This window comes from Dipodomys spectabilis, unplaced genomic scaffold (genome assembly GCF_019054845.1).
Source record: "Dipodomys spectabilis isolate Male_0828 unplaced genomic scaffold, ASM1905484v1 ptg000015l, whole genome shotgun sequence".
In the NCBI taxonomy this organism is placed as follows: domain Eukaryota; kingdom Metazoa; phylum Chordata; class Mammalia; order Rodentia; family Heteromyidae; genus Dipodomys; species Dipodomys spectabilis.
This window is the reverse complement of record NW_024870692.1, coordinates 10,788,304-10,860,392: the sequence shown is the minus strand read 5'-3', so window position 1 is coordinate 10,860,392 and position 72,089 is coordinate 10,788,304.

The following is a 72,089-nucleotide window of genomic DNA, read 5'->3' as shown; positions in this document are numbered from 1 at the left end:
ACTGCGGACTGAGGCTTGGGGACGGGAGGCTGGGGGAGTTGAGTGGTTTCTATGGAGATGGGAATTAGGGAGGAAGTGCTTTCCTTTTGAATCTCCATCCTAATAGGGCCAATTGCAACCATTTATCTTTTTCTGAAAGAATAAGGACATCTTTGGGGACAATAGCAAGAACTTGAGCGGAAACAGTTCCCTGTTAAATATCCTAAAATCCCAACCTCCTGCTTTTTTGCAATGTAAATCATAAGTTCTTTGATGGTGGTCTTTGCTGAAGGAGAACGGCTTTGCTTTTTTGCCAGGGAAACATGAGAAAATGATATTAATGTTAGTTATATTTTATAGTATTTATATGTAACTATGATGTTCTTTTTTCCTTTCAAAATTTATTTATTTATTTTTATTGCCTCTAAAGTAGTTGGACAAAGGGGTTTCAATTTGTAATGATACTAGTCAAAATTCATATTTAGCCAAAGATAATACATAATACTTACCCTTATATTGGAGAAAAAAGAGAGATGTAGCCATTATTTCCGTTTTTTCTGACAGCCCATGTTTCTTATAATCTGTGGAAAATGAATGTGTGAATACAAATAATGTTTTTGGAATCCAAATCTGGTTAATGCATTCACATTCATAGTTTTTTTTATTCTTGTTTTTTGCTAATTCATAATTGTAATAAAGTTGAATTAATAGAATTATATAAAACAAAACATAAAAAATAATACAGATTCTACTTTTCCAGAGATAACAATGGTTACCTTTTTAGTTGATTTTTTTCAGATCTTTTCTTAGTCACAGTATATATACAAAGAGATATATGAATGTTTTATTTACTTGTATTTCATGAGAATAAAGTTATATAGTGTTATAAATTCTTTTTTACTATTTTGTTTTATTTTAATTTTATTTAAAAAATTTTATTGTGATGTACAGAGGAGTTAGTTACATAAGTAAGGTAGTGATTACATTTCTTGTCTAACTTATCTTAACAAGACATCACAGATAATTTTTATTGTCTACTTTTTTTTAGGCTACATAATCAATTAGGTGGAGAAGCAGTAATTTGTTTAATTACTTTTTCATTTGAGACATTTTAGTCCTTCCCCTTCCCTTCCCTTCTTCTCTCCTTTTCTCTCCCTTTCCTTCTCCCCTTCCCTGTCTTTCCTCCTTCCTCTTCTTTCTCTCCTCTCCTTGTCAAATAATGCTATTGTAAGGATCTATAATTAGAGTTTGGTAACCAACATGTCTGCTTAGCCCATGTTAAGAGACACCAGTTTTCATAGCAGCAAAACTTGAGAGGAAGCATATTCTCAACATCCCAATGAACACTGAATAGTTTGGGTGAAAAAAAAGAGAAAAATCTTAAATGCATAGTAATGTATAGTCTCAATGTGTACTTTTATTATTATTATTATTGAGTTCTTAAATTCATTTTAACAAATAATGCTAGAACCTTCTAATCCCAATGGTTCTCAGGCTTCTCTGAGTGTAGAATCTTTTGAAGATTCTCAAATCTCTGAGGTTCAGGCCAGTTTTACAAGTAAATCCAAACCTCAAAAAGTGAGTCGTAGGCATGAGTACATTAGGTAAGTCTAGCACACATGGAGTTCTCCAAGAATAGGTAAGTCTAGCACACATGGGAGTTCTCCAAGAGCTGTACTGTCACCTTCTTGAAGTTCATTTATAAAAAATCTCATTTTTCCAAATAATTTCCTAAAGTGATAGAACTTAGCAAAAAAAATGGACAAGATGTATGTGTCCACTGTTCCCATATAGCTGTCACAATGCTCTGCATACTGTGATCTGGGGGACATCTAACCCCTGGGTTAGATGAGTTCAACCCAGGGGTGCTACATCTATGCTGAGTAGCCCACTTTCCATTGAAACCAGACCTTGCTCCAAAGAAAAAAAAAGACAGCAGTGGTATTTTAAGAACTAAAAAGAGGAGTCTTTTCCTCTCGTTTCCTGCATGGGGAACAGGAATTTTTTCTCACTCTTTCCTCATTTCTTTCTACTTGATCCTGTTTTGCCAAAATAAATCTTTTCTTTTTATTTTTTTTCTGTTGGTTATTGGGTTTGAACTCAGGGCCTGGTCATTGTCCCTGAGCTCTTTTGCTCAAGGCTCATAGTCTACCACATTGGACCACAGCTCCACTTCCTAACTAATCTTTGTTTAAAACAAGTAAGAATTAAAATAACTGAGGAGCTCTATCATCTCCTCTCTTGTTTATGTCATTTCTCTACATTTGCCAAGTCTAGATCTTAAATAGAAGCAAGGTAAGGCTAACCCATGGTTTATTTTCTCCTAGACCTTCCTTAGTCATCCATAAACTGAAGACAGTGTGAATCTAAATGGGAAATAAAGACAATCCAGTTCTGTGCAACAAAATTATAGTGTTCCAGTAAGAACAAAATACACATTCATGCATAAGTTGTAAATGCAAAGTGAGTAATCTCAGTGATCCTGCCCATGAGTTAAGTGTTTTACTTTTTTACTTTAAAACAGGCATTGCATAATATAAAGAAAAACATCATATGTAAGTTGGGGAGGTAGGGAGGGAAGGGATGATAGGGGAAAAACAAAGGAGGGGGTAACTGTAAGGTTCGATCCTGGATGGTGAGCAGACTCCATCCTCCTCGCAGCAAAGTCTCCACCCAGTACCTGTGTTACCTAGGCAACTGGCACACCTGGAAGAGGTCACATCTGCATCTGCTGAGGTCACATCAGAATTTGATGTGGCCACACCTTTCTCCGCCCATACCCTAGATAAGGCCTAGCCCAGGCCCAGACGCCCTCTTTTCTAGCTCTTTTCTCTCTCTTTCCCAGCTCTCTCTCTTTCCCAGGCCTTTCCCAGCCACGTGGAGGGCTAGCATGGCCTGGTGCCAGCCAGATCGATGAATAAGCCTACCCCTTACCTGAATACCACGTGTGTGGTGCTGTTCTTATTCAGCTACCTCTTTTTAAAAACCTAACAGTAACAATGCTTGATAGGAAATGTACTCATTGCCCTACTCAAGTAACTGTAACCCCTTTGTCCAGTATCTCTAAAATAAAAAGAAAATATATTAAAAATCATGTATATAATTCAGGGTAACTACATGAGACTTTAATTTTTCTTTACTATCAACATTATTAAGCAACCAATCACAATACCATAACTTGTCAAGAGAGGAAGTTTAGAATTTAGTCTCTTTTTTCCTTGTGTTTCAACAAGTGGCTCTATATTTTGCACCAGCCCCATAAATCATGTAGCCAGCCCTGACAATGTGGTCAAGTTTGAGAATCACTAATCCCTTCCTTGCTTAGTGTGAGTTCTCTCCATTTTCTAGTTGGTCTTCAGTGATATTATGCTTCATTGTACTTTACATACTTTTTTAAACCTTACTTTAAAAGGAATTCTTTTTGTCCTTAAAAGGCAGCTTGAAATGTAGGAACATTTCAATACAGAGGAAAATATAAAGGGATGTATATACAATGGCTTTTCTGATAAAAGACTAAGTGGTAAAATTCAAAGTAACTCAGATTATATATATATATATATATATATATATATGTATATATATATATATATATATATATATATATATATATAGTAAGTTGATTAATTAAATCTTGTGGCACTGAGGACTGCATTTTTTTCTTGCTCTGTCTTCTTTTTTTTTATTGTGAAAATACTGTACAGAGGAATTACAATTACATGGCCAAGATAATGAGTACATTTCTTATCAAGCATTGTAGCCTCCTCCTTTGTTTCCCCTTCCCATCCCTTCCCATCCTCCCCCCTGAGGACTGCCTTTTTAAAGCATCTACTCTACTTATTATCTACTCCCATCCTCGATCCCAGATTATATTTTTAAAAATGATGATACAATATGCTTTACCAGTCTCAATAGATTATAAACTCAACAGAGACATGATTTTATGTCCTTCTCAAGAACTGGTAGAATGCCATTTGTACAGCAGATGCTCCATAAATTTATTATCACAAAGTTGGCAAAGATGTAATATTTTAATAACTAAGGTTACTCTCCTCACATCTATATGCACTGAGGTAAAATTTTAGCCACTGTCTGATGAATAATTCATATTTGAGTTGGTTTTCTCTGTGGGCTCTTAGTTCTCAGTCAGCATCTTGGTCAATTCCATGGCTCACATGGTTGTCTTTCGTGGTTATATATATATATGTATACATATCTTTTTAAGGGAAAATCTTATTGGTAAAAGAAAGTTATGTAGAGATTTATGATGAACCTGAAAATGCTCACAACATAAGCAAAATTGGAAGTCTTCACTTAGTCCTAGGAAGGAAATCCAATAGAGAGAGAGCTCATGGTTGTTCACCACAGTCTGCCATTGACTTTGGAGATGAAAAGAACTGAAAAGCTGGGAAGATCTGACTACTGGTAAATCTGGGCCTGGGCATTGTACCAACAGATTTGCAGACAGTGAATTTGCAAGTATTGGTGGGAAGCATAGAGTCCTATAAAATAAAATGGTAAAACTTATAATAACATTCATGGGATCAATTTTCAAAATTTGGAATAACAGAATTAACTATTTCTTCACTAAAATTTCTCAGATAGCTTAATGTGGATTGTATTTTTTTTCTAACTTCATTAAAGAGGTTTGTTATCAATTGCTAAAGCTCCTTCTAACACTGGGATACTGAGGAACTGTGCAATCAGCCAATAAAATTTGAAGTTTTTGACATTATATAATCAGATCAAGGTGCTGGTCTCATGGAAATTAAAGAGAAGAGGATTATGCTTAGCTTATTCTCCAACTAGTATCACAGACATGGATATTAATTTTTTAAATGAAAAGTAGACTGTTTACTATGCACAAAGGATCATTTGTGCTACCCAAATCTATGTTAATCTCCATTCCAAATCCCTTAGCAACTGTTACTTGGTTAGAAAGGTTCAATTTTCACAGTAAAAAGACAACTTTCTGAATGTATTGCTGCAAAATTTGGCTTTGGAGCATTATCATTAAAATATAAAAGTATGATATAAGTAATGAAATAATGTCTTAACATGGGTTCTATTGTTGTTTATATGCAGAAAAATATTCCTAATTTTGCTTCTCAAATTAGTTGCTTTTACTCACTGTAACAAAAGGAGTAAACAGTGGACATTAAAAATATAACAACACATTATAAACAAAATACTAAAAATAAAGGCTCTATAGTTGTCTTTAAATAGACTTTTATTTATTTTCTCACTCAACAAACTATAAAAGAATGTTTAGTGTGCACTGGTTTCTAGGCACATGCAGAACAATAGACCTCGTACTTGGAAATTCAGACTTACAAGATTGTCAAGTGTAGGAACTACTACCATCATTATAATGGAATTGTGAAGAATTTTGGTCACACATTTAAAAACTTAAGTAGCTACTCAGTAGGCTGAGATCTGACAATCGTTTTAAGCCAGCCCAAGCAGGAAAGTGGGAAAGTTTTGTAAGGTCTTTATCTCCAATTAATCATACACGTGTGCACACAAACACACACACACACACACACACACACACACAGAACTCAAAGTGGAGCTGTGGTTCAAGTGGTAGAGTGACAACCTTGAGCATAAAAGCTAGAGAGAGCTCCTAGGTGCTGAGTACAAGCCCCAGAACTGACACACAAAATAAAACATCAACACACTCAACAAAAATCTCAATACCTTACCCATATATATATATATATATATATATATATATATATATATGTACATATATATACATAGCACATTCGTTATCTCTACCGTAAGTATTTATTTGTCAATTTAAAACAATAAAGTACATATAAACTATATAATGGGTTATTTTGCTTTAATAAAGTCAAGAAAAGATTTTATAGATATAGAGTAATTTTAAAAACTTATATAGAATGAAACATTTCTGGAAAAATATAGCTTGTTGATATTGAATCAAAAGAAATAAACTTACAAATATACTATATCAATAGTTAAATATATAGTAGCACCCAATGGGCATATGTGTATGAGGATCAGATGATCAGTGCATTATGTACACATATGAAAATGTCATAATGAAATATGTTATCTTGCACAACTTACAGATATATAAATATGCTAATAATGAAGGAAAAATTTTTTAAAAACTCTGCTTCTCAAATTAGATGCTTTTAGTTCTTGCATGGTAATAAAAGATAATAAACAAAAGAAGTTAAAAGTATAGCAAAACATCTTATAAGCAGGATATTAAAAATAAAAATGGTAGTTTTTAAAAGTAGACTTTCATTTATTTTCTCATTTAAACTGTAAATGAAGCAAACTAGAACGGAAGCAAATAGCAAATGAGAAAAAGACCCATATACAAGGTCTATCTGGTTCATAGGCACATTTTCCCAAGCACTTACAGAACAGACAATCTGTATTTTGTTGCATGTTTTATATAAATATTTGCAAAATATGTTCATGAGTAATTAGTGAATAAAGAGAAGAAACAGAGAGAAAGGCTTCCTACCTCCTTTGATGAAGCTTATGTAACCTTGATAATAAAGGCCAGTCAAGAAGCACAAGAAAGGGAGATTATGATACAAAATATGTATGAAATAATTGTTCTATTATATATGTATATATATTTGTGTGTATATATAATATCATGGATCATAATTAAGTTGAATTGAGGTCAGAAAATGGAGAACCTTAAAATAAAAACACATCTTGATGTGATTTACTAAATCTATAGTATGACATGAAACACTTGACTATGCCAGTAGATGTAGAAAAATTTTCTTATAAAACTTTATTCTCGGGCTGGGAAGGTGGCTCAGTGGTATAGTGCTTGCCTTGCATGCATGAGGCCCTGGGTTCGATTCCTCAGCACCAAATAAGCAGAAAAAATAAAACTGGAAGTGGTACTGTGGCTCAAGTGGTAGAGTGCTAGCCTTTTTTTTTTTTAAATTTTATTTTATTTTATTTGAGAACATACTGTACAGAGGGGTTACAATTACATAGTCAGGATAATGCATACATTTCTTACCAAGCATTGCAGCCTCCTCCTTTGTTTACCCTTCACCTCCCTTCCCAGCCTCCCCCCTCCCCCCCACCCAATCATACCCCCCCTCCCCCCCCTCCGACATTGTAAAGCTGGTTTTGACATGACATTTTGTACTTCTCATTGTTGCAACAGGTCCACCTGAATCCTTAAACGACTTGTTTGTCCCCATCTCCTCCACATGTTATACTGACATCAAATATAGTGAAAGCAGGGGTTACACTGTGGGGGAGGGACATACAAAGCAACAAAGAAATAATCTTATAAATGCGTTAGAAACACATGCATGAAAGAAACAAAAACATTAAAATACATATTTGAGGGTTCGTTTTCCTAACATCACATTCTCTGACTTTTTCCGCTTGACTCATACCTATACTAGATATTGCAAATAAGGGAAACCATGGGACCTATGTTTCTTTGGGCCTGGCTTACTTCACTTAATACAATTTTTTCCAAGCCTTTCCATTTCCTAACAAATGGGGCAATGTCATTCTTTCTGATGGAGGCATAGAATTCCAGAACATTATAAGGGAATACTTCTCAAAACTTTATGCTAATAAGTTTGAGAACTTGACAGAAATGGACCTCTTCCTAGCAAATATTGACATGTCAAAACTAAACCAAGATGAGTTAAACTATCTTAACAGGCCCATATTAAGCATTGAAATAGAAACAGCAATAAGAGACCTCCCAGCTAAGAAAAGTCCAGGACCAGATGGTTTTACAGCGGAATTTTACAAGGCCTTCAAAGCAGAGCTCACACCAATTCTCCTCCAACTCTTCAATGAAATTGAAAGAGAAAGCTCACTACCGAACACATTCTATGAAGCCATCATAACCCTCATCCCAAAACCAGGCAGGGACTCATCAAAGAAAGAGAACTATAGACCCATTTCTTTGATGAACATTGATGCAAAACTTCTCAACAAAATTTTGGCCAACCGACTTCAACAATTCATCCAAAAAATCATACACCACGATCAAACAGGATTCATTTCAGGGATGCAAAGCTGGTTCAATATACGCAAATCAATTAATATTATTCATCACATCAACAGGAGCAAGAATAAGAACCACATGGTTATCTCAATAGACGCAGAAAAAGCATTCGACAAGATCCAACACCCCTTCATGATGAAGGTTTTGGAAAAATTAGGAATCCATGGAACATTCCTCAATACAATAAAGGCTATATATGACAAACCTACAGCCAGCATTATACTCAATGGTGAAAAACTAAAGCCATTTCCTCTTAACTCAGGAACAAGACAAGGATGCCCACTCTCTCCACTTCTCTTCAATCTAGTATTAGAATGCCTAGCTACAGCAATAAGACAAGATGCAGACATAAAGGGGATCCAAATAGGGAAAGAAGAAATAAAACTCTCCCTCTTTGCAGATGACATGATCTTGTATTTAAAGAATCCCATAGACTCCACTCCCAAATTACTCAAGCTGATTCAAAACTTTGGCAAAGTAGCAGGTTATAAAATTAACCCCCCAAAATCAATGGCTTTTCTGTATGCCAACAATGAGAAAAGTGTGGCTGAAATTAGGAAAGCAACTCCATTTGTAATAGCCCCACAAAAAATAAAATACCTAGGAATTAACTAAAGAAGTGAAGGACCTCTATGATGAAAACTTTAAAATCTTGAAAAAGGAAATCAACACAGAACTTAAAAAATGGCAAAACCTCCCATGCTCCTGGATTGGAAAGATTAACATCGTGAAAATGGCAATACTTCCCAAGGCTATCTACAAATTCAACGCAATACCTATCAAAATTCCACCCTCATTCTTCAAGGAAATAGAAGAGGCAATCCAAAAATTCATATGGAACAATAAAAGACCCCGAATAGCAAAAACGCTCCTGAATGGAAAGAACACTGCTGGAGGAATATCAATACCAAATTTCAAACTCTACTATAAAGCCATAGTAATCAAAACAGCTTGGTATTGGCATAAGAACAGACCTCAGGACCAATGGAATAGAATTGAAAACCCAGAAATGAACCTACAGACCTATAGCCATCTAATCTTCGATAAGAGTGCTAGCCTTGAGCTGAAGAGCTGAGGGACAGTGCCCAGGCCTAGATTTCAGGTCCCACGATGGGACCCCCCAAAGAACAAAAAACTTTATTCTCTTATTACTAAAACATTCAACAAAGTAGAAATACTAGTCAACTTCTTTTGCTTGAGAAGCATTCATAAAAATTCTATAGCAAGGGGCTGGGAAGGTGGCTCAGTGTAGAGCGCTTGCCTTGCATGCATGAGGCCCTGGGTTCGATTTCTCAGCACCACATAAGCAAAAAGAAAAAAGCCAGAAGTGGCGCTGTAGCTTAAGTGGTAGAGTGCTAGCCTTGAGCTGAAGAACTGAGGGCAGTACCCAAGCCCAGAGTTCAGGCCCCACGACCGGACCCAAAAAAAAAAAATTCTATAGCAAATGGCATACTGAACAATATACAGCAGAATTCCCTCTTAAGTAAAGATCAAGAGCTGAAAGTTTACTCATCATTGTGCTGTAGTTATAAACTAGCTATGAGACCAGAAGAAATGTCATAAAGACTGGAAAAAGTAAGCAAAACACTTTTTGTAAGTAATACTTATAAATTTGTGATTAAAACCCAAGAAAATCTAAGAAAAATCTAAAATTTATTAGGACCAATTAAAGACCAATCCATAGATTCTAATAAAATATCAGCATTCAAAAATCTACTGTGTCCACACACCACAGCAATAAATACCCAGACAGAAAATATTTTCAAAGGCTGAATTTTACAACAGCTGTACAAACTCTAATGTGACTAAGAATCAATCTAAGGAAGACATGGAGTAGCTCCAGCTATTGGAAAAAGAAAATTATACTGAAATCACAAAGACATTTATTGTTTAGTTAAGGAGATGTCTGAAGGTAGTTTGCTTTGATAGCTCGACAATGACCTAGACTTTGCACTTTCTCCTTCTGTGATCTGTAAACTCAGAGTCCAGTAATAAGAAGAGCCTATTCTTGGTTCAGTAATCAGCTGTTGATCTTTTTAAAAGACTTGATAATTTTATCTTTAATTTTGTATTTAATAAATGAAACATAAGAGACCATAGAACATGTATGTGAGCAGAGAAGACAGAGGGAACATGCATGTCAATCATTTCTTCCCATCCCAATTGCATGTAGTCTTTGAAGTGTTCCATGTGCACTGGAGTCCAGTGGACCCTGGGATGCAGGGAGTTGTGTGAGTCTCAATGTGAGCACAGGTTGAACATGGTGCACCTCTCCATGTAAGGGATGACAGCTTACAGAGAACACACCTTCCATTGGCACCAGCACTTCAAACACAGAAGGCCATTCCGTAATAAGAAACTCAAACCACAAAGGGACCTTATATCCTTTTCAATTGATGTCAATTCTCCTTATGTGCCATTTTACTTAAAATGAGGACACAGGAATGGGAAAGCCAGAACAAGTTACTGCATCTTTTCTTTTCAGTCCTTCCTTAACTTTCAGTATTGAAGAAACTGTTCATAAAATGTGTGTGAATCAAGGTATGAAAGTTCATGTTATCAGTGTTTCCACTGCTTTGATAAGAACCAAATATGTCTATAGAACATGCACATATGAGCCGTGGAAGGCAACTAGTGCAGTTTTGGTTGAGTTATATGAACCAATTCTTCTATCTTACATTTGAATATTATCATAGGGTAATACAAAGAAAATGATTAAATCTATGGTAATAATTTGAAACTTTAATTTTTCTTTATTGAAAATATTAACCAGTCAATCAAAATATTGCAATATATCAAGAACCAGTCAATGGTAAAAAAAAGTTTTAGGTATTATCACCTTTAATGACACATTTTTTTTTCCCTGCTTTTGAGCAAGGCTTTACATTTTTGTTTAAAAAAATTGAAATGCACAAATCATGTAGTTTGTTTTCTCTGCCTCTTCAGCTCACGGCTTCCTCTCTAGGGCCTCTCCCTCCACCATAATAGTTTTCTCATAATTACAAGATAGTTCTCGAAGTGCCAAGCTAAGGCAGGAAAAAGTGGAAGAATTGGTGATAGCAAGCTTTTCTTCCATAGCCATTGACTTTACTAGGAATTTCAGTCTTTCCAGAAGTGAGACAATTCTAGGCTCCATGGACACTTTTAGCTGCAGTGAAGACTAGAACAGTAAGCATCTGGCGAAGAGGAATAGAACCAACCAACCCAATATCTGGCGAAGAACCTTGTCCAAGTCAGGATTGGCAAACTATATTTATTCTTTTTAATTTCAGTGAAAGAGTAAATAGGTTCAGAGTTTCTGTTATGATTACTTAATTCCACTGCCACATTTTAAAGCAGATACATATATGTGGAAATAAACACTTATTTACCAGTATAACTTGCTTTATAAAACCAGGAAATAGATCAGATATGGCCGATGGGCCTTACTTCGCTAACCCTTGTGTAGTTCAATATTTTACTTTGGATAAAAATGGCAGACCATGAGATAAAAATAGTTAAATAGCCACTACTAAGTGAATGCCTACTACCAATTGTGCATTTATTACCAGAAGATGGGCACATTACCACCTTAAAGAGAACATTTGTATGTTGTGTTCTCAAGGAGGAAAGTGCAGAGTTTGTAGGGATCTGTACAAACTTCTAATACCACAGAAATGAAGACATGATTAAGAGAAAAATGATACAGACGTATCATTTTGAAAATGATGGGATATCTTAATGTGAAGATACAATTTTTCTCTCAAATGTATTTATAAAGTTCATGCAATTTCAATTAAAATTGCTGTTGATTTTGTGTGTGTGTGTGTGTGTGTGTGTGTGTGTGTGTGTGTGTGTGTGTGTGTGTATGCATGTGTGCAGTTTGAGGGGAGGCTTAGAATTCAGGGCTTTTGTGCTCAAGGCTAACATTCTACCAATAGAGCCATACATCTACTTCTGGCTTCTTGGTGGATAGAGATAGGAGTCTCATGGACTTTTCTGCCCAGTCTGGCTTCAAACTGTGATCCTCATATATCCGCCTAAATAGGTAGGATAACAAGCACAAGCCACCAGCATCTGGCCATACTTTTTTTTTTTTTCTAAATGAAGTAGCTTTCTTAGTCCTGTGGAAAAAGAAAAGAACTCAGAAAGTGGCTCACGCTCGTAATCTTAGCTACGCAGGAGGCTGAGATCTCAGGATTGTGGTTTGAAGCCAGCCTGGGCAGGATAGTCAATGAAATTCTTACCTACAATTAAGCACCAAAACAGGCAAAGTGGAGCTGCGGCTCCAGTGGTAGAACACTAGCCTTGAGCAAAAAAGCTTTGGAGGCCTAAGAGCGAAGATTAACATTAAACAAAAGAAAAAAAAGCCCTCAAAATAGCCTAGGCAGTTTTGACAATTTAACATGTATAATGGGAAATACCAAGGAACTTGTCCTACTAAATATTGCTACATGTTATAAAGTTGAACTAATTAATGATGTTGGATCTGTCATAGAAAAATAAACTAACCTAACATAAGGGAGGTTGGGGAACAGATCTGTCCAGATGTGACCAAAGAGACATCTCTGATGGTGAAAAAAATCCATGATTCCCTGTGTAACACTAGGGGGAATGACTTACTTCATTGGGGAAACATATAGATTCCTGCTTTATTATAAACTTTAAAATAAACTTAAAGTGAATTAAAGACATACGTATAAAAAAAGACATTGAATACTTGTGATAGATATTTAAATGAAATAGAAAAGATTGAAAATGGAAGACAAGAAATAATAGCCAAAAAGGACTATTTTGGTGAATCTGTTTTCATTAAAAAACCAAAAAAGCAAAAACACTTTCATAGAATAAAAGACATAAGAATCAAAGTGAAAAGACATTCCAGGGAGTGGTGGACATTAGTAAGGCATATAATAAAAAAGTGGTGAGGTCTGGAATAGATAAAAACAACAGGAGAACAGTGGAAAAGTGATGTGAACCAGAGATCCATAGAAGAACCTAGGGAGACCCGAGGCATATGAAATTGATTCGCAATCTCTCTAGCATTGGGAAATAGTAACGAAACAACAACCAGATATTCTATCACACTCACTAGACAGGCAGTAACTTTGAAAAGTGAAAATGCAAGAGCTGGCAAGCATATGGAATAGTTAAAATTCTCAACCATTGTCGGTAGAATTCATAATAGCAAACAGTTGTAAATGCCTTAGCCAGTAAAAGAATACAGTCAGTCTATCTATCTATCTATCTATCTATCTATCTATCTATCTATCTATCTATCTATCTATCTATCTATCTATCGTCTGTCTGTCTGTCTGTCTGTCATCTATCCTTCTACACCATCTATTTATATCTATGTATATGTCTCTGTGTTTCACTATGTGGGTATGCCTATATTCAATGGCATATATGAAATGGAGTCACAGGTGTCAATTTTTTTTTTTTGGTCATGGGGCTTGAATTCAGGGCCTGGTGCTGTCCCTGAGCTTTTCCGCTCAAGGCTAATGCTCTATCACTTTGAGCCCCAACTCTACTTCCAGTTTGCTAGTGAAAATTGGAGATGAGAATCTCACACTGAGGTCTTCAAATCTCAACTTCCTGAATACCTAGTATTACAGACCTGAGCCACTAGCTCTAGGCCTCAAAAAAAAATTCTTAACAAAGAAAGATAATGTGGTTAAAAATAACTACAAATAGCATGACAGTATTTAAGCCAAATTTTCAACCTTCACAGCAACAGTGTATTTACATGTGCACATCTGTATTGAGCCAAACCATAAAAAGTATACATGGGAACTAGTGCTATATAGTTCAGTGGTTACATCTGGAGGAAGGAGGGTTGGCAGTAGAATTTAGTTGCATTCTGCAATGTTTTCTTCTGAGAACCAAACCAAAGATTTAAAGCAAATGGTGCCAAAATATCAGAGTTTGGTAAAATTGGTTGGTAAGTATACCAGTATTGATCTTTTCCTTGGTGCTTTCTCTTTGAGTATTGGAAAATATTAAACATGGACATTTTACCAGCTCCCTGAAGGAATACTCTGACATACACTTTATAGAACTTATGTCTTGTTATTGCTATTAGTGTATTACGATATACATGATGAATTGCTTTGCAGAATGTTTCCATGTTGAGGCTCCAGCCTGATGAAGGTTTATCTATGCCAGATGAAGAAGGTACCAGCGGGACTACCTCTCCCAGTATTTAGCAAACGATTGGGGCTCATTAGATAGATGACAGCTCCCTACAAGAGGGACAGTGGCTAGGACCGATCGCACCGCTGTTTCAATTCTTCGCTTTGTTGCATAGGCGACATCTTGTTCCAAATCCCCCCCTCCTCTCTCTCCTCTCTTTCCTCTCTCTGTCTCTCTGTCTCTCTCTCTCTTTACGTCTCTCTCTCTCTCCTCTCCCCCACCCCTCTACCCCCCGCCAGTACTAGGAATCAAACTAAAGACCTATGCATGCTAGCTAGGCATGAGCTGTATCCTCAACCCACATTTCTGCTTTCTCAGCCAGACCCTGACATTGCCATTTATGTCCTCATTAATCCGCATGATGCCAACCCAGATGGCTTTCCTAGAACCATACCATCTTAGTGGCCTCTGTATGGAAGCTTTTGTTGCTACGCCCACCATTAAATTGGAGCATCTCGTGCAGCCCCCCCAGCTTAGATCAGGTCTGCATTTGTCATGCCCCCCAGGCTTCGGCAGTGGATTGTGTCTAGGGAACTGACTTCCTGTCATGTTAGCTCCTGTGTCTGATCTCAACGCGCTCCACAGCTAGAATGCCGGGTCCGTCCTGTGTGCATGCCCACTGTTAGTGCAATCTATACCTCCTTCTCACACGTAAGAAGAAGGTTTCAGTGTGGATGATGAATTATTCGTAACTCATGTCTGATCATGCTTCTTCACAAAAAGGTTCTCGGAGTTCTCTGTAGCCGTTTCCAGTTCAAACAACAGCTTAGGCCCATTTGCATTTTGGGAACACTGAAATCTCATTTGTTTGTAGAATCTCAAAAAAAGGGTGGTGTTTTGTAAGCTAGATTCAAAAATATGAACTAAGAGGCATATCACATGTGTGTTATTATAGAATGGCCAAGAAAAGAGGCATTTATAGTAGTTTATAAATTAGAATAAATTGAAGATTGTCCTTTATGATTATATTTATGCTTTGCTTACACAATGTAATTTATTTATTTATTTATTTTATTTTCTATTTTTTGTGCAGGATCTTGAACTCAGGATCTGGGCACTGTTCCTGTACTCTTCTGCTCAGACCTAGTGGTCTACCACTTGAATCACAGTTCCACTTCCAGCTTTATTTGGGGGGGGGGGAGGGGTCAGGTTATTGGAGATAAGAGTCTCATGAACTTTCCTGCCCTGGCTGGCTTTAAACTCCAATCATCAGATCTCAGTCTCCTGAATAGCTAGAATTACAGGTATGAGACACCGGGCTCAAAGACAATGTGATTTCTTAATAGGTCATGAAATTATAGGTGGAAATTCTTTTCTTTTACTTGTTTGGGCTGAAGAAAAAATACTGTCATCCTTGACAGCATTCTTTTACTCAGATCCTAAATTTAGTTCATTAGAAAATGATCAGGAAACTGAGCATGGTGGCATATACTGTAATCCAATACTTGAAGATGGAGACAGGAGGATCTCAAGTTCCAGGTCATTTTGGGCTCTATAACAAGACTCAGAGGAAAAAAAAAAAAGAAAATCTATCTGTGTTCATCGTTTATTTTATTACTTGTCCCCACTCCCTCTATCACATACACTTTGGTACAAATACTGCTTTCTCCAGGATGTTGCAATAAACTTTTCCTAAGCTGTCTACCCTTGCAGTCCAGATTTCTAGATCTATTCACTACATATGACCATACCACGCCTTGCTTCAAACATACCAACAATTTCTATTATAATTAAAAGTAATCTCAACTGAATGCTGGTGGCTCACACTTGTAGTCTTAGTTACTCAGGAGGCTGAGTTCTGAGGATTATGGTTTGAAGCCAGTTGTGGCAGACTAATTGGAAAGACTTATTTCTAATTAACAAAATGCCAAAAGTAGAGATGTGGTAGAGTCCTAGCCTTTAGTGAAAAAATCAAGCAAGGCAAAATGACCTGAGTTTAAGCCACAGTACCAACACACACACACACACACACACACACACACACATGCACGCACAAACATGCACACACACACACACACACACACACACACACTCACTCCACAGAAATCTCAAACATCATCTTCTAGGATACTCTGGGAAGATTGACTTTCTCTTCTTCTAGCCCACAAAACTTCTGCCTTTATTCTCATTCTCTGTGAAGTCTTTTCCCTCAGGCATCTGCATGGCTGTTTTCTTGCTTCCTGCAGGTATCTTTTCAAATGCCATCCCATCAACTATGTCCATAATGACTTGACCTACTAACAACATATCACTTGTTATGTCTGTACCAGAGGCTTACTACTAGTTTTTTTTAGTTTTAAAATAACATATTCTTCTCCTAACATGTTACATATTTATATATGCATTCTGTCACGTGTGTGTGTGTGTGTGTGTGTGTGTGTGTGTAAGAAAAAGAGAGTGAGAGAGGTTGAGATTCAGAGGGACCACTGACTCAATAATATAGGTCAGGATTATCTTCATTTCACCAATCACTTTTTACTCCTCGCTATCTTTCTCTCTCTCTTCTCTCAGCTCTCTCTCTCTCTCTCTCTCTCTCTCTCTCTCTCTCTCTGTAATATGAACAGTGAGCTTTGTCTAATTCCAGAAAACCCATGGCTCTTTCTTTGTTGTTAAACAATGAAAGAGCAGGTGGATTTATTGGCTCCGAAGGCAGCTAACTGATTCACTCTTCCTGCCACTCCCATTAAAATCTCTTGGAAGCCTAAAAATGGATGTAGAGTTCCAACAATGCTAGAAACCAGGGATATCAAATAATGGATTGCCAGACACTGGGAAGAATTTCCATAACCACAACACAGATGGGGCTAGTTTGACAAAGCATTAGTGACTGACACACATGTTGGAATCGTTGAAACAGAACAGCAGGACCTGACAGGAAAAGGTCAAGCCTTCCAGGTGTCGAGCTTGGAAGCTGGCTGGCTATGTGAGCTTTCTGCTAATGAAATAAAGATGAGATATAAAATTGCACATTTTAAGAAAATTAAGATTATTTTATTATGTTGTAACACGACTTACATCCACTGCCATGCATCACATTGTTTTATTTTAGGCAGTATCTGCCTATAAAATTATTGGTAATATGTAACGTTTTATGTAGAAGCTGTAATAGGCATGGCCAATAGCGTAGTAGATGGTGTATTTGTGATTTGCGATTTATATCTGCATTTTTTTGTGTGTATTGTGGCCTACATTGTTTCTGTAAGTATGTTTGAAAGTTTTGCTAAAACCTTGAGACAAACTTTCAAGAAATATTTCTATTCATATCATGACTGGGGGCCAGTTCAGAGGTGCGGCTAAACAGGATGGCTGCTAGTGCATGTGGACAACAGAATGTATATGGATATGAATCTGTAATCCATATGTATATAGACTTGCCTGACTGGGCTGGCTCTGCACCATGCTCCTCAGATCTCAGCCTCCAGATTAATTGGAATTATACGCGTGAGCCACTGGCTTTCACAAATGTATTTTGGATATGCAAGGGTAAGACTGACTTTCAAGTATGTAATTTCAAAGATCAAATAGGTGTTCATGAATAGGCAGCCTGCTCTTCATTCCAGGACTTGCTCTGAAGACGCTCAGAGGTATCTCCCATGAACGCTGAGCCTATGATTCAGATGAGAAGCCTGAGATAGGTCTTTGTCTTCTGTTATTATAACACAATGCCTGAAGCTAGGTATATTTGGAAGTAATGAAATGTACTTCTCTGATGGTTTTGTAAGATGAAAGCCCAGGATTGAGCATCCCTCTCTGGATTTGGTGAGAGCCTTCTGGATTCATCACAGCATGGTGGATGGCACTGTGGTGAGAGTACACATGAAAGTGATCACATAGAACACAGGAATCCAAAGGGGTCAGGGACCAAGGTTACTCTTTATGTAATTAGTAAATCCTCTTGGAAAAGTCCTTTGAGGATGACATTAATTTTTTCTGAGCACAGTGTTCCCAATGACTTAACTACTTTTCCCTAGGTATCACCACCTCTCAACACTATACTAGGGGTCCAAACTGGGCACAATGCTCAAGCCATATCCAAATCATAGCAGATAACAGTGTGTTTGTCCTACTGCAGTTGTGTTACTTCTACTTTTGCTCACAGAGGTTATTTCTAATCCCTTACAGAACAAGGAGAATAAGGAGTCATGTGTCACCTTTCTAAACTGGTAGGATCTGCAATCCTATACTCACACTCAGATGAGGAATTCAATTCTTCTTCCACTACTAGATCTATGGTTAGGAGGTAGCACTGATCTCTACACAGAGTCACTAAAACCTGTATCCTCTCCATTGAGACAGTCTCTGAAGAAACTGTGGTTCCAGTTCCTACTTTAGAAAAAGTACTCACTTCCCTAACTCCCCCAAATGTCCATCCATATCTTAATCATAGAAACTGTGTACATTAGGGTAGGTGGCAATGGAAAATTAAGGTTACTCTTCAGTTAGCTACAAAAATGTGAGATTATTCTGAATTACCCAGGCAGGTCCAGTGTTAAGGAAGGAGTCCTTGGAAGTGTAGGAAGGAGGGGGAGAAGAGAGAGGCAGAGGCATATATGGCTAAAGATAGAAGTCAGAGTGAGCAATGTGAGAAGAACTCAACCTACTGCTCAGCTTTGAAGATGGAAGGAGGAGCCACAAGCCAAGAACTAGAGATGGATTCTTCAAACTGGAAAAGAAAACACATTCTCCACAGAGTTTTTCCTTCAGAAAGGAAGAAAAGCCTGACTTCCTTTAGTCCAGTGAAAGCAATGTTTGATCTTAGTACTCAGAACTTTGAAATAATAAATTTTTATTGTTTCAAATCACTAGTGGTGTGGTAATGTGGTATTGGAACAACTATAGGAGGTGAATATAACCTAACTTTTGGAATGCTAATTTTTGTTGGGAAACACTCTTCAAGTTATTGTTTGACTTTTCTCATGTTAAAAGTACCATTTAGTTTCCTGTACATCCCAAAGGGAGGAGACTTTACAAAGACAGATGTCCTCTTCTTGTCAGAAAGCATGATTTTGTGGAAGATTTCTCTCCTTCTGATTTCTGATGTTCTGGTACTAGGTGCAGGTGGAAGCGTTAAATTGAGGTAATTATTTATAAGTTTCAATTTTCATTTGAAGTCCCTTAAAAGTTGAGGAGAAAACAATTCCCTTTTGGAACCTGAATGCTCAACATGAACGTGACTGCTTTAGTTCTATTTTATTTTTCTAATTAGGTAGTCTCCGGCAGGACAGAAAAAAAATAAAAAAAAAGAAAGGAACAGATGTTATGCAAATCATTTTGGAAGAACGTAATTTATGCATATAATTTTAGGTGCAGGAGAGGAAGCTGGAACGCCCATCCCACGGGACCACACCTGACCTGTGGAGCAGCTGTAACTCTGTACAGAGAATGGTAACATAGTGGCTCTTGGTAACTGGAAAGACCCTACCCCCCTGTACCTTTCCTGCCCCAACACATGTGTGTGAACACACTTCAGTTTGCTCTCACGTGCCATTGCTCATCCTTGGGGAATGCTATCACAGACAAGGTCATGGTTAATGAGAATAGTGTAAGCATGCTGATAATCCTGAATGTCTGGGAAAAGATAAAGTCACTTGTAATGCTTCACCAATGTTTGTGCATGTAACAAATCATTCCTCTACTTGCAAAATTATAGATCTATCCACTCATAGTCTCACGTCCTGTTCTTCCCCTGAGATATCCCCTGGATGTAGCAGCTCTTCCTGTGGTGGGGAAGGAGGATCAGCATCTTCCAAGTTTAACTTTGAATCCAGGGTTAACCTTTCTTCTCATATCATTCAAGCCCAGACAGTGTGCATAGAAGACCATCCAGTCAAATGGTCCTTGTGTGAGCCACCACATCTCTGCATTCCTGCTGCTGAGACCTAGGCTATGTGACAATGTCTTCATTAGTTCTCAGCATCTTATCCAATTCTTATAATGAACGTGTGAATGTTTACTTCCGGGAAAACTACACTGGCTGCAGTTTCCATATCTTTGGCTGTAGCTCGGTTCTTATGTTATTGACTTTTTCTGAGTGTCCTCCCTGGAAACCATCATGTGCTGTAGTGACAATGTCACAACTAAAGAATACTATTCTATGAGTGTCTCACATCCTCTTTGTAATCAGCTGCTCTCCTGACAGTTTTAACTGTTACTAGATATATTGGTCTGTCACAGGCCTCATAACAAAGAGATCCTTGAATGGGTCACTTAAATAACAGCAATGCATTTTGTCCTATTTCTGGAGGATGAAAATCCAAGATCAAGGTGCTAGTTGACAAAGTTTCTTAGAAGTATTCTTTGTCCTAGTGTGGTCCTCTCTGAGAACATATGGAGGGAGGGAAGGGGGAAGTAAAAGAGGGAGGAAGAGAGAATAAGTAAGAGCATGTTATTTTCTCTCCGCTCTCTCCCTCCCCTCTCCTCTCTCCTATTCTTATCCTCTCCTCCTCCTTTCTCTCCCTCTTTTGTGCAGTGTTAGAGATTGAATCTGGTACTTCATATTTGCCAGATAAGCCACTTCAGCCATATCCCTAGATCTTTTTGCTTTTATTCTTGTTCTTATTTTGAGATAAAGTTTCACTCACCGTGTACAGGCTAGCCTTGAACTTAAGATCTTACTGTTTCTGCCTCTCAAGGTTCATGATACCACTTCTGGGTGATGTTTCCTCTTCTAAAGATACTAATCCAATTGGATTAAGATCTCAGCTTTATGACCCCTTATTACCTTAATTACCTCTTAAGAACCCTATCTCCAAATTCAGTCATACTGGGGATTAGGGCTTTAGTATCTGAGTTTACTGGAGTTGACAGAGAAAATAATTCAATTCACAGCACTAGGGAAATTGATATTTCAGTCATCATATCAAAGGACTTTGAAAAGCTCAGCCTTCTTTAAAAAGTTACCTTTATTAATATAAGCAGTTTTTTTTTTACTGGATTTCCAATAAATGGCAATTTAAAAATCATTAAAAATATTATTATGCACATCCATACAACTTTAATCACTCAGTGCTACAGTAAAACATTATTATTATTGTTATGTTATTATTATTTTGTCAGTCATGGAGCTTGAACTCAGGGCCTGGGTGCTGTCCCTGAGCTTTTGTGCTCAAGGCTAGGGTTCTACCACTTTAAGCCACAGCTCTTCTTTTTGTTTTCTAGGGGTTAATTGGTGATAAGAGTCTCATGCACTTTCCTGACTTGGCTGGCTTCAAACCTTGATCCTCAGATCTCAGCCTCCTGAGTAGCTAGGATTACAGGTGGGAGCCACTGGCACCCAGCCCAAAACTTATTTTTTTGGAGTTCCACCCATGTAGAAGCATTCATTTGCTCTGGTCTTGATATTGTAAGAAACTAAGTCTGTAGACACAAGCTAACATAAGCCTCTTGTTCTCACGTTCTGCTAATGGGGACCACTGCCCACCTATCAGGACACCCTTCACTGTAGGGTATAGATGTAGTTTCTTATCTGCATCCATTGAATAGATCATCACTTCTCAACAACTGGATTGAAACCTATCTGAGTAGAAAGCAGATGGGCTCTATCATACTAATGAATTGTGTTTTGTTTGTATAGTGCATTCCAATATATGAAGTGTTTCCATGTTAATATTATTCAAAATACTCCAATACCATGAAATAGAATAGTTACTATTCTCTCTATCTCACTGGTGAAAATAAAGGCTCCAAAGCTCCAGGCATGGTGAATATGTACCACAGTTGGAAGTAGAAATCAACTTTTATTTTATTATTATTATTATTATTTTATTATCTTAATGTAGATGTACAAAGGAGTTTCCATTTAGCAAAACAGTGTGTAAACACAATGTATTTTGATCATAGTCACCCTTTTCAACCACATGTCCCCTCCTTACTCACCCTTCCTTCATTCTTCTTAATTTGGAGGATATAGATTGAATTCTTGACTGTATTCTCCCTTTCTCCTCTTCACTTGTCTACCCCTTTCTCCTGACCCCATCCTATCCCTTTCAAGTACCTCCTTCCTGGTGTTTATTTTGCTGAACTTTGACTTTGCCTTTCTAAGTAACTATATTATTTGAATTCTCTCTTGAATCTACTATATTTCAGTTAATACATTGGTATACACTTGCCTACCACCAACCTATTTGCTTATCAGTTTATAAGCTACATTTAGCTTCCACATATAAAAGAAAATATGTATTCTTTGTCTCTTTGGGCTTGACTTATTTCACTTAACGTAAGTTCTTTTAAGTCTTTCCATTTCTTTACAAATGGTTCAATATCATTCTTTCTAAAAAATGGAAGATTTTTGCTAGCCACTCACCAGACAGTGGCATAATATCCAGAACATACAGAGAGCTTAAAAAATTAAACCCACCAAAACCTAACAACCCAATTAATAAATGAACTAATGAACTAAAAAGAGTCTTCTCAAAAGAAGAAGTAAAAATGGCCAATAGACACATGAAGAAATGGTCTCTGGCCATAAAGGAAATGCAAATCAAAACAACACGCCCCAGAATGGTCATTATTAAGAAAACAAGCAATAACATGCTTGCAAGGAAGTGGCCAAAAGGGAACCCTGATACTCTGTTGGTAGGAATGTGAATTTGCTCAACTACTCCAGCCTGATACACTGTTGGTGGGAATGTGAACTTGTTCAACTACTCCAGCCCGATACACTGTTGGTGGGAATGTGAATATGTTCAACTACTCCAGCAATACTAGGCCTGGGCATTTGTGCAAAAGGTAACAAACCAGGATACAGTAAAGCCACCAGCAATTTTCATTGCAGCACTATTCACCAGAGCCAATGTATGGTGCTCTCGATGGATGGATGGATCAAGAAAATGTGGTATTATGTACACAATGGAATTTTACCCATCCATTAGAAACTAATATTTATAACTCTGGTGTGGACTATAGTGCTGCCCTCATAAATAGGCCTGCATAAATCAGTGGTGTAAGAAACCTCATTGGCACATTATTTGTTTTCTTTTTTTATTGTGAAAATACTGTACAGAGGGGTTACAATTACATGGGCAAGATAATGAGTACACTTCTTATCAAGCATTGTAGCCTTCTCCTTTGTTTCCCCTTCCCATCCATTCCCATCCTCCCCCCACCCCCCAACCCAACCCTCCCTGGCACATTATTTGTACTTGGAAAAGGGAAGTGCTTTTATTCTACTTGGCCTTTTGTGATCTTTACAGGAAAAAGTTTATTCTGCTATCTGCAATGCCGTGGTCTCTAAACGGTATCACCATACCTACATCCTGTTGTTGATAAATCTCTTTTCTGACAGATTACATGCTTTATAAAAAATATGACCTTATTTATTTATTTTTGTCGGTCATGGGGCTTGAACTCTGGCCCTGAGTGCTGACACTGGGCTCTTCAGCTCAAGGCAAGCACTCTACTGCTTGAGCCACAGCACCACTTCCAGTTTTCTAGTAGTTAGAGACTTACAGACTTTCCTGCTTAGGCTGGCTTTGAACCACAATCCTCAGATCTCAGCCTCCTGACTAGCTAGGATTATACAAATGAGCCACCTGTGCCCGGCTCATGTTTATTTTTTTAAATTACATTTTCCTTCCAGAATTTGAACTTGGTTGACTTGTTTGCTTAGCTGGTGTTCTACTACTTGAGCCAAGCCTCCACTGTGAATTTTTGCTATTTTTTCATTTTTTATTATCTTTAAGTAGTTGTACAAGCATGTTACCATTTAACAAAGCAATTTATGAATACAATGTATATTGATCAATGTCACTTTTCAACATTCTTTCCCATTCCTTCCCCTTCCCTTACTTCTTAATTTTGTAGGATACATATTAGATTCTTGAATGCATTCTCTCCCTCTTCTTCTAGTTATTTTTGAAAGAGAGTCTTGTGAACATTTCTGCCTGAGCTGGCTTCAAATTGTGATCCTTCAGATCTTAGACTCTTGAATAATTAGGACCAGAAGAATGAGACATTAGAGTCAGGCTAGAATTTGCAGTTTTTCTGAAATTATGAAAAAGCAGCTGTACAACAAAAATAAGCAGTAGGTAACATTTAATGTTTCATATCTGCTATACATTTATTATTTTTAACAATGATGAAAAAATTGAGCTCAAAGCCTAGTGCATGCTAGATACATGCTCTACCACTGAACTACATCTGTAGCCAACTGTGTATTATTAAAAAAAATTTTTTTTTGGTTGGTTGTGGGGCTTGAACTCTGCCTGGGCGCTGTCCCTCAGCTCTTCAGCTCAAAGCTAGTGCTCTACCACTTGAGCCACAGCGCCACTTCCGGTTTTCTGAGTCGTTTATTGGAGATAAGACTCTCATGGACTTTCCTGCCTGGGCTGGCTTTGAACTGCGATCCTCAGATCTTAGCCTCCTGAGTAAGTAGGATTACAAGCATGAGCCACCAGTGCCCGGCTAATTTAAATTGTTTTTATTTAACTCATTTAATCTTGAACAGTACTCCCTGAGTATGTTTATACTCCTCATTCTATGGCGAGGCAGAAGGTGAATTACTTCTGTAGAAGACATAGATTCTAGCAAAATCCTTGATATCTCTACCAAAAAATAATTCTTCCAGTTATGAGACAGAATAAAATAGTCAGGCTGCCTTTAGGAAAGAGGAGTTTGGAGAATGGAAAGAACTCAGATTGGCAGAAGGAAGGCAAGAGAACTTAGAAGAAAGTAGCACAAGCAAGATGGTGACAGAATCTGGCTACCAGGTAGAATAACAGTATATTTTCCCACTGAATCATACTATTTCTGTTGCAGATACTTAGACCATACTGAAGCTCACTTGGAACATGTCTGGAAGCTTGCTCCCTTTATTTGGTTAGCAAATCACTGAGGAAGACTTGAATTCAAAGATAGTTCTGAGTTCTCTTCTAGTATCCTGTCCATACATTGACTTTATACATTTGTTGTACAAGAGGGGTTTCATTATGATATTTCCATACATGCAAACCATGTGTTCATCAAACTTATTTCCTCTGCCACGTTTCTGTTCCCCATTTCCCTTTCTTCATACAGTTTCAATAGTTTCATTGTTCTAATGTCATATATACAAACAAACTATTCTGACTATATTCATGCTGATTCATCCTCTCCAATAGCTGGTAACCCTCTCCCTCTAATACTGGTCTCCCTTACAGGATCTGTTTTACTTTCCTGTCATTAATTTTTAAAAAATCTATATCCATTAGTGTTTTTAAGGGGTTTCACTATAGTATTTCAGATATGTATATATTATATCTTAATCAAAATAACTCTCTATTCTCTCTTTCTCTGCCATCCCCAATTCCATATTTATCCACTGCTTTCATTCAGATTCCTTATACCCTCTTTAGACATAGTTACAATACAATTTGAAATTATTCGCCCTCCATTATTCTGTTTGCTCTCTCCTCTCCCTTCTCCTGGGAGGAAATTCTTGAATGAAAAGGTGTCATAGATAAAGAAGTTTGTAAGGAAAATCATTCCATCGATTTGGAATTGGTCCTCCCCCTCACACACACAAAAAGACAACAGTTCGCTTTTGTCATCAGCTGGACCTAGAAATCTGAAAAAGCAAGAGTAATGACTGAGACAGGAAAAAAAAGGTTGAATCTGAGAGACAGTCTGAAAATACTTTGGAAAGCATTTATTTTGTGGCACGTGGAAGACCATTTTCAATTTTATTGCTACATAATTATTTAGAGCATAACATTTTGAAGATTAAATTGATATATGAGTCCCCAAGTAGCATCATTTTTTATGACCTTGAGCTTATGATTTTAAGGGACTAGGGAAATATTGTTAAAATTAGCCACGAACTACAGGAGGAAGAAATGTTGCTAGGCGTAATGTTTAGAGTTTTCCACATGGGGGTATTGTTATGACTTGATTGTATTCTCTAAGTTTTGTGTTTGAAACTTGACCCCAGAGGCAGCAGGATGGGATCTGGGCTCCAGCAAAAAATGTTGTGCTTGCGGGGCTCCACCTTCCTTAATGACAGAACACTGCTGTCAAAAGAGGGGGTTCTTTACAAAAGGGTGAGTTCGGCTCACCTATTCCTCTCTATATTCTACCATGGGGTAATGTAGCCAGAAGACCCACGTCGGGGGCTAGCCCATCAAGTTTGGACTTTCCAGCTTCTAGAACTGGGAGAATTTTTTTTTCTTGGTAAATGACTCTGCCTCTGTTATCTCTAGGTATATGGTTTCAAAGAGATCAGCATAAAGGAAAGGCTGGCTGCTCAGATGCATGGAGTTCATTACTGTACCGCAGATACTGGATTCATTTCCCCATCATATGATTTCTAAATGACATTAAAGGATTGAAGATGTAAATATGTTATTGAACCTACCTATGGACAAATTTTACTTGATTCCTTTATCATCATAAGGGAAGAAGTTCAAACTCAGCTAGCATTGATATGTGACAGAATAGTTAAATTGTTCTCAGTTGCATACTAAAAATCTTACTAGTAACCAATTTAACAATATTTCAATAAAGTTCTTATGAGCTATTTCATGCTCAGTATTTTATGGAAAGATGATTTTTCAATGTAATTACTGTTTTACTGGGAAAGACAAATTTGAGTTAAATTCTCTTTAGTAAAATAACCTTATAAATTAAACAAATGTTTCTCTCACAATTTATAAACATCAATGGCTTTTGAGGAGACAAGAATCCTGATTTTGAACTACTAAAAATTAAATATTTTTTAAAAAGAGGTTGCTTTAGAAGTATGATCATTGGTATTTGTATGAATATAAAAATATTTGGTTTGATTCTGGTTCTATATTCTGTGGGGTCATAGACTCAAATCTTGGTTCATAATTTTCATGTTAGGGTATTTGGGGAAAGTTAAATCATTATACCTTCATCATACTCATCTTATTTTAAGTATTGTCAAAGTATACATATTATAATTAGCACATAAAAGCATTATAGTCATGGCTATTACTGTTACTGGACTAAGCAAATAGAAGATTAAATAAGAAAATTATAAAACTCAACAGGGCAAAACCCAAAATAATCTCTTCAAGCTAAACTGAACCAAAACTGACCACATTCATAATTTTATTTTTTAATAAAATATATGGAAGGTGCCACAAATGAATAAGTGTTTCACATTTAGATTTCTTATTTTGTTACAATACTTCTATGGATTTCCAAGAAAACATCTCAAAAAGTGCTGTCATGTATTTGAAATAGAAAGTAGAAAGGTAGTTGTGCAATGGTTGGAAATGTTTTAATAAGAAAAATATTTAAGAATATTTACCTGTTTCTCTGTTTATTTATACATCTATTTATATCTTGCCTTGTTCTAAAAATAAAGTGAGGTGGTTATTAGAAGATTAATGTTTGGGTAGTTAAACTTAATGAGGAATGAAAATAGAAATAATATGACACACAAAATAAGGAAATACATTCAAAAAATAAATATGCAGAGTTTTAATTCACTTGTGATGGCATATATGAATGAATTCAATAGAAAAATAAAACTTAACTACTAGAGAGATACGTACCTTGAGAATGATCTTTTAGTTTTGAAGTAGAAAAGTTTAATTTTGAACACGACAGTTTTCCTGGGACTCAAGTAAGTTCAGTATAAAAACCTCCCAGTATCCAAATATTATAAAGTTTATGACAAGTGAGAACTCTGTAGGATAAGTATTTGTGGAAGACAAGATTTCCCCGTAATGTATAAATATTTATATAATAAGAATATGTTACCCAGATTTCCATTATTGTAAGAAGTAATTGGTCCTTTTGTCGTGGGCCTGTAGCAAGGCAACACATCATAGTAGGTGCATATCTAGGCACAGAAAATTGCTTACTTCAGACCTAATACTAATTCTACTTTCTTATGTTTCCATCACTTCTTGATCACACCAAGCCTTTAACATGTGGGCCTTCAAGAGACATTGGAGATCCAGACTTCAGTGGAGAACGTATTATACATATATTAAAATCCTCAGGGGCTGGGAAGATGGCTCAGCAGGAGAGTGCTTGTTTTGCATGCATGGGTTCGATTCCTCAGCACCACATAAACAGAAAAGGCTGGAAGTGGTGCTGTAGCTCAAGTGGTAGAGCACTAGCCTTGAGTTGAAGAGCTGAGGGACAGGGCCCAGGCCTAGAGTTCAAGCCCCACAACTGACTAAATAAATAAATGACATAAAAACCTCATGAATTAGGCACCAGTGGCTCATGTCTGTATTCCTAGTTGCTCAGGAGGCTGAGATCTGAAGATCACAGTTGGAAGGAAAGTCTGTGAGACTGTTATCTTCACTAAACTACCAAAAAAACAGAAGTTGAGCTGTGATTCAAGTGGTAGAGCACTAGATTGAGCAAAAGAAGGTCAAGAACACAGCCCAGGCTCTGAGTTCAAGTTCCAGGATTTTCACAAAAACTAACAAAGAAACCTCATGTCTTCTTTAAAATATAAACAAACAAATAATTAAATGAGGATTCTTAATATATCATCAAATGTATGTTTTGTGAACACACTGTTACAGATCTTGGAGAATTCCAAAATAACAAAAAGATAAAATATATTCAGACTCATTAGAAACAATAATATGAAGTAAGTACCGCATTGTGATAGATACTTCAAACTCAAGTACATACAAGGCACACATATGAATTACAGAAGCTGGTATTAGCAGAGTATTTTGAGGAGCCATCTTTTTTTGAAAAGGACGTAATTAATTTTTATGTGGTTACTTTAGATTACCTCCCTTTCTGGCAAGATTTCCTAAGACCAATTTTCTACTTTAGCTCAAAGTACTACTAATATCACTATTGATCACTCTGACTAAGTGTGTTGGGAAATTAAAATGTTTGTTAATTATATAATGTACAGAACACTCTTAAAAGCATTTTATGTTGGTGTAAATCAAAATCTAAGCCATTGTTTTTCAAAATACACCCTCTTGTCAAACCAATTAAGTAAGCATTTCATGTAAAATCTGTACTTCTACTCCCAAAGATATGTAAAGCATATTAAAATATGTAATGCCTTTGTAATTACTTATTTAAAAAATGTTTACTGTGGGTTTTCTGAAGCTTAATAAAGAAACAGTTTTCCAAGAACAGTTGTTAATATGTTATGGGACTTTGAGCTCTTATGGAATAGCAAAAGCCAAATACGGTGAAAATAGCAGCTTAGGTACAGGCTAGTAAGGTGCAAAGACACACCCCAAATGACCTTTAGAAAATATGCTATTTTAGATTATGAGCACTCCTTCTCTTCATGGTCACAATAAATCAAGTTGCTTTAGAGATATTTCAGAATCTTGATTCTGTTTCTCCTGTCCATGAGCAGACCTCTCCAAGACCAGGAGGCAGGTAGAACTCCATGGAGGTGAGTTTTTGAAGCATTTGTAAAAGAAGAATATATAACTTGCTTTATTCTCTGCCGTGCTTGAGGTGAAGTGCTTTGATTGACTGGCCCTTAGGGAACAACTGATTGACAAATCAGGAGAGCCTTGAGATGGAAAGGAGCACTCTTCCTAGATCCAAAAGACTAAGAATGCCCTCAGGAAGCTGGAAAGTCTGTGCACAATGGGTCATGTATTTGATGATTGTTCTCTTTGACTCCTGAAGGCCTTAAGAATACAAATAAAATGGAAAGCGTACATCTATCTATATCTATATCTATAAGCAGAGCTTTATTAAGGGAATTGGCACAGATCATTATATAGAGTAAGAAGTCTCACACTAAGCTTCAGGGAGGACGGTGCTGAAATTGTACAGAACCCAGGAGAAAATGGATGTCATAAGTCATGAAGAGAGAGAATTTCTTTTTTCTTCTTACTTTTGTTCTGTTTGAGCCCTCAGTGGTTTGGATGATGCCCATGTTGGTGTGGGCAAAACATAATTAACTCAGTCTAATGAGTAAAATGCTAATACTTTCTGGAAATACCTCAGAGACACACGGGAATAATATTTTCTAGCTCTCTGGCATTCGTTCACTCAGTCAGTCAAGTAGACATAACATTTAGCCATCACATAAAAAAAACTTTTATTTTTCAATTTACTTTTTTCTTTTTTGGTTGGTCATGGGGCTTGAACTCTGGGCCTGAGCACTGATGCTCAGCTCTTTAGCTCAAGGCTAGCACTCTACCACTTGAGCCACAGTGCCACTTCCAGTTTTGGTGGTTTATTGGAAATAAGAGTTTCATAGCTTTTCCTGCCCCTGCTGGCTTTGAACTGAGATCCTCAGATCTTAGCCTCCTGGGTAGCTAGGATTACTGGTGTGAGCCACCAGTGCCTGGCTACTTTTTATTTCTTGAGACAACCTCTCACCATGTAGCCCTGGCTGGCCTTGAAATCTCTAACCTCTTGCCTCAGGAGATAACTGTTGCAGTGTGCTTAATGAGGCAGGAAAATGGGGAACTGGAAGGATGAACAACTATTGAAATAATAAAATCTAGGGTATAAAAATTTATCTTAAAATGGAATAAACATCTATGAAACAAAGTTCTGAAAGAGACCTCAAGTAGAAGGATACTCTGAATTTCTAAATGTGATAGAATTAGGTGAGGACTATAGATGTAGAAATACAGAATCTTGGAGTGTCTTTTACTCATGAAGTTTTAGCTAATTTTAAATACAATTTCTGCATTCTTCTCTGCATAATGAAAAAATTATGGATACCTTAGAGGACCATTGTGAGAACTGAGCCAGGCGATGTTTCAGCAAGTGCACTGAGAAGTTCAGAGAAGCTGCTACCTCAGTAGTCATGATCCTACCTAATATTTTACACAAAGCAACAATAACAGCTTTAAGAGTTCCCTAGCCACTCTTGTAGATCATTTACTTTTATAAAGCAATCAAAGAAATTGAGTGTCAGTCCAAGTTCTACATGTCTGTTTTTGCCACCCCCACATCTCCGCCTCCCCCTGGCCCCTCTAGAGGGTCTTTCTAACTTTCTCTATGCTTATGTGCTTGGGGCAATCTTCCTAAGCTATAACAAGGAAGCAAAACAAAGAGAACAGTTCCCTTATAGACAATAAACTGACAAGCAGACTATGCATACTGGAAAGACACAGTCCAGATGGCTGACATCGTTTCCTTACCAGAGGACAGTTCTACTCTGAACTCTCAATAGGGATCCATTATAAGATACTTCCACTTCCAAAGGCCTTGGTGGGCTTGTTCCCACCTAAAACTTTATTGCCCATATATGACTGTGCCTAGGATTGTCTCTAATGATTTGCCTTAAATACTTGATGAACAGCATTAATGGCAACTTTACCAACAGAGAATTAAGCAATACTTAATATATACGTTTTAATGAACTGCTTTCAAACATTTTGACCTATTCTGTAACTTACCTGTCTAATGGAGAGTCCCTCTTCCATTCTACCCTGTCCCCTTTTCCCACTCTATCTACTTCTTCCCCTCAAGACCCTTTGTATTACTCTCCTTTATTCTATCATTTCTCCCCTCTTCTTCCCTCCGCTCCCCTTTTCTTCCCCTACCATCCCCTCTTCTCCCTTCCTCTCCCCTCTTCTCCCTTCCTCTCCCCTCTTCTCCCTTCCTCTCCCCTCTTCTCCCTTCCTCTCCTCTCTTCTTCCTTCCTCTCCTCTCTTCTTCCTTCCTCTCTTCTCTTCTCTCTTTTTGACCCTTCCTCTCCATATCCCTACTCTCTCTTCCCTCCTTTCCGTTCTCTCTTCTTCTCTTTTGGCTGCACAAGGATTTGAACCCAGGAGCTCACATTTGCCAGGTTTGCTTGCTTTGGTTGGTATTCTACCAGCTAAGCCACACTTTACTTTGGAGATGGAGTCTCTTGAACTGGCCTTGAATTGTCAATCTTCACATATCAGCCTTCTAAACTAGCTAAGATTACAGGTGAGTGATTAGTATCTAGCTTATTCTTTTTTTTTTTTTTTTTTTTTTTTTACTTTTGCAAGTTTTCCAGATCCTGGAAGATAAACTATATTGTTCATTTGTTCATCTCCTGTTTGATCTGTGTTTCTCTGTAGGATGAGGAGAGTGATAAGTGAGGATGAAGAGCTATTTCTTTTAATTTCTTTTTATGACTCTGGAAGAACAGAGCAGTATCATACTAATAGTATGGGAACAGAACTGAGTATAAAGGATTCATTTGCAGTTGAAATGCTGAAAAATACTGAATTCTGAATCTTTTTAAAAAAATTAATTTCAGCACTACTGTGAAAGTTTTTGTTGTTGTTGTTTGTTTTTTTGTGGTTCCTGTCCTAGGGCTTGACCTCAGGGCCTGGGCACTATCCTTGAGCTTCTTTTGCTCAACACTAGCACTTTACCACTGAAGACACAGCTCTTCTTCTGTGTGTGTGTGTGTGTGTGTGTGTGTGTGTGCGCGCGCGCGCGCTCGCACGTGATTAACTAGAGATAAGAGTCTTAAGGACTTTTCTTCCAGTGCTGACTTCCAATCGCGATCCTCAGATCTCAGCCTCTTGGTATCTAGGATTCAAGGCATGAGCCATCCAAGCCTGGCTCCAACTGTAGCACTTTTGTATGATGAGATATCTAGAGTAAGTTGTAAGTAAGTATTGACAAAGTCTCTTATTTGCCTTGATTTTAGTTTTCATCCAGCTTCTGATTCTATTGTCTTTGTATTCCCAAGGGGAATGATTCCCCCCCCCCCCCAACTTCTTAAGATTATTTCATATTATAAGACCAAAGCAAAGATTTCAATGCAATTAAATTTTGATGAGTGAAGGTGAGATTCTATAGAATCTGGACTTTTTGTGAAAACAAGATTTTCCAGACTACTACAAATCACAGCATATCCATGTGCAATGCAAACATAGCAAAACAGATTCATGTATAAAGTGTAGATACTATCCAACCCTGGGAAAAGTACCAGAGACTACACTGGGGGTAAGAGGTACAAATATGAATGCAACCTACTTCCTGTCTTCCATGCACCAGAATCGAATTCAGTGGCGATATTGGACTCTGATGGTGTACTAGGTGAATAGCACTCTACTGTAGCAGAGGGTAGTGATATGTAGGAAGGTCAGAGCATGGTCCATGCTGCAACACATCACTCCATAAGGCAGCAAAGCTCACAGTGTACGAGTGCACATGTGTGAGCCTGAGCTTTCACTTCCAAATAAGGTATTTAAGATTTAATGAGATCTAATTATTAGTTAAATAACAGAGTCATAATTTAAACATAGGTCTCATTAAGGAAATCGATAGCTTTGGGGCAAAACTCTTTCTTAGGAAGAACATCTGGGAATTCAGAAAATCTCAAGGAAACTATAAGTCTTGTTAACTGTCCTCAGATCCCTTAATATGGGCTAGTCATTCAAATGTGAGAATGCTTAAATCACTGCATTTATAGTCAATAAACCTAATTTAATCAATTGTGGGAAAATATGAAAGTTGTCCTAAAAATTCCAATTCAATTTTATTCCAATTCATTTCCACAATAGTTGACAATTCTTTTTCTTAGCCAGCCACTCACCACGGCTCATGTCTGTAATCCCAAGAGGCTAAGATGTAGATCATTGAGGTTGGAAGCCAGTGCAGGCAGAAATGTCTGTCTGTGAGAGCTCATCTCCAAAATAACCAGCAAAATGCTATGCCCAGAGGTATAGCTCAAGTGGTAAAGTACCATTCATGAGCAAGAAAGTTGAGCAAGTATGAGGTACTGAATTTAAACCTTGGTGCTTGGAAAAGTTTTGAAAAACTTTTTTCTTAAACCATTAACTGTGGTTCCTTTCCATACTAAATGTAACATTGAAAAGCAATTTCATGAATAATATAACCAATTTAATAGTAATGTCGAATTAAATAAAAATACACCCAATTTAAAATTTTCATATAAAACTTTGAACCTGTTAGATTACTTTAAATATAGATTTAATAGGATAAAATAAAATCATTGTGCAAAATTATATTAGTAATATGACCAAAATTTGACAAGGTATCAATGATAAATGAATGTATTTTTGTGTTGTTCTAAATGTCCTGTTGATAGGCTAGTAATATTTGGATAGGTGATAAAATAAAAAAATTCAATATTCCTAAATTATTATAAATTTAACCTAGAAAAGTTATCTTTTTGGTGAAAAGTTATGAATTTGTCTTATTTTAACTCATTATAAAATTTTCTCATGTGAAAGTATGTGTTCAGACTATCAGAGAAGAAGATTTAGATTTATCTTTTTTTTTTTTTTTTTTTTGCCAATCCTGGGGCTTAAACTCAGGGCCTGGGCACTGTCCTAGGCCTCTTTTTGCTCAAGGCTAGTGTTCTACCACTTGAGCCACAGCACCACTTCTGGCTTTTTTTTTTTTTTTTCTTATGTGGTACTGAGGAATTGAACCCAGGGCCTCATGCATGCTAGGCAAACACTCTACCACTAAGCCACCTCCTCAGCCCTACCCTCCCTTTTTTTAATCCAAAAGATTCCAGGTACTAAATTTTTTTTAAACAATAATTCTGAAATTTATTCTTGCAAATACACAGACAATCTTTTTTTAACTGTTGATCAAAGGTATTCTTTTTTTAATGTTATTTTTAATTGTGAAAATACTGTTCAGAGGGGTTACAGTTACATGAGCAAGGTAATGAGTACATTTCTTATCAAGCATTGTAGCCTCCTCCTTTGTTGTTCCCCTACATTCCCTTCCCTCTCATCTCCACAACCTGAATCCCTATTTAAACATTTTGTTTTTTCCCTTCCTCTCCCCAAATTAAATCAACATTAAATACAGTGAAAACAGGGATTATACCGTGGGGAGAGGGGAGGGATTTACAAAGCAACAAAAAAAGTCACACGGTACCTGATAAATACATTAGAAACAATACCAAGAAAGAAAAAAACACTTGTGTCCCTATCGTGGGGTTCATTTCGCTTAACTTCATCTTATCTGGTCATATGTATATAGCTTTTGAACTTTTCTACTTGTCCCAGACATATAATAGTTATTGCAAATAAGGGAAACCATGGGATCTATGTTTCTTTGGGCCTGGTTTACTTCACTTAATGTAATTATTTCCAAGTCTTTCCATTTCCTGACAAATGGAACAAAGTTATTCTTTCTGATGGAGGCATAGAATTCCATTGTGTGTGTGTGTATGTGTGTGTGTGTGTGTGTGTGTGTGTGTATCATTCATCTACTGAGGGGCATCTGGGTTGGTTCCATATCTTAGCTATGGTAAATAATGCTGCAATAAACATAGTCGTGCTGGTAGCTTTAGTATGGTCTTGTTTGTGATCATTTGGGTAAATGCCCAAAAGTGGGATTGCTGGGTCATAGGGGAGCTCTATATGGAGTCTTTTGAGGAACCTCCATACTACTTTCCAAAGTGGTTGAACAAGTTTACACTCCCACCAACAATGCAGTAGGGTTCCCTTCTGTCCACATCCCCTCCAGCATCTGTTGTTAAACTTCTTGATTATAACCATTCTAACTGGGGTGAGGTGGAATCTCAATGTTGTTTTGATTTGCATGCTAGAGAGATTGAGCATTTCTTTTTTTTTTTAATTGTGAAAATACTGTACAGAAGGGTTACAATTACATGGGCAAGATAATGAGTACATTTCTTATCAAGCATTGTAGCCTCCTCCTTTGTTTCCCCTTCCCATCCCTTCCTATCCCCCCCCCCCCCAATCAACCCCCTCCCACACCAAAGTTGTAAAGTTTGTTTTCAACATAACGACTTGTACATCTCCTTGTTGCAATGGGGAGAGATTGAGCATTTCTGCATGTGTCCATTAGCCATTCTTATTTCCTCTTCAGAGAAGTTTCTCTTTAAGTCTTTAGCCCACTTATTTATTGGGCAGTTGTTTCTTTGAGGATTTGTTGTTGGGGGATTTAATTTTTTTGAGTTCCAGGTATATTTTAGATATGAGACCCTTGTCTGTTGTATGGCTAGTGAAGATCTTCCTCCAATCTGTGGGCTTTCTATTGATCTTGCTAGCTATATCCTTTGCCATGCAGAAGCTCTGCAATTTCATGCAATCTCATTTGTTCAACCTTTCTTCGATTTGTTGTGTTTCTAAGTCTCTATTAAGAAAATTTCTGTCTGTGCCAAGGAGACCTAGGGTTTCTCCTATTCCTTCCTGTAATGTTTTCAGGGTGTCTGCTTTGACTTTGAGGTCTTTGATCCATTTGGAGTTGATTATGGTACATGGTGATAGATAAGGATCTAGCTTTAGTTTCTACAAGTGATTAACCAATTTTGCCAGCACCATTTACTGAAGAGGCTGTCTTTCTTCCATTCTATTTTTTTAGTTCCCTTATTGAAGATTAGGTGGCTATAGGTCTGTGGTTCATTTCTGGGTTTTCAATTCTATTCCATTGGTCCTGAGGTTTGTTCTTGTGTCAGTACCAAGCTGATTACTATGGTTTTGTAGTAGAGTTTGAAATTTGGTATTGATATTCTTCCAGCACTGTTCTTTCTGTTGAGGATTGTTTTTGCTATTCCGGGTCTTTTATTGTTCCATGTGAATTTTTGGATTGCCTCTTCTATTTCCTTGAAGAATGAGGTTAGAATATTGATAGGTATGGCATTGAATTTGGAGGTAGCCTTTGGCAGTATTGCCATCTTCACAATGGTGATCCTTCCAATCCAGGAGCATAGGAGGTTTTTCCACTTTCTAAGTTCTGTTTTGATTTCCTTTTTCAGGTTTTTAAAGTTTTCATCATAGAGGCCCTTCACTTCTTTGGTTAATTCCTAGGTATTTTATTTTTTGTGGGGCTATTACAAAAGAAGTTGCTTTCCTGATTTCAGCCACGCTCTTCTCATTGTTGGCATACAGAAAAGCCATTGATTTTTGAGGGTTAATTTTATACCCTGCTCCTTTGCCAAAGTTTTGAATCAGCTTGAGTAATTCAGGAGTGGAGTCCATGGGATTCTTTAAATACAAGATCATGTCATCTGCAAAGAGGGAGAGTTTTACTTCTTCTTACCCTATTTGGATCCCCTTTATGTTTGCATCTTGTTGTATTGCTGTACATAGGCATTCTAATACTAAATTGAAGAGAAGTGGAGAGTGGACATCCTTGTCTCGTTACTGAGTTTAAAGGAAATGGCCTTAGTGTTTCACCATTGGGTATAATGCTGATTGTAGGTTTGTCATATACAGCCCTTATTGTATTGAGGAATATTCCATGGATTCCTAAAGGGATGTTGGATCTTGTCAAATGCTTTTTCTGCATCTATTGAGATAACCATGTGATTCTTATCCTTGCTCTTGTTGATGTGATGAATTATATTAATTGATTTGCGTATATTGAACCAGCTTTGCATCCCTGAAATGAATCCTGTTTGATTGTGGTATATGATTTTTTTCATGTGTTGTTGAAGTCGATTGGCCAAAATTTTGTTGAGAAGTTTTGCATCGATGTTCATCAAAGAAATGGTTCTTTAGTTCTCTTTCTTTGATGAATCTCTGTCTGGTTTTGGGATGAGGGTTGTGTTGGCTTTATAGAAAGACTTCAGTAGTGAACTTTCTCTTTCAATTTCACTGAAGAGTTAAAGGAGGATTGGTGTGAGTTCTGCTTTGAAAGCCTTTTAGAATTCTACTGTAAATCTATTGGGTCTTGGGCTTTTCTTAGATGGGAGGTCTCTTATTGCTGTTTCTGTTTCAATGCTTGATATTGGCCTGTTAAGTTGGTTTAAGTCATCTTGGTTTTAGTTTTGGCATGTCTGTGGTGAAATATTTACACTTTGGGAACAGCATGTACTACAAATCAGATCCCTCCTGACCCTCTTGAGCAGGTTCTTAAACATCATCAGCACAGTACTGGGTACAGATTACATTGCACATTGAATTCTCAGTGATCTGAATGTACATGTGCTCTTTAATGGATACATTTGTGCATGGGCATGGGCTAGAGTTCTGAAGAGCCCTCGGAAACACATGATTCTGTTGCTCAGGTCTAGGGGCTATACTGGATCTCCCTAGGCTGCATTTTTCAAAACTGTCATCCTTCTTTTTCTTTGTCAGTCATGGGGCCTGAACTCTGGGCCTGGGCACTGTCCCTCAACTCTTCAGCACAAAGCTAGTGCTCTACCACTTGAACCACAGCACCACTTCTGTCTTTTTCTGTTCATGTGGTGCTGAGGAATCGAACCCAGGGCCCCATGCATGCAAGACAAGCACTCTACCACTGAGTTACCTTCCTAGCCCCAAAACTCATTATTTTTTTAAATGATAATATTTATGATTTATTTCTTTTTTGTGAAAATACCATACAGAGGGGTTACAATTACATGGGCAAGGTTATGAGTACATTTCTTATCAAGCATTGTTGCCTCCTCCTTTGTTTCCCCTTCCCATCCCTGCCCTCCCATCTCCGCTCCCCCCTCCCCTGCCAAAGTTGTAAAGTTCGTTTTTCTACATAACGTCTTGTACATCTCATTGTTGCAATGGGTCCACCTGTATCCCTATTTAAACAATTTGTTTTTTCCCCTTCCCCTCCCCAAATTATACCAACATCAAATACAGTGAAAACAGGGGTTATACCATGGGGGTGGGACATACAAAACAACAAAGAAATCATCTTATAAATATGTTAGAAACAATAGCAAGAAAGAAAAACAATTTGAGTCCTTATCTTGGGGTTCATTTCACCTAACATCAATTTGTCTCACCACCAAAACTCATTCTTTTAAGATATTTTTAGAAAGATGAGTTTTTTTCTCTTTAATAGGAAATTACATGTTTTATTCATTTGATATTCACCCTTCTAAGTAATGTGGACACAACACTGTGAAATAAATGTCCCTTCTTTTTAGTCTAAGTTGATATAGTCTTCTGAACCTGTTTCTTCTTTTCATGGTTACTAGAGCAGATTTTATGTTACTTAGCATTGATCCAATTAGGAAAATTAAATGTTTCTGGGTAAAAATATCTACAGAGGCATTTGTGTGTGTATTACTAAAACCACACCCTGATTACTTAACTTTTAGAAAGATAGATTTTTAACCTGGAACAAAATTTTTAAGTAGTGAAAACAAAAGCTTTCAGAAAGAAGATGGGGTATTTTAGAAAAAAATCAGGCTGGTCAGATTTATTTTAATTACACTGATGTCATACATTAAATAAAATAAAAAAGCTTACCACATAAATTTTGTTCTAGATAATCTACAAAAGACAAAATGACTTGGGTTGCCAGGAACTGAGCATGGTAATTAAGAAACTGATTTATAAAACAGAAAAGAAATTCTTATAACTATCCAACACAAAGCAGATCTTCCAATGTAGAATTATTTCCATCTTGTTCTTTATATGATAGCATGACTTTCCCGGAGCCCTGTCAACTCATATAGCACACTCAACTATTCATCCATTTCCCTCCAAGGCAAATAGGCTCACAATTCATACTTGAATTTTATGAAAATGCTATCGTAAAAATTCTGAGCATATGTTGATCATCAAAACCAGGTACTGTCTCTTATTTTCTTAGAATGGATTTAATAGAGTTGGTTAAATATGTTTAATATACAACATTATGAACATTTATAAACTCATTTTGTTCAGAATGCATTTCTGTGCATAGTTTTTGTTTATAAAAATATGCCTGGCTAAAATTATACTTTTTATTTAAAAATTGGGTTTGAAAGTGAGCACTTTCCTGGCTTTGAACTGGGGATTTATTTTGTCAGTTAAGCAGGAAGCCATTACCATTCAGCAAGAAGCAGGGTGACTCGGGAAGAACATAGACATGAAGAAACACAACAGAACGCTCATTGTTCATGGTTTCCAAATGCATGAGAAAGCAAGAATCTATTTAGCTATATTAAATAAATTCTTTCCGATGCTGTTAAAGCTGGCTTCTGTCTATGGTTTCAGCCATTGTTGCTGTAAATGACTTGGGCTGGGGATTGGAAGTAGAGGAAAGACTTTACCATGGGCTACATGCTCCCGAGTTTCATACAGATGTGGTCTCTGTGGGACCATTACCACACCTCTGCCTACTTTGTCCTGTGTATGGTGGGAAACTGTGGCTTAGTGTAAATCTCCAGAGGCTACACCATTGTGTTGTACCCCGAGCCATTTTTCCACCCTTTGTGAGGATAGTCATTTTCGAGATTAAGAATGTGCTTGGACCACAGTCCACCTATTTTAGGCTTCTCATTGTAGCTGGGATGACAGCTGTTCATCATCATGCCCATCTTTTTTCCATTTTCTGCTTGAGCTGACTTGGAACAACTTTCTGACCAGTCTTATCCTCTCACGTAGATTATATGATTCTTGAAAGTTTAAATTCTTATGATGTAAGAATTAGATATAAATCATATTGAATCAGTTGATGATAGTATTATTATTTAAAAGATACTGTCTAGAAACCTACTTGATTGAATGAACAGTAGTTGGGCTGTTATAAACAAACCAGCATCTTTGTACTGTGTGTGCTATTGGTAACTCTTCATCCAAAAATCTAGAAACATGTAAGAGAATGAAAACCCATAGATGATTATACAAAGTTTAAAAATCCATTTTCCACATGGGACCCTTTTACACCCAGGAACTGCTATACCAGTGCAGCATCACTGCTACAGATGTTGGTTCATTGTGCCGGGAAGTGAAAGATTTGGGCATTCAATGGCTTTCATCTTTTTAGCCTCTTTGCTTGAGTTCCCAGTTTATTCAAAAAGAAAACTGTTCACAGAATTCCATGCTGAGAAACTGACAACATGTATCTATCTTATACTGGGATTCTAACTTATTACAAAGTCAACTTGGGCTTCATTCTTATTATAATTCTTCATACTTCTTACAATGCAATCTCATTGAGTTAATCTATTTTTTTGGTGAAACCAAGTCATTCTACTTCATGGAGAATTCAAGATTTTCATTGGAGCTGTTAAATTTATTCCAGCTACATGACAGGATTTTGCAACTGGAAATATTTCATATTATGAATATGACTCCCTAATTATGTAGATGAAACAGTAAGAAATCTGAACACATTTCATGTGTCTTCAGGTTCAAAAGATGAACTTGAGTTTAGCCTTTCCTCTCTGGATGATTCTCTTGCCATCTGACTTCTCTGTCTCACACACATGTGCTTCTTTTTGTGACTCACCAAACCATGAGCTAATAAGTCTCTTTTTCTTTTTTGTTGAAGGTGGAGGAGGCTTGAACTCAGGGCCTGGGCACTGTCTCTGAGCTCTTTTGTTCAAGGCTAGCACTCTATCCCCTGAACCACAGATTTATTTCCAGCTTTTTGGTGATTAATGGAGATAAGAGTTTCATGGACTTGGCTTATCAGGCTGCTTTGAACCTTGATTCTCAAATTTTAGCTTCCAGAGTAGGTTAGAATTACAGGCTTGAACCACTAGTGCTCAGATAAGTCTCTTTTCTTTAAAAACAATTAACACTGAGACTTCTTTTCCCTCCTCTCCCCTCCCTCCCTCTTATTTTTCCTGCTTCCCTTCCCTTTCTTGTTTTCTTTGCTTTATTTCTTTTCTCTTTCATTCTCCCCTCCCTCCCTCCTTCCCTCCCTCCCTCCCTTCCTCCCTTCCTTCCTTCCTTCTTTCCTTCCTTCCTTCCCTCCTTCCCTCCTTCCCTCCTTCCTTCCTTCCTTCCTTCCTTCCTTCCTTCCTTCCTTCCTTCCTTCCTTCCTTCCTTCCTTCCTTTTCTTCCTTCTCCTTCCCTTTGACAAAGTCTTGCTACATAGCACAGACTGGTCTTGAGCTTGCAATTCCCTTGACTCAGCCTCCCAAGTGCCCAAGTGCAGGGATTATAGGCAAGTGCCACCATACTCAGCAAGCCTCAAGGATTTTGTCCATAACCTAAAATGACTTAAGGATAATGGTACAGATCTTTCTTCCCTTTAAATATTGAGAAAGGTGGCAAGTTTTGGAATCCAATGTCTAAATGATTCCTATTATGATTAATAATTTCCTTTCTGTCTGTATAGGGACAATAATGGTCACCAAATATGTTCATACACATGTCCCTGGATGTTGTGAATATTATAATATCTTAAATGGTAAAATGAACCTTGCAGATGGAATTCAGGCTTAGCACTTTAAGTTGGAGAGATTATAAAATGGACTTAATGTAAATGCATGGGCCTTTTCCATAGCCATAAGTCAGAAAGATGAGGCAGAATGAGGGGAGACATTCAAAACCCAGGAGGCCTTGCCTAGCCACTGCTGGCTTTGAAGATGGAGGAAGAAAGTCATGAGTAAGAGACACAGGCAGCTTTCAAAGCTGAAAAAGAGGAGGAAATAGACTATCCCCAGACCCTTGGAAGGAACACAAGCCGCATTGATTTGTGCTTTGTGGGACTTGAAACAAAGAAACTGAGTACAAACTGCTGCTTCCTATTTATGTAACTTTCACTGTTGCAACAGAAAATAAACAACCTTCCTCTCCATTTCCTTTACCACTTTTCTCCTATTTTCCTCCCCTTCCCCCTCCACCCCATCTCCTCCTCCTCCCTGCTTGCCTTCCTCTCTCCCTCCTCCTCCTCATCTTGCTTATCTTCCTCATTGTCATCATCCCAGTTATCACCACCACCACCACCACCACCATTGTCTCCTCCCACTTCATGCTTTCTGGTTTTATGCCTATTGACTTCAATCTTTAGCTCATATTTTCTCTTTCCTCCTTTCCCTTCCCTTCCCTTCCTTCCTCTTTCTCTCTTTCCTTCTCGCTCTGTATCTCTCTGTCTCTGTCTCAGTCTCTGTCTCTCTCTTTCCACCTAGCCTTGAATGAACTCAGTTTGGCACTCTCACTTGACTTCTTGGTAACAGCTGGTACTCTACTACTTGAGTCATGCCTCCAGGCTGGCATATTGCTACTTAATTAGAGATAGAGTTTCAGGGACTTCTCTGCTCAGCTGGCTCTGAACTTTGATTCTTCTTCCTGAATAGGTAGGATTACAGTCATGAGCCACCATGCTTTAGTTTTTTTTTTTATAACAGTTTTGCCAGGTGCATTTTGTTAAATGTTCTTGACAAGTGGGAAAATTGAAGCCTGGAAGGGCAGGCACGTTTTTTGTTTGTTTTGCCACATAGATGAGAAGTACAAAATCTCAGAGAGCTATCTTGGGGTAACAAAAGTGATTTCAACTTTGTAGGTAGGCAAACAATATATTGTCTACTTCTGGAATTATTTTTATGAGGAATCTGAGGAGATTTGAAAAGGAAAAAATGTCTATGCATTGCTAAACTCTGGCATATGGGCCAATGATTCTTAGAAGGGTTTAGCATTAGAGAAAGATGAAATATGTATGTAGAAAGGAAATTTTAAAATTCAGCCCCATGAATCTAAAGAGCAGTGTTGTGAGTGTTTCATTATAGTACACACTGTAGTCTGACATTCCATCTGTAAGCTTAGAGATTATTAAGATTATCCTGTGTGATTTTGCAAAGAGCCTTGGCTGCTTAGGTTAGGAGATTTTTCTAATCTCTCCCTCACCTGATCTAGAATTAAGTTCAAGTTGGTGAAGCACAGGCAATGCATTTGTAATAACTGAACAAACTGACTGAAAGCAATATGTGTTGTAGTGATGAGAAATATGCAGAGAAAGATGCTACCTAGATGTCATTGGCTATGATTCCAAATATGTAGATTGCAGCAAGGCCTGGAGGCCATGAAAATCAATGCTTCAGCATACGGTTCCAGACGGGATATGCTGGGGGGAACTCCAAATCATGGCAATGTTAGTGGACCTTGGGCAAGAGGCCCAGAGAACCCTGAAAGGGATGGGGAGGTAGACAATTAAAAGACAGAAAAGAAACTCACAGAAATAAAAACAAGAGGCAAGAGTAATAAAATAGATAGACCCAGAAAAAGAAAGAACACCGTGAGCATTCAAAAGCAAGACTTTTGAGGAAAACAAAATATACAGTAGCAATAAAAAAAACTGAAAAAATTGAAAAAGATAAGAAAACAAATAACAAATAAGGGGCAGATTTATCATTTGAGGGTATAGTGTCTAAGATGAGCCCAATTAAAATCCAAATGGTTGTTAAGGAAAGTTATTTTATGTTTTGATTATAAAAGCACTTAAAAATACCTAAATAGTTGCACAAAGGATTTTCCATTTCACAACATACTTTATGAATATAAAAGAATATGCATCTTGATCAACATTCTCATCCACCCCTCCCTTTCCCTCACTCTTCTTTATCTTGCATATGTACATTGGATTCAATCCTTTTTTTATTGTGAAAATACTGTACAGTGGGGTTTCAATTACATGGGCAAGATAATGAGTACATTTCTTATCAAGCATTGTTGCCTCCTCCTTTGTTTCCCCTTCCCATCCTCCCATCTTCCCCCCTCCCCCTGCTTCCCCCTTTTCCCCCCATTATTTTCTCTTTCTCTCCCTTCCTTTTTCCCTTCCTTCCTTCTTTCCCTTTCCTTCCTTCCTTTCTTCCTTTTCCTTCTTTCCTTCCTTCCTTCCTTCCTTTCTTTCTTCCTTCCTTTTTTTTCTCTCATTTGACAATAGTTCAGCTCTTACTTCATGTACAAATACTGAGCCCACCGTGAAGCACTCATGATGAGCATTTATTGCATCACCAAGGTTTGATTGTTTGGTTTTTACTTCATGGGAACTAGCATTAGGTTCTACTTTTCCTAACATTTAATTTTTTTTTTTTGCCTATAATCATCTCGTGGTGGTATTGAAGGCACATACATTATACTGTGTCTGTCCAGGTGGGATAATTAGAGGTGTTTTCTTACATGTTGGAATGAGGCCTTTGAGACACTATGGGTCAGGAGACTGTGCTTATACTGATGCACAATGTGAGGTCAAGGTTTTTTGTGTTTTAGAGCAGACGTCATTCTGCTAGCTGGGTGCCAATGGCTCATACCTGTAATACTAGCTACTCAGGACCCAAGAGCTGAGCATAGCAATTCAAAGCCAGCCCAGGCAGGAATGTCTGTGGAACTCTTACCTACAATCAACCAGCAAGAAACCAAAAGTGGTGCTGTGGCTCATATAGTAGAGCACCAGCCTTAAGCAATAAAAGCTAAGGAACAGCACCCAGGACCTGGATACAAGCTCCAGTTCTGACATATCCACAAACACACAAATATCCTTAGAGGTGACAGTGGTGCCTCTCTCCCTCTTAGAACTGCCATCACTGGAAATGTGTCTGGAAATGCAAGACAAAGGCTGTAAATGTGTTTTTCCTATTGCCTTGGTTGTGTAAATGCTTTAGAGATGTTTTTCAAGCACAAATCTCTTAACATTTAATTTTTTTTCACTTGGTAGGGAGAAAATAGTATTAAGAATCTACAGACTACAGATTCTCTGCAGGAATTCTCAACTCATTGCTTGGTAATTAATACTGATCTATATGCTAAAAAAGCAAAAAAGAAACCCGTTTTCTTTGTTCCAGTTTTTAAAACTTCTGCATGCCAATAAAACAAAAACAAATTCCTTTTTTTATAAAGAAGCTATAAGGCAAATAAAATTTTTATGCCTACATTAAAGAGATCTAAATATTTTTAGATTCTTGATAATACACATTTACTGGTATTTGTAAAATTGCCTGAATATACATCGCAACAACTTAAGATCCTACAAATAATAAAAAACAAATATAACTAGTAATAGAAATTGGAAAGCTCTTTAAGTGCACTTTTCAGATACAACTTTATCTGGGTTTGATTTCTAGAAAGTGTTACTATATCAACTGAGAAAATACTTTGTATCTTGTTTCCATATGCCAGGTCCATTATGTTGTTTAAAAATGTGGTCCTAGCTGGGCACTGGTGGCTCACCTGTAATCCTAACTACTCAAAAGACTGAGATCTGAGGATGACAATTCGAACCCAGCCCAGGCAAGTAAGTCTGTGAGATTCTTGTTTCCAATAAACTACACAGAAGTGGTGCTGTGGCTAAGCTAGTCTTGAGCAAAAGAAAGCTCAGAGACAGAGCTCGGGCCCAGAGTTGAAGCCCCAGAACCAGCTCCCCCCTCCCCCCCAACCGCCAGAAAAAGTGTGGTCTCTGTTAATAATTTCATACTATATTATACAAAATAAATAAGAGATAAGTAATTTGGTTTATAAAAATATGAAATGTAGTGTCTTCACCTGCAATTCTGCATGCACATTTTTTAGAAAAATGTAATATTTTTAAAGAGGGAAAAAATAAGGCTTCTATTTTCCTATGATCTCAGGGGCTAACACTGGTACAGACTATGGTAATAAACTTGAAAAAGACAAAGAAAGGAAATAATCTGTAAGGATAAATGTGGGAAGGACAGGTTAGAAAGAAAACACACAATATGTATATAGTATAAATATGAATAGGAAAATACATTTCTTGTGAACATAAACTGTATAAATTTGAAATATAAGGATATATACAGACACATATACATATATGTATATACATACATACACATACCCTGTATGCAAACTGAAGCAAATGCTTCTAAATTAAAAGATTTATTAAGATCTTGTATATTTAGAGATGGCAATTGAAGGTATAAAGTGTTTATGTCATTGTCATTTCCCTCATTAAGACAAGATGTGCTTTAAAAATAACAGCAGATTTCAGTGATTGATGCCTGTAATCCTAGCTACTCAGGAGGCTGAGATTTTAAGATCACAATTTGAAGCCAGCTCATGAGACTCTTATTTCCAACTAACTACCCCCCAAAAATGCTGGAATTGGATCACTAACCTTGAGCAAAAAAACTCAGGCCTTGAGTTCAAGTCCAGAACAGGCATCCACCTCCCTCCCCACCACAAACTTCAAAACCCAGACTAAATGTGCTATTGTGCTAGTTTTGAATCATGCCACATCTTCAACAGTGTGTCCCTTTGGTGACACTGTGACTACCATCCACTGGGCTTGGGGGATGATATTTTGATACATACACATTGTCACTGAGTGTGTTTCAGCCATGAAGGACATAAATAAGTGTGTGTGTGTGTGTATAACATATGTTACTCAGTTTTTTGTTGCTGTGACAATACTGGAGAAAACTTAAAAGGGGGAATGATTTAATTTTACTAACCATTTAAGTTTAAAGTTCTTGACTCTGTGTCTTTTGGGTTCACAAGGGGGCAGAGCATCATGGAGAATAGTCATCCATACCTATGTGACCATCTCCCAATAAAAATGCAGAGCAGGTTTTCTGTTGGAGACACTTTATGTGTTGTCACATGTTGTTACTAAGAGAACTAAGGATTTCCTGTAAGAATCACTGGGAGAAGACATTGAGAAGTTTCTGCCTGGTCTTTCCCTGTCTCTGCCGCTTGTGTCTTTTGCTAATTGTAATCTGTTTCTCCTCACTGCCATGAACTGAACTCTGTCAGTCCCTTTAAAGAATCCTTGCTACAGAGGATGGTCTTGGGGATTCCTGAACATAAATTACTAACTAGCTAGATGCTGATTCCACTCATGGTGTTAGGAAATTTAAGAGAGGAACAGATAGGGAGGTAAAGGTGAATTCAGTTTTGAATGTTTTTAGCTGCCTAGGGAACACCTAAAGTAAAATATCCAAGGGGAAGTCTACATAAACATGGAATGGAAGGGAGGACTAAGACAGGACTATGAATTTATGGACCATTACTACAGACAGATAGTATCTAAATCCATGTGTAAGGATGATTGTCCTTACAGTAATAAGGAGGAAAAGAGAGTTTAAAAAAAGAGGGCCATTCTGATCAAAATATAAAATACCACGATGAAACTTCCTTACACAATTAATACACACTAAAAAATGACAAAAAAATGAAACAGGATCTGTTGGGCAGTGTGACACCAATGAAAGAGGGAAAGGCTCATAAAGGACAAATGAAATGAATGTGGCCAAAGTGATTTGTTTGTATGTATGGAAATAAGTCAGTGAAACCTCTTGTAATTATTTTAAGAAAGGGAATGGCATAAAAGAGAGGGATAGAGGAGGTAAGTAAATTTGATTAGATATATTATGTGCATAGATGGTGCCATCACAAAGAAACCCCCCATACCATACAACTGACACATAGCAATTTTTTAAAAAAGAGAATTTAAAAGATAAATTTAGAGAACTCTAGTCACTAAGGGAAAGAGAAAATGTTATCTTCATGTCTGGAAGAAATAAAACAATTAGTAGTATCTCAATAGGTAAGGAGGGAATATTCCAAGAAGGAATTATTATTAAACAGTGCTCAAAGTCCCAGAAGAGTCAAGTAAAAGTATACATTTTTAAATGATGGCAATTTTCTTACCCCCTGTAGGTTATAGATGAAGAAATAGAGGTGCTTTCTTTTTTTTTTTTTGTGTGTCCAGTTGTGGGGCCTGAACTCTGGGCCTGGGCGCTGTCCCTCAGCTCTTCAGCTCAAGGCTAGCGCTCTACCACTTGAGCCACAGCGCCACTTCTGGCTTTTTTCTTTTTGCTTATGTGGTGCTGAGGAATCGAACCCAGGGCCTTGAGCATGCAAGGCAAGCGCTCTACCACTGAGCCACCTTCCCAGCCCTAATAGAGACATGAAGAAATGTTCAACATCCTTAGCCTTAAAAGAAATGTAAATCAAAACAACATTGAGATATCACCTCACTCCAGTTAGAACGGCAAAAATCAAGAACTCTAACAACAACAGATGCTGGAGGGGATGTGGACAGAAAGGAACCTTACTTCATTGTTGGTGGGAATGTAAACTTGTTCAACCACTTTGGAAAGCAGTATGGAGGTTCCTCAAAAGACTTCACATAGAACTCCCCTATGACCCAGCAATCCCACTTTTGGGCATTTACCCAAATGTTTACAAAAAAGACCACACTAAAGCTACCAGCACAACTATGTTTATTGCAGCATTATTTACCATAGCTAAGATATGGAACCAACCCAGATGCCCCTCAGTAGATGAATGGATCAAGAAAATGTGGTATATATACACAATGGAATTCTATGCCTCCATCAGAAAGAATGACATTTCCCCATTTGTTAGGAAATGGAAAGGCTTGGAAAAAATTATATTAAGTGAAGTAAGCCAGGCCCAAAGAAACATAGGTCCCATGGTTTCCCTTATTTGCAATATCTAGTATATGTATGAGTCAAGCGGAAAAGATCAGATAATGTGATGTTAGGAAAACGAACCCTTAAATATGTATTTTAATGTTTTTTTTTTCTTTCATGCATGTGTTTCTAATGCATTTATAAGATTATTTCTTTGTTGCTTTGTATGTCCCTCCCCCACAGTGTAACCCCCGCTTTCACTATATTAGATGTCAGTATAACTTGTGGAGGAGATGGGGACAAACAAGTCGTTTAAGGATTCAGGTGGACCTGTTGCAACAATGAGAAGTACAAAATGTCATGTCAAAAACGAGCTTTACAATGTCGGTGTGGGGGGGGAGTGGGGGAAGGATTGGGTGGGGGGGAGGGGGGAGGTTGGGAAGGGAGGTGAAGGATAAACAAAGGAGGAGGCTGCAATGCTTGGTAAGAAATGTATGCATTATCCTGCCCATGTAATTGTAACCCCTCTGTACAGTATGTTCTCAAATAAAATAAAATTAAATTAAAAAAATAAAAGAAATAGAGGTGCAAAGAGTAATGTCTCCTAGAAAGTAGACAGCTCATACAGTAAAGCCACCCCTACAACCATATTTATTATAGCACTATTCACCATAGCCAAGTTACAGAGTCAGCCCAGATGCCCACCAATGAACCAAGAAAATGTGCTAAATAAACACAGTGGAATTTTACTTATCCATCAGAAGGAATGATATGATATCATTTGTAAAGAAATGGAAAGATGAAAAAAGTGAAGTGAAGTAAGTCAGGGTCAGAGGGACAAAGGATCCATGCTTTCCTTTTGTGGAAGCTAAATTTAGCTTACAAACTTTTAAGTAATACATTGGCTCCTAGGTAAGTATATACAATTATATTAACCAAAATACAGTAGCTTCCAGGGAGATCGCAAAGAGAATAATTCCTTAAAAAGCCAAAATCAAAGTTCAAAAACATAAAACACCAGAAAGTAGGTACTCAAAAGGGGTGGAGTGGGGGAAAAGGGAAAGGGGTAGACTAATGAAAAGGAGAAGATGGGGTAAATGCATGGCCTGCAAAAGTAACAAGAATGAGGGAAGGGGTGGGTAGGGAAGGGATAGGTACGAATGTTGCAAAGGGTGACATTGATCAAGATATATTGTATTCATAAGCTGCTTTGTTAAATGGTAGCTCCTTTCCACAACTGCTTAAAGATAATAGTATTTTTTAAGCAAGTTGCCATTCTGGGATTTCTGTCTGCATGCTGCCCTGGGTGACCATGCCAGTCTACTGTACTCTCTTTCATTCCTGTAGCACACTACTGCTACACACCTACTTTGGGAGGTTCTCAAAGGCAGGCATTACATTTCAAAGCACAGCTTTACAAGGCTGAGTCTTTCTTTTTGCAATGTTGCTTCAGATATAAAAGCTAAGTTTTACCCCAGTGGATGTATATCCTGTAAAAGAAAAAAAAAGGATCAGTCTATAGTGGTTTAATTTTTATGGATCCAATCTACATACTATGATAATAAGTTTTTTTTCTCCTTCCAGATGTAAGTAGGAATGATAGAGCTACACAACAACACCAGAAAGGAAGTGAGCTAAATTTCTTTGGGGGAAGGGAAAAAGTATGGGGATGTTAGGAAAAGTTTACAGAAGGATAATTTAATGTGAGGAAAGTTCATAAGGTGATCCTGGTGGTGGGAACTCCACAAAATAAAAGATTTAAAAAAAAGATGGTGATGAATTATAAATGTTGCCTGTGGGCTAAAAGTAGGGAAATGGGGTTCCTGGGGAATAATATGTTACTTATTTATTTCTGATGAATTTTGTTTATTCCTAGGCACCTTGGGTGTTTTCAGCATGAGCTGATGAAGCCCCTCACATTAATAATGAAGGCAGTTGCTCAAAGTAGTCCCTAGGGTTGCTCTTACTGACCTCTCCTTTCTTGTTTCTCCCAAACTGAGTTTGAAGTTCTGGCCATATCAGAGAAAATGGAAAAAGGAGAATTTTAGATTTGATGTGTTCCTGCAGGTTAATGTGTCTTGCATTTTTTATTGTAATGACCACTGTTGTTGAATCCTGTATTGTAGGTTACTTGTGCTATGGTGGTGGTTATGATGTTCTTGAATCATTCCATTAAGTACCTCTTTCTGGTCATGAAACCAGCTTATCACCTGGTTTCAGCGAAATGATTATTTAGTCGCATTATGAGAACCTGATATTCATACATGTTGATCCGTTAAAGGTGTGTCCTCTTCTCAAAAGATGCTTATAAGCAATTTGGAGCAAAATGAAGGGAATTTGAATGTATTGAAACAGTTCTGGAAGTCTTCTGCAGTTGCTTTTTCAGTTATATTAGCAATTTATGACTGAATTACCAAAGCATAAACTTCTCAGACTTGGGAGTTTCTATCCCCACAAATGATTTATTACTATGAATTGCACCATACCAGTTATTTTGTGATCTTAGAAGATAAATTAGACCTGAAATTTCCCAGAAGATATCAAAATCATTAATTTATGAGGAAGTTCTTCTCTGGTGAACTTTCAGTGAAGAGGGAAATCAATATAAAACCAGACACAGTTTCAAGTTGTGTGCAAAATTTTCCAGAGACATCTTCTTTTTAGGGTCTATTTCTAAATATGAAATAAAATACAAGTCAATGGAAAAGTGAATATTCAAATAAGGTTTATTTTTTCAATATCTTATTACTTAGTACTGTAGTTGGAAATAGCGAAATAGTCAAAGGACATCATAAACTCTTAGTTTTTTAAAATTATAATCATTTACCTTATGGATGGGAAACTGAGGCCCCGATGCTAAGATATTTATTCAGCCTCATGGAGCTCAGGTCAGCTGGATGACTTGCGGTCTCAGCTGTTGGGCTAAGGACTTCTGGTGGAGCGACTTAAGTCTCCTTGTTCCTGGGCAGGTCCAGCTTCCTCCTGTACTGGAATGGCTCTGGTTGCTTCTTGCCCTAGACAAGCTGTTTGCTGTGCCTGAGAAAGACAGTGTGGGTTTTGATCTTTAAATTCTCATTCATTCCCCAAGGAATGGGAACAATCACCCAGGCTAGGCGTTAGTTTTCTGCAGTTACTGGGCATGAATTTTACTCCTCAATGCCAGGTGAAAAGTATGCCATCCTACAGACTGGCTGGAAATCGCATAGTCCAGCTACTCTAGAAATCAATACAGAGCTTACTCAAGAAACTAAAAGTAGAAATACTCAGTGATACTGCTATGCCACTTCTGGGAATATATCGAAAGGAAAGTAAATTAGTATACAATGGAGGGACTCACACACAATATTCATTGTAGCACTGTTTGGAACCAGCCTAGGTGCCCATCAACTAATGCTTGGCTAAAGAAAATGTGAGATGTTGGGGATTTAGCTCAGTGGAAGAGTACTTATCAGGCAGGTGCAAGGCCTTGAGTTCAGTCCTTGGCTCTGGAAAAATAATAGAAAGCATGAGACATACATACAATGAAGTATTATCCAACAACAAAGAATTAAATTAGGCCACTTTCAAAAACTGGATGTATTGGATATCCATCGAGATAAGCCAAACCCAGAAAGACAAATATTGTAAGTTTCCTAATAATAATAATAATAATTAGTTTTTACTACTACTACTACTATTGGATTGAAAAGGTGTACTGTTTTTTGTATGATGGGAAAGAAGAGGGTGATGAGAATGATTGAAATATTTTATATATATATAAAATGTATTTATTCCGGGTGCCGGTAGCTTATGCCTGTAATCCTAGCTACTCAGGAGGCTGAGATCTGAGGATCACGGTTCAAAGCCAGCTTGGGCAGAAAAGTCCGTAAGACTCTTATCTCCAATAAACCACTAGAAAACTAGAAGTGGTGCTGTGGCTCAAGCAGTATAGTGCTGGCCTTGAGCTGAAGAGCTGAGGGATAGCGCCCAAGCCCAGAGTTCAAGCCCCACGACTGACAAAAAAAGATGTGTTTATACATATTATATGTACATTATATAATTTGTTTTATATATGAAAGTAGATGATGTAACTCACTAAAAACTATTAAAAAGAAGGGGTGCAGTCTAAGGAAAAGTTATATAGAACAGTATATTTTATCAAAATATATGTATGTAAGCAAATATAATAAAACCTTTTGTACAATTAATTCATGCCAATAAAAATTTAAAAATAAAAGATAAAAGGCTAAAGAACATTTAAGGAAAAGGCGATGACAGATGGGTCATTACTGAGATATGGTGGAGTTATTATAGCAGGTTTCAGCAGTCTTCCTAGAACAGAGGGTTCAAAGAGTTCCTTTATTTGCCATCCTCTTGCCCATTTTCATTTCTTTTTTTTAAAATATTTTTATTAGCTTCAATTTGTATTTTATTTTATTTTTTTCTTTTTGCTTATGTGATGCTGAGGAATCGAACCCAGGGCCTCATGCATGCAAGGCAAGCGCTCTACCACTGAGCCACCTTCCCAGCCCTGGTGTCTGGAGAAGGAATTTATTGGGGCAGTTTGGAGAGCAAGGATCCTAGAGTCAGATGGCTTGACCTTGCATTCTAGGTCCACTCTGGACAGCACTGTAGTGGATTGAATGACAGCTCTTTCCCCTCCCAAATGTGTCACTATCTTAAAATCCCAATTCTGTAAAAAAAAACCTTGAGTATCCCTTCAGATCTCTTCAGATCTCTCCATATGAGCCAACTTGTTCCTCATTCAAGGATGATTTTGAACTGTACTGAAATAAATTTCCAGTGTATGCCTCTAGAGGCCACGGTAATTTGTTACATCAGCTATAGAAAACTAACACATTGCTAGAGCTGTGGGAAACTCAATGATCTTTTATATGTCATGCTCCTGTTAATAAAAAATACTTTTTCTATTCTTTTCCTTAGACTAAGAATAAGAATGGGAGCAGTAGAACCTCTAAGGAGCCAACAAGAGAGAATGGTGCCCTGGAGTAGCGTAGTAGCAGTAGACAAAAGGAGATGTAAAGTATTTGTATGTATTTAGAGGTAGAAGCAAGGGGGTCTTGCTGAAGGACTATATATAAGAGATAAGAGAAAACATAATTATTAAATATGCCTAGGAATGGGCCTCAAGGGATTTCATGGTTACATCTTCATGTCTACATGTCACACTGCATTTCAAATGGTCTCACTCTCTATCTCTCCCTGCTCCTTGTACCCTCAAAAAACAATCCAAAGCATATGGCATATCGCCTGTTGTCACTGTATTTGATTTTGGTACCCTGGTATTGTATATACATATATCTGAATTGGGGAAGGGAAGGGGAACACCAGAATGGTGAGAAAAAGGATGAAGGGCTAACCAATGCAACGGCAATATTCACAAGACAGTATGCTGTAAATTATCTGCAACACTTGGGGGGATTTGGAGGAAAGGAAAGTAGGAGAAAAATGAAGGAGGGAGTAACAAGTTTGATAAGAAATGTAAATGTACCTATTACCTTACTTATATAACTGTAATCCCTCTGTACATCACCTTGACAATAAAAAAAGAAAAAAATCCAAAACAGATTCTATTGATCCATTTTCATAAATTGCTATTTATCGGAAGAGATGACACTGATCAAAAAGAAATGTACTCATTACCTGACTTATATAACTACAATTTCTCTGTACACTACCTCTACAATAACAATAAAACAATTTTAAACAAAATTGCAATTATTTAATCCCTGTTATCCTTCCCACCAGCCTAACCCCCATTCCACTAGTACTCACCTACTGGCAGAGGTGATTTCTCTTTCCCCACTCTCCTAGCCCCTACTAATGATCAACAACAGTTTTGAGTTTCTCTGTTCTAGATATTTACATTGAGTTTCACACACACACACACACACACACACACACACACACACATACACACACACACACACACTCGCTCGCTCTCTCTCGATCACACACACACACGTATGTACAGTGTATTACAAAGTTATCTTCCGTGTTTTTCCCCTCTTCTCTCCTTCTTTTCCTAAGTTGTCCTTTAGTTTGAATCATGTATGTTCAATTTTATAAATAATTATATGAATATGTATGTATGTATATATCTCTATCAGTTTGGATGTCCTTTAAATACCAGAAACTTATTTTATAGGAGTCTCAAGCTCAGAGAGTTCAAAAGAATTATATATTCTATATAATTTAATGCTGCATCTGCCCTCCTCACCCCCAAATCCATTAAGATGTGCAGTGACTCCTTGCCATTGCTATAGGAAAAGTATTAACTTCTTAGGACATCTGTAATTTTCTTTTTAATTTCTGATGTGCAGATTTTGTTGATAGGTCTTAATCTGTTAATTACTGAAGCTTTATACTGGTTTCAATTTGCTTGAAAACACTTAAATTCGATACAGTTGGGAAAAAACTTCATAAGTCTTTTTGTACTCTGTTCTCAAAACACTTATAAACACAGCAGTTAAGGTTTCTTATCCAGATAATAGCAGAGATTTTATTAAATGGGGAACAATTTAGCTTTTCAGCCCAGTATCAATCTCTTCCTAGTAGTGGGAGAAGCCCAACTCAGTAAACTTCAATCACAGTGACTTCTCGTTGAGACATGAAAATGTAGTTATAAAATTTTGGCACCCCAGAACAACAACAAAAATCACAGGGAAATTACAGTCATTTGAGGTTGGGTTGCGGTTCAGTAGTAGAGCATATGCTTAGTGTATATGAAGCCCTGGATTTAATCCTCTGTGTTATCCCTCCAAAAAAACCTGTCAGAACCCTGCATTGTTTTTGCCCATATTTATTTGAGAGGCCCTCTAAGGAAAACACACACACATACACACACATACACACACAGACACACACAAACACAAAACCCAACATATGAAAATGGTTAAATGTTCAGTGTTTTCATGTCCCATGTAATAAGCCCCTTTATAGGACATCTACATAAGAGCATACATTTACTCATGAAGATCTTTCACAGCTAAGCCACCTTTGGAATTTCATCACACCCTCCCCACACCAGAAATATGTAGACAAAAGGATTGGATTTGACTTTCTGCTCTCCTCTCAGCTAATACAGGAGATAACTCAGTGCTTACCTGTGCCTCTTTTCCAGTAATAACGACCTTACTGGGGCCCTGCCAGTGTTGTTCACTCCCACTGTAAATCTTCTAATACCACCAGAATGCTTTCTTTTCCAGCTTTATCCTGATCTTCTTCTCTCTGTGATTTAGTCAGAAAGACCCACACATTGCCAGATGATCCTATACAATTACACAATTTATGAGGTGCTAAAAGAGCTCTTGGGCAAGGCCATCAAAAGAAGGGAGCTATTCAGTTATTCCACAATTTGTGGGTACATAAAAGGAAATGATCAAAACGGTAACTGTATAGTACCAAAATCTAAAGAATTGAAGCATTTACCAGGGCCAGTGTGCGGTAAGAAGAAACATGCAATACTTACAACAGACATATGGTTTCTCTCTCAATGGATGGGCTTTCTAAGACATTTGGCATATCCAAGCCCAAATGGCCTTGCTCTCTAGATGAAGAGCTGGTCTTTTCTCCTGCTTCAAATTCTCTACTTGAGAGAGGATGGGAAAGAAATTCAGCTATGTAGAAATCTAAACTGAAAGTCAGGGGAATCACTAATTCTGTTTTATATTTGTTTACTGAGCGATTTTTGAGGTATGAAAATAAATGTTATTGAAGAAGACTTAATAAATAGAAAAAAATTCTTTTCTTTTCCATAGTAGAATGGAAAATGTCCTATTCTAAACCAAATCTACAGCTGTCTAATTACATGGATCAGAACCCATGATCATCAGAAATTATTATTGCATAAAATCATTTCTATTGAAATATGACTATCCTAACTAATTTGGTTTGACCTTGAAAGAAGTGGATAAGCTGGAGTTGTAATTTTCATATTTTTTTCTAGCTCATTATAATTATGAATAATTACATCATTAAAACCAAGTTTCATTCCAGGTGCTGGTGGTTTAAGCCTATAATCTTGACTACTCAGGAGGCTGAGCTCTGAAGATCACAGTTTGAAGCCAGCCTGGACAGAAAAGTCTGTGAGTTTTTGTCTTCAATTACCCAGTAAAAAGCCAGAAGTAGAGATATAGCTCAAGTGATAGGGTGCCAGCCAGGTGAGAGAGCAGAGGCCCTGAGTTCAAGCCCAGTAAAAAAAAAAAGAAAAAGAAAAACCCTAAACAAAAAAAATCCCAAATAAAAAATCCAAAACAACATCAAAGAAACAAAAAACAGAAACCATTACCTTGATCATCAACAACAACAAAGGAAAAGAAAGCCCAACAAAACCAAGTATCATACTAATTACTCCTAAAAGCATACTTTAGTTTTGCAGAGATAGTTGGTTCACTGTTATTTTAAGTGTGGTATCAGTATTTTGCATATCATTATATCTCAATCGCTTGCCACAATACTTTGATTTTATGCAATCTTAAAGGCAATTGGTGCTTACTGTATGATTACTATCATGTCTTGTGTCAATATCAACCATGACTTTTGGTATTATTCTATGCTATTCTGCTGGCTCCTGTTTCAACTCACCTTTATGTTGAAAGACACCATGAAGGTGTGGATGGTCAAACCAAAACACCATATTAAAACACAGGAAGAGGATATTTGCATAAAGTGATAGGCAGCACACACTCAAGAAACAGATCATGGAATAGCATTCATGGGGTAATTTATTTGTAGAGGTAATAAATAGTAAGCTACCCAGTCTTTATATCTTTTCCAGTAGGACTGTATTTAAACCTGATAACTCCATCAAACAAGGAGATCTGCCTAGCTTTCTCATCAAAAGCCTGTGTAGATTATTGAAAATCTTCACCTATGAAAGCATGCCAAGTTCTCCAGTGGGTAAACTATAAAACTCTAATGTCCCATTCAAAGGATATAGTGTGGCCACGAGGTAGCCATGTGTATTTTATTGTGTGACCTTGCACATTTCTTCCTAGCTTTGTGATGGCTGATGTGGAGGGTGGCTGGATCCAAATACAGAAGTGCAGGTGCTGGCTTGTGTTCCTTCCCAGGATCCTTAGTGTCTGCCAAAGCCTGTGAGACTGTGAAAGGGATAGCTTTTCATGTAATTTCTCTTACATAAAAATGTCCCTCTTTATGCCAGTTCTTAAGCTTGAAATGGAGAGGTCTTTCCAAGGTATTGAGGAGGTTGTTAGAAAAGTAACTGAAAATGGTCTTTTGTTTCCCATTTAGGTCAGTACACACACACACACACACACACACACACACCAGTTCCAATGCAAAGTGAACATTGCTTAAAACAAGAAGTTGAAATAATTTTTAAGCACACAGACATAATTGATTTGCACAGTAATAATGGCTTTGTGAAATACAGTGGTATGGGCTTTATCCCTTAGTAAGACTCTTTAAGAACTAGGTGTGATTGTGTGTGTGTGTGTGTGTGTGTGCGTGTGCTGGTGCTGGTACTTAAACTCAGAGCTTGGATGCAGTCCTTTACCTTTATCACCCATGACTGGCAATCTGCTACTTGAGCCACACCCCATTTCTGACTATTTGCTAGTCAATTGGAGATAAGAGTTTCACAGACTTCCCTGTCAAAGCTAGCTTTGAACAGTGATTTTCATATCTCAGACTCTTGAGTAGATAGGATAACAAGTGTGAACTACTGGTTCCTGGCTAATTTACTCTATGTTTTTTTTTTGTTTTTTGTTTTTTTTTAGAAAAGAAACCTGATATTCAGAAAGGCCAAGTAAATTTGCCAGGATTGCCCAGTTAGGAAATAACTGAGCCTGAGGTTGCTATGAGAGTCTGTTTTCATATCATGTCCAGGTACTGTGTACTCTAACTCTTTGTGAAAGAGCCCTCTGAAATACACGACTAAATACCTGGTTTCACTAAGATCTGCTGTCTGACACTGATTCAAATTAACTTTGAAAACAGAGGCAAAAAACAAAACCCAAAGCAAAACCAGCATTTCTAGATAAATCTAGGTAGACAAAATGGGATTTTTCTGATTCAGGACTATTTAATTTTAATTTTTATTTAATTATGTATAATGAGCCTATTATCTTATTACTCATTTTTTGCCTGTGTAATAAGGCACTGTAAAACATTGTGTGCTTTTCTTAAGGATATGTGCTGTTTTTAGCTGTGAGTTCATAATTTGAGCAAGTAATTGATATTAGGCTTTCTGTGGCTCTTGATATTTTATATTGGACATTTTAGTTGATAACTGTGGCAATCAAGTCTTTTTTTCAATCAACATCCAACACATTTGCAATGGCACTTGGGGTTTTCTGCCTACCATCAGTATTTTAGGGATGATTCCAGCTTCCTTTTAGGCCCCTTGGAAATGCATGAGTTGGCCACTATCTCAGCTGCTTTCCTTCCAAAGATGGTGAAGAGTTTTAGATGAAAGAAATCCAGACTGCCTCCCTGCCAAAGAAAACAAATCCAATATCTCTCTTATGAGTTTATTTGGCCAAATTCTAAAGGGAAGATTGCATTAAAATGGAGTCTTTTGCATTAAGTTTTCAAACACCACTAGAATTAAAGTAATCATAAACGTTTCCATTTCTTGGGTCACATAGCTGTTCCAGGCGATATGTGAAGCGATGTCAAGAGGCTCTTCTGGGCTCACCTCCGCCTGACAGGCACATGCGGGCTTGCGCCTCCCCTACCCTTTGCTCTCAGCCATCTCTTAAGGAACAGAGTTTGCATTAAGGTTCTGGAGTCAAATGCTCTCAGTAGGATGTCTTAGATTGACTATGGCAAATATCTATTTTGGATTATCAGTGTTTTGGTTTAAAATTTATTTATTTTTATTGTTACTCTTTATACCAGTGAGAATTTTCTTTTTGTAGAAATATAAAAGTGAAAAAGAAGTGAAAAAGAAGAATTGGAGTTTTGAAAATCCTTATCCTTCAAGAATTTGATTAAATGTTACATCGCTAATAAAACTTTTATCACTTGCCCCCAAATTGGTGGTACGTTTATTCATTCCTCTTCCATTCTGATTTACTAATTTCTTACCTTTCTCTGTTTTTCTCTTGCCCTTACAATTTCCTGTACAAAATAATTCCATAGGTGCTTTCTTTCTGTAGGAGTGCATTTTGAGCAAATATTATGGGGAAATAGTACTGGCATAGAGAAGGAGTGAGTGAATGTTCTCGTGGTTGGTAACACCATAACATAAAGTTGATTTTTTTGAAATTTATAAATGTTTCCCTTAAAAATCATATAGCACTTCATAAATATTAATGTGTGCACTTCATAAATATTAATGTGTGGTCCCGAGTGGATCACCACTAGTGAAAATTGAGAATTCCAAATGCCTGTCCAGGAGGATTAGGAGGACTCAAAAATTTGAAACACGAATCCCCAGATTCCTACAGACTTAAATGATAAGTTAGTATGATTTGGAGATTGTGAAGAATGAAAAGTGATCCAGGTAATTAAAGCTTTTTATCTTTTCTCTAACAGTTAAGTAAATTTACATCCTATGTGTGCAAACTTGGAACTGGAAAATAAAAGAAGCGTTTTGAGAACACAGAGTATTTTCACTGCCCTACAATGCCCTTTGTATATCTTCTTTTCAGCCCCCCGAAACATATACTATGATGACCACTGATTCATTTTTTTCTCACCCTCCCTTTTTAATAGTTGCACCTTTTCCAAAGGTGGAATTATACTAGGTAGTTTTGTCAGATTGGCTTCCTTTACTTAGTAATATGCATACATGTAAGTTTCTTCCATATATTTTCATGGTATACTAGTACTTTTTGCTTAAAGTTTTGACTGATACCACATTGTATAGCTATACCACAGGATATCCATGTTTGCTTCTTCCAAATTTTGGAAATTACAAATCAAAGTAGTAGTAACATCCGTGTTTAGCTTTTTTTGTGTGTGTATGCCAGTCCTAAGACTTGAACTGAGGGCTTAGTGCTATCCCTTAGTGGAATTTTGCTCAAAACTAGCACTCTACCACTTGAACCTCAGCTCCACTGCCAGATTTTGATGGTTAATTGGAAATAAGAATCTTATGGACTTTTCTACTCAAGTTGGCTTTGAACCACGATCTTCAGATTTTAGCCTCCTGAGTTGTTAGGTTTATAGGGGTGAGTTACCAATGCCCAGCTGTGTTTAGAATTTTATGTGGATTTAAGTTTGTAAGTTAGTTGGGTAAATACCAAGAAATGTGATTGCTAGGTCATATAGTGAGAGTCTGTTTCAGTGTCACACAAAAAGCTGTCAACTGTCTTCCTAAGTGTCTATAGTATTTTGCATTCCACCAGCAATCAGTGGGAGTTTCTGATGTCTATCTCCTTACCAAATGTAGCATTGTAATATTCTGGATATTGGCTTAGTTAAGAGGGTATCACAGTCATATTTTAATTTGATTTGATTTAGGACATGTGATGTGGAAAATGCTCTTTTGAAATCTGCATGTGTGTGTGTGTGTGTGTGTGTGTGTGTGTTTACAAATGATATATTTGCAATGGAGTTTACAGTTAATGTCATGGGTCAAGAACATATAGTCATCTAAAAATGATGTGACAAATTAAGAAGAGGTCCTTTGTCTTTTGAGCCCTGTTTACTTTGTCATATCTCATTGTATTTTGAATTTAACATCAGCATATCAGGGAGACCATGTGCTGTTTGTCTCTCTGATCTTGGCTAATTTTGCTCAATATGATTTGTTCTAGTTCCATCCATTTCCCTGAAAATGCCATTATATTGTCTTTTCCAATGGCTGCATAATATTCCATTGTATATAGGTACCAAAATTTTTGGATCCATTCATCTGTAGTGGGGCATTGGGGTTGTTTCCTTGTCTTGGCCATTGTAAACACTGCAGCAATGAACATGGAGGTGCATGTGTCCTTGTATTCTCATTCTTGTTGCTCAGGGTAGATGACTAGGAGTGGTATGACTGGGTCATAGGGAAGACCTATGTTTAGTTTTCTGAGGAAACTCCAGGCTGATTCCAAAGTGGTTGTATTAGTTTACATTCCCACCAATAGTGCAGTAGGGTTCCTCTTTCTCTGCATCCCCGCCAGCATTTGTCATTGCCTGAATTTAGGATATAGGCCATTCTGACTGGGGTCAGGTGGTATCTCAGGGTTGTTTATATTTGCATTTCCTTTACAGCCTGGGATGATGAACAGTCTCTCATGTGTTTCTATGCCATGTTATGTCTTCTTTTGAGAAATCTCTCTTTAGCTCCCTTGCCCATTTAATGATTGGTTTGTTAGACTTGGGAAGGATTAGATTCTTGAGTTCCCTGAATATAATGGATTTTAGGCCTTTGTCTGATGCATTGTTGGTAAATATCTTCTCCCATTGGTTGGCTGTGTTTCTGGTTTGGTAGCTATGTTTTTGGTAGCTATGTGCAGAAACTTTTTATTTTAAGGTAGTCCCATTTGTCAAGTCTTTCTCCAATTTGTTGTGACCCTGGGACTGTGTTCAGGAAGTGCCTGCCTGTGCCTATAAATTCAAGTGCCTGTCCTACTCTGTCCTGCAGTAGTTTCAGTTTCAAGTTTGATGTTGAGGTCTTTAATTCATTTTGAGTTGATGTTAGGGCATGGTGACAAGCTGGGATCTACTTTTAGTTTTCTGCATGTGGCTGCCCAGTTTTCCCAGCACCAATAGTTGAAGAGGCTATGTTTTTTCCAGTGCATGTCTCTGGCTCCTTTGTCAAATATCAACTGACTATAAGTATGTGTTTTTATTTCTGGGTCTTCTAGTCTATTCCATTGGTCTTCAGGTTTGTTTTTGTGCCAGTACCAAGCTGTTTTTGTTATTATGGCTCTATAGTAAAGCTTGAAATCTGATATTATGCTACCTCCTTCATTGTTTCTTTTGCGAAGAATTGCTTTGGCTATCCTAGGTCTAGGTTCCATATGAATTTTTGGATTATTTTCTCTATTTCAGTAAAGAATGTCATCAGGATTTTAAGGGGATTTGCACTGAACTTGTATATCATTTTTGGCAGTATGTCCATTTTCACAATATTGATTCTGGTTATCTAAGAACATGGAAAGTCTTTCCATTTCCTGGTGCCCTCATTGATTTCTTTATTTTGAATCATATTGTTTTCACTGAATAGGTCTTGTACATCTTTGGTTAGGTCAATTCTGAGATTTTTTTTGAGGTTATTGTGAATGGGGTTGTTTTCCTGATTTCCCTTTCTGCTTGTACATTGTTGGGGTACAGAAAGGCAACTGATTTTTTGTAGGTTAATTTTGTATCCTGTAAGCTGGGAAGGTAGCTCAGTGGTAGAGTGCTTGCCTCACATGCATAAGGCCCTGGGTTCGATTCCTTAGCACCACATAAGCAGAAAAAGCTGGAAGTGGGAATTGTGGCACAAGTGGTAGAATGCTAGCCTTGAGCTAAAGAGCTGAGGGACGGCACCCAGGCCCAGTGTTTAAGCTGCATGACCAATCCTCCCCACCCACCCCTGAAAAAAAAAAAAACTTTGCTGAAGTGGTTTCCTAGTTTTAGGAGTTTAGGAGTAGAGTTTTAGGGGGTTGTTTAGGTATAAGATCATGTCATCTGCAATTAGGGATAGTTTAATTTATTCCTTCTCTATGGGGATCTCTTTCATGTCATTTTTTTGCCTTATTTCTCTGGCTAAGGATTCTAGAACTATATTGAAGAGGAGTAGAGAGAGTAGGCATCCTGCCTTGTTCCTGATCTTAGGGGAATTGGTTTTAGTTTTTCCTATTTAGTATGGCTGTTGGTCTATCATATATGGCTTTTATTGTTTTAAAGAATGTTCCTTCTATTCCTATTTTCTCCAGAGCTTTTTAACATGAATGGGTGTTGGATTTTGTCAAAAGCCTTTTCTGCATCAATAGAGATAATCATGTGGTTCTTGACCTTGGCTCTGTTAATATGATGAATTACATTTATTGATTTATATATGTTAAACAAGCCTTGCATCTATGGGATAAAGCATACTTGATCATTATGTGGGTTTTTGGATATGTTTCTGGATACCATTGGCCTAAGTTTCATTGAGGAGCTTTGCATCTGTGTTCATCAGAGAGATTGGCCTGTAGTTCTTTTTGTTGGGTTTTTGCCTGGTTTTGGGATGAGTGTGATATTGGCTTCCTAGAATGAGTTTGGGATTGCTCCCTCTGCTTCTATTTCATGGAAGAAATTGAGGAGTACAACTGTTAGTTCCTTTTTAAAGATCTTGTATAATTTCTTCTCCTCTCCCTTCCCCTCCTTACCCTAACCATCACTTCCCTCCTTATTTCTCCCTTCCCTTCCTCTCTCCCTTTCCCTCCCCTTTCTCTTCTTTGTATCTTTCTACATGTTTTCTCCATGTACCAACACCTGGCCCCATGGTTTAAAAAGCTCTGTATGTTTTAGTTTCTCCAAGCATTTTTCTTCAGGCTTATGCTTTCTCCTTGTCAAAATAAGATTGCTAAGTGGAATTCCCTTCTTGGTAGTTCTATTTATCAACATCACACATTTTTTTTTAAATTTTATTTTATTTTATTTGAGAACATACTGTACAGAGGGGTTACAATTACATGGGCAGGATAATGCATACATTTCTTACCAAGCATTGCAGCCTCCTCCTTTGTTTACTCTTCACCTCCCTTCCCAGTCTCCCCCCTCCCCCCCACTCAATCATGCCCCCCCCCCCCCCACACCGACATTGTAAAGTTGGTTTTGACATGACATTTTGTACTTCTCATTGTTGCAACAGGTCCACCTGAATCCTTAAACGACTTGTTTGTCCCCATCTCCTCCACAAGTTATACTGACATCTAATATAGTGAAAGCGGGGGTTACACTGTGGGGGAGGGACATACAAAGCAACAAAGAAATAATCTTATAAATGCGTTAGAAACACATGCATGAAAGAAACAAAAACATTAAAATACATATTTGAGGGTTCGTTTTCCTAACATCACATTCTCTGACTTTTTCCGCTTGACTCATACCTATACTAGATATTGCAAATAAGGGAAACCATGGGACCTATGTTTCTTTGGGCCTGGCTTACTTCACTTAATATAATTTTTTCCAAGCCTTTCCATTTCCTAACAAATGGGGAAATGTCATTCTTTCTGATGGAGGCATAGAATTCCATTGTGTATATATACCACATCTTCTTGATCCATTCATCTACTGAGGGGCATCTGGGTTGGTTCCATATCTTAGCTATTATACCACATTTTCTTGATCCATTCATCTACTGAGGGGCATCTGGGTTGGTTCCATATCTTAGCTATGGTAAATAATGCTGCAATAAACATAGTTGTGCTGGTAGCCTTAGTGTGGTCTTGTTTGTAAACATTTGGGTAAATGCCCAAAAGTGGGATTGCTGGGTCATAGGGGAGCTCTATGTGGAGTCTTTTGAGGAACCTCCATACTGCTTTCCAAAGTGGTTGAACAAGTTTACACTCCCACCAACAATGAAGTAAGGTTCCTTTCTATCCACATCTCCTCCAGCATCTGTTGTTATTAGAGTTCTTGATTTTTGCCATTCTAACTGGGGTGAGGTGGTATCTCAATGTTGTTTTGATTTGCATTTCTTTTATGGCTAGGGAGGTTGAGCATTTCTTCATGTGTCTATTGGCCGTCCTTCTTTCTTCTTCAGAGAAGTTTCTCTTCAAGTCTTTAGCCCACTTATTTATTGGGCAGTTGTTTCTTTGAGGATTTGTTGTTGGGGGATTTAATTTTTTGAGTTCCAAGTATATTTTAGATATGAGACCCTTGTCCATTGTATGACTAGTAAAGATCTTCTCCCAATCCGTGGGCTTTCTATTGATCTTGCTAACTATGTCCTTTGCCATGCAGAAGCTCTGCAACTTCATGCAATCCCATTCGTCCAACCTTTCTTTGATTTGTTGTGTTTCTGGGTCTCTATTCAGAAAATTTCGGCCTGAGCCAAGGAGACCTAGGGTTTCTCCTATTCCATCCTGTAATGTGTTTAGAGTGTCTGCTTTGATTCCGAGGTCTTTGATCCACTTGGAGTTGATTCTGGTGCAGGGTGATATATAAGGATCTAGCTTTAGTTTTCTACAAGTAGTTAACCAATTTTGCCAGCACCATTTACTGAAGAGGCTGTCTGTCTTCCATTCTATTTTTTTAGCTCCCTTATCGAAGATTAGATGGCTATAGGTCTGTAGGTTCATTTCTGGGTTTTCAATTCTATTCCATTGGTCCTGAGGTCTGTTCTTGTGCCAGTATCAAGCTGTTTTGATTACTATGGCTTTATAGTAGAGTTTGAAATTTGGTATTGATGTTCCTCCAGCACTGTTTTTTCTACTAAGGATTGTTTTTTGCTATTCGAGGTCTTTTATTGTTCCTTATGAATTTTTGGATTGCCTCTTCTATTTCCTTGAAGAATGAGGTTGGAATTTTGATAAGTATCGCATTGAATTTTAGATAGCCTTGGGAAGTATTGCCATTTTCACAATGTTAATCTTTCCAATCCAGGAGCATGGGAGGTTTTGTCATCTCATATATAGAATTTAAATCTAAAATATGAACTTACATAAAACACATGCAGGGCCCTCTACATATCTACACAATTCAACCGGCTAAAGTATGGTATATGCAGGAGTTGGTTTCTATGGTGTAACTGCACTGAACAAATAACAGTTTAAATGAATACTTGGAAGCTGAAATATACCTTATGTGAGCTAAAAGGAGGGGGCATATCAATGGAGAGGAATGCTGGATAAATACAAACATAATACTTAGTGTACATATGTGAAAATGGAACTAGAAATCTCAAAGGGAGGTAGGAGTTGGGATAGTTTGGGGATCCATAGAATGACATTGACATATTGAATTGAAACCCCTTTGTACAACTATTTCAATATTTAAAAACGCGATACCACTAAAACCATAAACAACAATAACAACAAAACCAAAAGGCTTGAAAGTAAAGTTTTACTTTACTATCTAAATCTCAAAAACTGCATAACCAAACCAGTTAACCAACCCATCAAACAAACCCTCAGATTCTCTCAATGATTATCTTACTCTACTTTTTGGAAAAGGTCATACCTACTAAGTTAAAATAATACTTCCTTTTATTTATTTTATGATTGCTTTTTTTGTGTGGTACTGGGTCTTGAACTTAGGGCCTACAATTGCAAGGCAAGCACTTTGGCATCTGCGGCATGTCACTAGTCATACAGTTACCTCTTTAAAGGAAATGCAGTGCTCACAGTTTTAGTCAGCTAGAAAATTTTATAAATACAATAGTGTTACATTTATTCATCTTTACATAACATAAATATCAGTCACAACCCCCTGAAAGGTTTTGTTTCTTTCAGTTTATCTTGGTATGAAAGCCTTTCCATTCTGCAAATCCCTTATTTCTTATATGATTCCTTCAGTTTCTGATTGGTTTGCTTCATATTTTTTTCAGTGGTGGGGCTTAAACCCAGAGCCTGGCCTGGCTTTGAACTGCAATCCTCAGATCTCAGCCTCCTAAGTAGTTGGGATTACAGGTGTGAGCCACCAGTGCCTGACTATGCTTGTATTTTAAACTACCTAAATGAAGTATGATATTTCAGATTTTTGGTAGTATGGTGTTCTACAAGTAAAGCATAATCTTTGGCTATTTATTCCCTAAATGCATTACTTGCACTTTTCCATTCTGTAGCTTCATTGTGCATTCTTGTACATCTTTTCCTAGGTTTTTTTGATTTGCTCTTCTTTCATTGTTTAGAACTGATATAATTCTCAGCCTTAGTTATATTACTTAGGAAGATTATACAAATATTATGCTTCTCCTCCAATCTTTGCAATTCTAATTTAATTCCTCTGAGGAATGGCTTCCATAGAAAAATTTCTAAATACTCTCACTGATTTGGTTTTACAGCCAAGGCTGAGAACTATTGCTCTAATTGCTCTAGACGTTTTGCTTCTTGGCATATAGTTTGGGAAGAATCAGTTCCCGAACTGTGGAAAACTTGCTAGAAATGAAGAAACTAGCGCTGTCCTAGACTCAATAGCTCACAGCCTGCTTTTCCCCCCCCCCCACATATATAAGTTTTTCTATAAATGTCCCCTTCACAGTCTTTTGTAAAAATGATTAGTGAACTTAAAGAACTCCATTTGTTAAGATATCTCACTTTAGAGTCATTCTTTTCTATGTTTTATTTACTGTCTATATTTGACAACTATCATACGTTTCATTGTTTTTAGTATACAATATTTATCCCACCAATGATTTCTCAATTCAAACATCCATAGATAGATTTTTTTGTTTGTCTTTAAAGTCCAACAAGACTTTAAGGATTTTAAGACACTTAAAAATTGGTTGGCTCAAAAGAGGTCAAGGTGCAATGGCTTAATATCTAGAATACACAGAGCACTTAAAAAATTAAGCCCTGCTGGGTGCTGGTGGCTCACGCCTGTAATCCTAGCTACTGAGGAGGCTGAGATCTGAGGACCATGGTTCAAAGCCAGCTCCGGGAAGGAAAAGTCCATGAGACTCTTATCTCCAATAAGCCACCAGAAAACTGGAAGTGGCGCTGTGGTTCAAGTGGTAGAGCTCTTGCCTTGAGCTGAAGAGCTGAGGGACAGTGCCCAGACCCAGAGTTCAAGCCCCACAACCAACAAAAAAAAAAATTAAGCCCTCAAAAAACAAACAAACCCTCAACAGCCCAACTAATAAATGGGCTAATGAGCAAAAGAGATTCTTCTCAAAATAAGAATTAAAAATGGCCAATAGACACATGAAATGCTCAACACTTCTGGCCATAAAGGAAATACAAATCAAAACAACACTGGGATTCCACTTTACTCCAGTTAGAATGGTCATTACCAAGAAAACAAACCAAAACAGATGCTGGCAAGGATTTGGCCAAAGGAAACCCTAATGCACTATTGATGGGAATATAAACTAGTTCCACCACTCTGGAAAGCAGTATGGAGGTTCCTCAAAAAATTAAACATAGAACTGGGGCTGGGAAAGTAACTCAGTGGTAGAGTGCATTCCTTGCATGCATGAGACCCTGGGTTCTATTCCTCAGCACCACATAAGCAGAAAAAGCCGGAAGTGGCTCTGTGGCTCAAATGGTAGAGCTCTCGCCTTGAGCTGATGAGCTGAAGGACAGCACCCACGCCCAGAGTCCAGGCCCCACGACTAGAAAAAAAAATTAAACATAGTACTAGTAACAGATCTAGTGATGGTAATAGTAATAAACATAGATCTAGAAATTCTACTCCTGAGCATTTATCTAAAAGATTACAAACCAGGATATAGTAAATACACCAGCACAACCATGTTCTTTGCAACACTACCGTAGCCAAAGTATGGATTCAGCCAAAAATGTCCCTCAATGGACGAATGGATCAAAAAAATGTGGCATATATACACAATGAAAATTTACTCATTCATTAGAAAGAATGATATTGTCCCATTTGTAAAGAAATGGAAAGACCTGAAAACAATTACAGTAAGTGAAGTTAAGTCAGACTGAGAGAGACAAAATAGAAATGTTTCCCCTTAGATTTAGCTTATCAACTTGTAAATAAATATGCTGGATGGTATGTAAGTATACAGGTGTATTAACTGAAATGTGGTAAATTCAAGGGAGAACTCAGATACTGTAATTCCTTAGAAAGGCATAGTCAAACAAAATAAATTAAACATCAGCATGTGGGTACTTGTAAGGGGTAGACAAAAGAAGAGAACAGTAGGAGAATGTAGTCAAGAATTCGATGTATATCTTACAAAATTAAGACGAGTGAGGGAAAGAGCAGCTAAGAGAGGGATGTATGAGAATGTTGAAAGGGGTGACATTGATTAAGATGGATTGTATTCATAAATTGCTTTGTTAAATAGCAGCTGCTTTGTACAACTAGTTAAAGATAATTTAGAAGAAGAAAGAAATGAAAGAGATCCAGGTATCCAAGAAGGAGTAACTATTCAAAGGAAAACTCCTCCCTCTTTTTTTTTTTTTTTTTTGTTACCAGTAAGGGTGTTTAAACTGAGGGCCTAGGCACTGTTCTTGAGCTTTTTGCTCAAGGCTAGAGCTGTATCACTTAAGACATAGCTCCACTGATGCCTTTTGGAGGTTAATTGAAGATAAAAATCTTGTAGACTTTCCTGTCTGACTGACTTCAAACCACAATTGTTAGATCTCAGCTTCCTGAGTAGCTAAGATTATAGGCATGAGCCTTCAGCACAGCCTTTTCTTCTTTTTTCAAGTATTCCATGTGGAAACTCTACATAAATATATACAAATTATTACTACTGAGGTGTAATAATAAGACATTTCCAGGATCATTCAGATAGCCTCATTCCTTTTATTTCTCCGAGCATAGTTGGACTTAGGGAAAGGGCATGTCAGAGTGGATGGACTTTCTTTCTAAGAATGTATAGAGACTTTCAGACTCTATACATTTTAATATTATGTCCAAATGCACAGAGGTATTTATGTATATAAAAAGAACACACCTGAAAGAAAGGCTTAAGAGCACAGACATTAGAAAAGGATATTAAATGTTCCAGGAAAAGTAATCAATAATGACTCAGTTAAATACACTGGGAAAAAAATAAAAGAAAAGCAAGCAAGCAAGCAAGCCCTGCCAAAGCCCTAGGGAAGAAATTGAACCGACATCTAAAACCCACAGTGAAAAAAAATTAGCTTGGAAAGCACCTGGCCCCAACAACACGATGGCTGAGCTCATAAAAGAGGAAGGCAATTATGTAGCTAGTACCCTGTAAAATTTGTCAGTGCACATGGAAAAACGGAGGAATAGCCAGAAGCCTGGTACAAATCAAATGGCATGAAGACTGCTAAATAAGGGAGAACTCAGAGCAAGAAGGGACCACAGATCCTGCCGGGAAAAGCTCTCTTACTGCCCATCTATCCAGCCACATGCCTCAAATGCTTCAAGAGCTATTTTAAGTACAAGATGTCTCAGGAAACAGAAGTAGGGGACATTTCAGACAGTAAGCCAAACTAGTCACCTGTAGCTTGGACCTATAGGTGGGGTCTTAGCTAGCATCTGAAGCTCTCCACCAAGATGACAATTTCATAATGAAAGAATACTTCTGGAACTATGCCATTCAGCTCACTCCTCTTTCTCCCACAAAAACTGCGGCTTATAAGATATGCAATGAGGACCAATACTGAACTCACGTAGCTTATACTCCTCATTATCCTTGCATGGAACCCCTTTACTGTGTGATTAGAAACAAAAGGGGGAGCAGAGAGAGAGAGAGAGAGAGAATGTGACCAAATGAAAAATGTTCATTGGGGATATTTGTTGAAAGAGAAGGAGCAATGGTAGCACACTTTCTATGGAAAGGGAAAACATGCCTAGAATGATCCTGGCATGTGTCCTCTTCCTGGGTTGCCACATGACCCTTCCTTCCAGTTGAGAAGGGGGAACTAGTCTTAGCAGCCATTCCACAAGATCACTCAGCAGTGGCAGTGCTGCCTGGCTGGGGATTGAAGTCAGAGATAGTAAAAATTCAGTCAAGAATTCAGTGCATATCCTGCAAAATGAAGAAATGTGAGGCAAGAGATAGGTAGGGGAGGGATGAGTGAGAATGTGGAAAGGAGTCATGCATCCATACACTGTTTTGTGAAATGTCAACTCCTTTGTACAACTATTTAAAAAATCATAAAGTAAGAAAAAGAAAATACTGAATGGCAGTTAAGCAGTTTTAACTGTTAATGGCACATCCCAGGCCCCATCTCTGTAATACCAACTTCGTCTGATTTCTTCTTTTCTGGGAGTCCTAGTTATTGTGCATTTCCTGGTTTTCTTGAGACTTAGCTGCTAGCCTGATTATGATTACAGAATTTCCATCTCCATAGGTAATATCTTAGATTACTTCTTGAGCTTCTTGCTTCTGCTTTGACCTTGACACCAGACAGAATAATTCTTTCAAAATAGGAGCCAACTCACATCACTTATCAATAAAACCTTCTCAGGTTTTACTTATTTTATCCCTTATCAATAAAACTACTCAGCTTTCCATTATTGTGACAAAATACTGGAGATAATCTACTTAAAAGGAAGAAA